Consider the following 60,948-nt stretch of genomic DNA (forward strand, 5'->3'; position numbering starts at 1 on the left):
AGCAAAATCCCTCCTCATCTTCTAAATCTGGAGGCCAGACGCCTCCATTCATTGACTGTACGTCAGCATTTCACCTTAGTTACGATTTACAATAGAACAAGAGACATAATCCACATGTAGAAGGATGTAGATTTGACTCAAAAGGCAAATAATTGGGCAGCTTCTAATTTGAGATGAAAGATGGATTGTCCCTGGTCTATTTGATTTACAAGGGAAACAATGCAGAGTTTATAATTTGGGGTGAAACCATGGTTTGGATTTCTTGGGGTAACCAGCAGTTTGCCCAATTTGACCTTCAAGCTGCATTTCTAGTGTGCTTAACTTGCAGCTCCCCATCCATCTCTTGCTCCATGCACAATGTGCAATGGATCACTTGCATAAGAAAACCGGGTGTTACCTGTGCTTGGCAACTTGGGATTCTTTTCAGCTAGCTTGGTAGAAGAAAGAGGTTTTATCATATGAAAATTATGGGAGATTCATGCCTAGGTGATTAACAGATCTCTTTTAGACACTTTAGTTTATTCTTGAGGAGTAGAACTCCTGACCCTGGCTGATCTGTGGGTCCTTAGACAGTGCCTGACATGATACAAACTATTTTCTTATTGTCTTTACTCCCTAGGGGGATTCTATTTTGGGGTAAGCAGAGGTGGGAAGCTTTTCAAAGTCTCTCAGGACCAGAGAAATCAGTAGCTGTTAATCATTCAAAACATACCTGTTCTCTATAGCCCTGACATACGTGTGATGGGGCAGGTGAAGCTGCAAGTGCCATGCCAGATACCACACACTTGCCAGCCCATGTGCAACAGCTCTGATAGGCTGTCCTTCTTCAGGAGGTGGGCCAATAGGAAAGGCAGCCAATTAGAAAAGAATTTACCCACAGTCCCACAGCAGAGTCTGAACACCTGAAGAGTCTAGGAAAAGCCTGCGGAGCTTGAGGGTGTGTTTGGTTCGATTAGTGGGGGTTGGGGGTAGGCAAATTAAACAGCTGGGAAGTAGGAATATTTATCTTCAGTGCTGCAGCGGGCCAATGCACTTGTCTACAGGGAACTAAGGGTTAACGATGCCGTAAGGAAGATGGTGATTTCTCTAGCAAACCTAAGGGCTGCATTTTTCATTCTCTACAAACTCCTGAGCGATGAGGGAAAAGCCCATGGGGCTGGAGCCGATGCAGAGCTATGAGACAGAAGGGATGTGGACAGTTTGGAGACAGTCCAGCGGAGGGCAACAAAAATGATCAGGGGGCTGGGGCACATGACTTAGGAGGAGAGCTGTGGGAACTGGGCTTGTTTAGTCTGCAGAAGAGAAGAGTGAGGGGGGATTTGATAGCAGCCTTCAACTACATGAAAGGGGGTTCCAAAGAGGATGGAGCTCGGCTGTTCTCAGTGGTACCAGGTGACAGAACAAGGAGCAATGGTCTCAAGTTGCAGTGGGGGAGGTTTAGGTTGGATATTAGGAAAAACGTTTTCACTAGGAGGGTGGTGAAGCACTGGAATGGGTTCCCCAGGGAGGTGGTTGAATCTCCTTCCTTAGAGGTTTTTAAGGTCAGGCTTGATAAAGGCCTGGCTGGGATTATTTAGGTGGGGATTGGTCTTGCTTTGAGCAGGGGGTTGGACTCGATGACCTCCTGAGGTCCCTTCCAACCGATCTTCTATGATTCTATGACAGGTGAGCAAGCTCACCTAAGCAATAACCTGGAAGCCTCAGTGACACCGGGCGGGACAGCCGGCGAGTACCCAATCCTACACCCAAGTGGCCCAAAGAGTCAAGTACTGAGCTGGGATTAGAACCGCTGCTCCCTGGCTCAGGCCTCTGCTGTGCTGCCTGGAAGCAGCTCCCTGAGTGCTCTGCTTCGGGGACAATATTCCCCTGCCTGGTGACGCAGTTTTCTGATGGTTTGCATGTGCTGATGCAGATTCAGAGCACACCGTGCCCAGGTATATCTGGCTGGTGCTCTAGGTGTCTGTTTGACCATCGTTCCACATGGCCATACCCTGGAGCAACGAAAGCAGAAAACTTGAAGTAACACGGAAATAGCTGGCTTGTCAGAGCTGCCAAGAAATTCATGCAGGCCACCCGGAAACACACGGCCTCCCGCTGCAGGTGACTGGGCAGCAGCCGGCTAGAAATGGCCTAATCTGAAAAATGAGCATTGACGGACGAACCAGCTCCCTACCTCGAGCTTTCCCCTGGGCTTTGGTAATTACAGCAAGGGGCAGGGGTACAGACCCCCCAGTGACACAGGAAGGAAAATGCCCCGCTGCCTAGCAGACGGCCTCCAGAAAGGTGCAGGCAGCTGATTTCCCAGAGGGGCATTTTCTTGCCTGCCCGTGCCCCCTTCCCCTCTTTTCTCTCTGGCCCGTCCATTGGGGCAGTGGATAAGCGTGCCTGGGGTGTTCACAACGCGCAGCCGTCCGGGAGCGGAGGTGGTTCTCATGTCGGGCTCACAGGTGGGCTTAGGGCTGTTAGCGGAACGCTGCTGCGTGGTCCGAAGGGGGCACAGGACAGAGACTCACAAACCTGCTGAGGCCGCACGCCCCTTCCCTTTCCTGCCCTAGCCAACAGCTCTGTGGCATGTCCTTTGCAGCAGGTGCGGATAGCAGGGCCAATCCCAGCCGCTCTAACCCACCAGACGCCCCTACTGGCGAGCGAGCTGGTAGCTCCTGGGGTGCAGACCGTTGGGTGTCTCCAGACACGAGGAGCAAACGGGCCTTTTCAGGCAAGATGTTGAGAACAACAAGACAAGGAAGGGAAAGGGGATATGGGCTGGGAGCGACTGTAACGCCGACAGACCCCAGGCATCGAACCTGGGATCTCAAAGCCACATGAGTCTTAGCCAAGACTGCAGCACTCATCAATCTCTAGGTACCACTCAAGGGGAGAGTGCACCACACTCAGCAGGCACGGGTTACATGAGCGCAAAGTGTGTGTGCATCTGCATGGGGCTCTGGGACAAAATGGACGCCAGGCGGGTGCTTAGCAACGTGCCGTATATGGAGCAGGAGGCAGCCCAGCTGACTGCAGAGCCGGCGCAGGAGAAAGCGCCTCTTGCGAGTGCTCTGGGCTCCAGGAGGAATTGCTGGAGAACCGCCCTGCAGTGCCCAGCAAGAAGGTCCATTCCTTGCTCCTGGTGCTGGAGAATGGCACTGGGGCTCCGTGCCCAGCCTGCACGTGGTCTGGGCATGGGATCTCGGCTGTGCTCTTGGCAGTAATTAGGCTGGGCGCCCACAGGCTGTAGGAGCTCACTGCCCAACGCCTGAGCATGCCAACACCATGCAGATCTAAACAGACCCCCGATCTCCCTGGCATGGGCAGGCCAGGGACAAGCTCCAGCAGAGACAGTGCTAGGCCCTGGAGCCTTGCTGAGGACCCTGAGCTCGGGGCTTAGGAGCCAGATTCCCTCGGCAAGTTTGCAAGGGAAGCTGTGACTTGCTTGCTCCCTGGAGCTGCTAGAGGCAGCCTGTTGGGGTTAGGTCAGGAGTTCTCCTATGACAGGCCCGCTCAGCTGCCCGGGAGCAGGAGTCCCTGGGGAAGGGAGACCCCGCCTGCTCCTGTCACATCAATGGGGCACTAACCCAGCCTGTCCCTGCATCCAGGGAGGGGCATCTCCAGCTATCAGCGAGGCAGAGACACAGCCCCGAGCCCTCACTGACGGGGCCCAAATCGTGAATGGCTTCCACTCCCCTGCTGGGGGTTTGGGTCTGTGCTCTGGGGTGTGGTGCCCAGGCTCTCTGGGGCGACAAACAGCCTCCCCTGGGCCGGGTGGGGACAGTTCAGCCAAGGGTTCAGGCTGGTTCGGGCTCATCTGGGGAAGGGTCCTGCCTTCCCGCTGGTGCTGCAGCCCCTCCCTCCCCATCTCGTTGCTTTCCAGGGGATTCGTGATGCTCCCAGCTGCTGCCATTTCCACCTGCAGTGGGTCCCTGGTGCCACGGGAGGAGGTGGCATGGCTCGCCCTCACCTAGCTCCTGCTCGGTTGCCAGGAGCCCGGCCCACCATCTCTGCATGCGTCCCCCCCAGGCCTGAGTGGGTGCTTAGACAAGGCTCCTGGCAGCCCCATGGAGTCAGGTTGATCCCCACAGAGCTGGAGGTTGGTCAGGAGAGGATGTGAAAGTGGGAATCGCCTCCCGGCCCCCGAGCCAGCACCAGCCTCCCAGCCCCCTTGCCGGCACCATTCTCTCCCTTTGCTCCCTCTGTGACGAAGCAGGACTGTTCTTAATGTTTCCTCTGAATAGTGTGTGGGTGCCTCAGTTTCCCCTAGGCAGTTCTTAAGTATCTAGGTGGGGGAATAAGGGTGTATGATCGTTGCAGAGCCCTAGAAGGCAGGTGTGTGCAGGGGTCTGGACACAGAGAATGGCCAACACCCTGTTTTCTGGCAACTGGTGGCCTGGGCCCTTCCCTCCTGCAAGGTGAGAGCTAAAGGGTTGGAGAACAAAGGAATCCGGTGACCTCCTGGCCCGGGAAAGGGACAAAGACCAGAGGAGGAGGGGCAGAAGGGGGAGTCAATTTGGGGCGGGCTTGGGACATGGAGTGAAGTGCAGAGGTGGTTGTCTGGCTCACTGCCCTGCAAAATGAACCCTGCTGAGGGGTCCTGTTCTCTGTACCTACAAGCTCTGTGTTAGACCATGTTCCTGTCATCTAATAAACCTCTGTTTTACTGGCTGGCTGAGAGTCCCGTCTGACTGCGAAGTCGGGGTGCAGGACCCTCTGGCTTCCCCAGAACCCCGCCTGGGTGGACTCGCTGTGGGAAGCGCACGGAGGGGCAGAGGATGCTGCATGCTCCGAGGTCAGATCCAGGAAGGGGGAAGCCGGGTGAGCTGTGTGTCCTGCAGACAGGCTGCTCCCAGAGAGGAGACTTCCCCAGAGTCCTGACTGGCTTCGTAAGGAGCAGTTCTAGAGCATCGCCCAGGGACTCCATGACAACTGGTGGTAGCGGTGGGATGTACTGTACCCCGTGGATGGCGCTTCCTGCAGTAAGTGACTGGGGAGCAGTAAAACGAAGGGGATTGACGAGGACCAGGCATGCTGAAGGCTTATAGAGGAGCGGTTTTGGGGGATGGTTAACCCCTGGGAGTGTGTGACCAGCAAGAAGGACTGTGCAATAATGGGGTCCCCCCGGGGACTGCAGGGAGCAGTCTCAGGGGTGGAGGAGCCTGCGGCTTGGCCCTGGGAGAGAGAAGGACTTTTGCAGTAACAGGGTTCCCCTGGGAATTGCAGCAAGCGGTCCAAGGGGCGGAGGAGTCTGCAGCTCGACCCTGGCAAAGAGGTGGTGACCTCAAGAAGGGCTGGCACATGAGGGGTTCTCCCTGGAAACCGTGGGGAGCTGAGAGCACACAGGCCTGTGAATCCACAACAACTTGGGAAGAGCGGAGTGATGGCCTGTCAGCATCTCCTTAAGAAGGACATTGTAACCCTGGGCAAAAAGAGAGGGTTGCGCATTGGAAAGTTCACCAAAGCACAGTTAATTGTGCAGCTGGAGGAGGATGACCGCTCTAAGGAGCAGATTTCTGACCCAAATGGGGCTATAGCAGGATCTGGGAGCAGTTGGAGTAGTAGCCAGGCATCCCCAAGACTCCTGTCCCCGACCAGACGGGCATCTTCACGATCGGGTTCCCCATCGGGGGATCGGAAACGGACGGGATTGGAGCTGAGTCCGAGAGAGCAAGAGGACTGTGAGAGACAGCGAGAGCCCAAGAAAGAGCCGCAGAAGCAGCAGCAGCATGAACTGGTGATGGTGGAGCGGAGAGGCAGAGGGGACCTCCCAGGGGTGAGTGGGGATAGACCCCGGGGTACCAGTTGCACTGGGAACCTGGAGACTAAATTGCTGACCCTGGTTAAGGAGGGGGGGGTTGTGGATGCCCCCTCACTGCCTTTGAGCAGGCTGGCGATTTGAACCAGAGGGACCCTGTGGAAAAGCCCCAGTGTCTAGCTCCCTTGCTGGGTCCCAAGGCCATAGACTCCGTCAGCCCGATGAGTGGGGAGGTGGACAGGCTCCCACTCCTGGTACCAACCTATATGTCTGTGTGGAGTTTCCTGGGGTCAGGCCCCTCAGACCCCCAGTGGTAGCGGAAGGTGATGGTCAATGCGGAGACATTCCTGGGGTGGCGAGATCCTGGGACACAGAGAACAGTTGTCAGGCTCCGGGTGGTGCAGCCCCACCAGATGCTGAGGGGCTGTGTGAGCTGGGTGAAGGTCCCAGGGATGAAGCCCCTCGACCTGCCTATGGCCCAGATCCCTGTGCTGACACAGGAGGGGTGGGGCTGGCTGGTCTTTGGGGTTCTCCAGGATATCAGCTGTGAGACCCTGTTGTGGGGTGACTGTTTCTCTTTGGGACAGGATCCAGGCCCTGCTCCTGTAACGGCCAAGGGTTTGAATTTGAATCCAGGGAACCAATTGGCGGAGACGGAAATAGTCAGTGAAAATGCAGATGACCTGGCTGGCAGCAGGGAGGAGCTGCTAGGCTCAGGATACCTGCCTGCCTATAACCAGCCCCTGGGGCTGGGTGGGACAGAGAGATGTTCCCTGACCCCCTGCACACCGGAGAGGGGCCTCACGCTCGCTCTGATGCTGTAAGGAGAGCAGAGAGCTCGCTGCCTGCCCACACTGGGACAGCAAGGGCAGCGCTGAGCACAATGAGAGCTGAGACCCCAGCTGACGAGGGGACCCACAGGCAGGGCAGGTCGGCTGCCAACCAGGTTTGCCTTGTCCAGAGGCACTGCTGGGAAGTGATTCCACAGCAGGGAGGGAGCAACCAGGGACAGGGCTCAGCGGGGCTGTGACCCCAGGCCCACCCAGCGAGAGGGGAGACTGGGGAGCTGAGTCTGTAGAGCAGAACAGCTGGGTAGTTAATCTCTCGAGAATGCAGGGGATGGCAGGTCTACTCTCATTTCTAGACATTTTGGATAGGACTTGTAGTCTCTCAGTGAATTTAACATCTAGTTCCTTGTGGAAGCACAGGTTGGTAAGGGAAGGAAAACAGAGCTTTGAGAGCACAGGTTGTAAAAGGGAACCTGAGAAGGGTAACTGTGATTTGCTAAAAGAAAAGGAGTACCCGTGGCACCTTAGAGACTAACAAATTTATTAGAGCATAAGCTTTCGTGAGCTACAGCTCACTTCATTTGCTTCATTTGTGATTTGCTGAAAGTAGCTCAGGGTAGTGAGAAGAACAGCAGGTTATCTGTGGGGAGTGGCAAGGTGCTTGGTAAGGAAAGTTTGGATGAGCCTAGGCAGCCTTGTGAGCTGATGGCTTTGTCTAGTCAGCAGGGTGGGAAGGCGAGGAGAGCGGAAGACGAGTGTCCCTGCACCTTACCTGTTACCTGGGTGGAGAATTGGGACAGTGAAGGAAACGTGCCTGTGTCTATCAGGGGTATTGACTTGCCTATGGAGGGTGCTACTCCGGTCTCCAAGCAGTTGTCTGTGAACAGCCCTGTGTGCTGGGACCAGGGGAATGATCCCGAGCTGTGTGTCTGGGAAAGGAGAAAGTGTCTCCGGCTCTTCTTTGTCTGTGGAGCAGACAGAAGGAGCCTTTCAGCCTGTGATGGTTGAGAATAGTGCAGTTGTCTCAGAGTTGGTTCTGGATTCAGCTAAAACCCAGGAAGGGAATGGCCCTAAGTTTGTGTCTGCTCGGGAGGATGGCCCTGTAACTAGGTCACATCCAGTTAGTGTCTATGTAAAATCCCAGAGACCAGACAATTCTGGTGCTTGTATTTTGCCTGTTGCTAGTTTGTGGCTGGGAAAGGGTGTAGCAACTCTGTCTAATCAGGGTGAGATCCTAGCCAGGGCACAAGGAGAGCAGAAAGGTGATTTGATCATGGAAATCTGTAGCAAGAAGGAAAAGATTTCTGAACTTGTGTGTGGCAAAGGGAAGGAGAAGGCTTCTAACCTTTTGTCTAGGAAGTCTGTAAATTTGCCTGAAAGGGGATAGTGTAGGAGTCCGCCTGATGGGCCAGAGGTAATTCTGGATGTAAGTGAGACCCAGAAAGAGTCTGTTGTTGCTCAGGAAAGTGTTTCTCAAGAGCAAGCCCTAGGTAAAGAGGGTAAGGGCAGAATTTCTGTGAAGGGTGAATTGTTGCATAGAAAAGCCCTAGGGAAAGGAATCCTCATGGAGTCTTTGCAAGCAGTTTACTGCAACTGAAGAGTGTGAAAGTGATTTAAACAATAAAGTTTCAGTTCCTAACAGCCAGAAATTTTCTGTTGTGAATAGAATAGGAGTACTTGTGGCACCTTAGAGACTAACAAATTTATTTGAGCATAAGCTTTCGTGAGCTACAGCTCACTTCATCGGATGCTGTAGCTCACGAAAGCTTATGCTCAAATAAATTTGTTAATCTCTAAGGTGCCACAAGTACTCCTTTTCTTTTTGCGAATACAGACTAACACGGCTGCTACTCTGAAATCTGTTGTGAATGAAGCCACTGACTTTCCTGTTGAAGGATCCAGTGTGGATGGCTTTGAGAAGGTCTCAGATGAAGTGAAAGCTGTTAAGAAAGTTAAACAGTCCTATAACCAAGTGGCTGTGTTTGGCCAGCTTGTTGGGGAGACGAGGTTGTTGAGAAAGGGATGTCTCCATGCTAGTTCTGTAAGTGAACAGTCTGTGTCCCAGGTGAAGAGGGTGCTGAGATGCCTCAAGGAGGCAGGACTGACGGTAAAAGCTGAAAAGCGTAAGGTGGAGATAATCAGAGAGTGGCCTGTTCCCCAGACCAAGAAACGGGTCCAGGCCTTTATTGGGATGGTGGGGTACTACTGGAGGTTTGTACCCCCACTTGAGCTCCCTAGCTGCCTCCATCACTGAGCTGTGTATGAAAGAGAAGCCAGGCAAGCTGGTCTGGACCGAGCAGTGCCAGAGGGTTCTCTGTGCATTGAAGGAGGCTCTAATCCAGGGACTGGTAAATCTGGTAAATCCGGATAGTGCCAAGCCCTTTTCAATGTTCACCGACGCCTCAGATACAGGGCTGTGTGAGGGGCTGATACTGATGCTGGTGACAGAGACGGAGGGTGGCCCAGGTTAAGATGGGGTCTCTTAACCAAGAGAACCTGAATCACAGCCCTCCAGATTGGAGCACTGGGAGAAGACCTGATCCCAGTTTGAACCCCAGGGGTGTTGGGGTGGCAAAAGGGCACGGGCTGCATAAACCTTCCCTCATGCGGCATGCGAGTGCCATCGAGCACCCCCAACCAACGGGCGGACGTAAAACTTGAAGGGTGTAAAACTGGAAGGGCCTGGTGTAACTCCTACCAAGGAATGGGAGAGATACTGGGGCATCCATGGGAACATTGGTGGGTTCGAACTTCCCCAGGTCACCGGCTAAAGTGACCCCACTCAGTTCGGTCTCGAAGCAGGGAGAGATGTGACGAAGGGGGACTGTTCTTGATGTTTCCTCTGAATAGTGTGGGTGTGCCTCAGTTTCCCCTATGCAGTTCTTAAGTATCTAGGTGGTAGGATGAGGGTGTATGATTGTTGCAGAGCCCTAGAGGGCAGGTGTGTGCAGGGGTCTGGACATAGAGAATGGCCGACACCCTGTTTCCTGGCAACTGATGGCCTGGGCCTGTCCCCCTGCAAGGTGAGAGCTAAAGGGTTGGAGAACAAAGGAATCCGGTGCCCTTCTGGCCCGGAAAAGGGACAAAGCCGAGAGGAGGTGGGGCTGGAGAGAGTTCTCAGTTTCGGGCTGTCTGGGGACATGGAGTGAAGTGCAGATGTGGTCTGGCTCACTGCCCCCCAAAATGGACCCAGCTGAGGGGTCCTGTTCTCTGCACCTCCAAGCTTTGGTTTAGACCATGTTCCTGTCGTCTAATAAACCTTCTGTTTTACTGGCTGGCTAAGAGTCACGTCTGACTGAAAAGTTGGGGGGCAGGACCCTCGTGACTTCCCCAGGACCCCGCCTGGGTGGATTCGCTGTGGGAAGCGCACGGAGGGGCAGAAGATGCTGGATGCTCCGAGGTCAGACCCAGGAAGGTGGAAGTTGTGTGAGCTCCTTGCCCTGCAGACAGGCTGCTCACAGAGAGGAGGCTTCACCAGTCCTGCCTGGCTTCATAGGGAGCAGTTCCCGAGCATCGCCTGGGGGCTCTGTGACACCCTCTCTCCTCTTGGCTGTGCCTGCTCCAGGGGGCAGGGGCACTTGTGTTCCTGCAGAGCTGCTCCAGGTGAACCCAGGCTGTTTGGAGCCCTCTCCGCCTCACAGGCACCCAGCCGAGTCAGGAGCGCTGTCTACTAGTTCAGGAGGGCACCCCATGGCCAGGCTGAGTGGACTCATGCCTTCCCGGGTCCACCCACCACTGTTATCACTGCCCGGCCTGGGCCCGTGTCACCACTGGGTATGACACAATAAAGTGAACAACGTCAGGCAGGGACGGCGGCTTCCCCAGCCCTGTGGACCAGCATGCCTGTGGCTTGGCACATGGGAGAGGCCATGGAGGCTTTGCCACAGGTCTGGGGTGATGCATGACTTAAAAGGCACCCGCCACAAATGAGCTCTGCAGATCTTTCCAACAGGTGACACTTGTCCAACCCAGTTCAGATCGAATCTTCGGCTCTCACCAGCAGGCAGCCATTTCCCCCTTTGAAATGTAGTAATTCCGGAGACGAGCCCCACTGGGATGGGCCTAGCTTTGTGACATGGCAGGTCTATTTCTCTCCCTCGCTAGGTATTTACACCACACCCCCTCAGTGCCGTGTCTGAGCACTGTCTCACGGTAGTTTATAGGGGAGTTAGGACGACAGGAACTGCCAGATGGACCTGTAACCCTCTGGAGTTACTTGTTTGGCTGTGTGTGTGTGTTCTCTCTGTGTGCCGTCCCAGCTCTGTGCAGGTTTCTGGCACAGCAGACCTCGATTTAACCGCCGAATGACCCCAAGATCCATTAAGGTAATAATGGATCCTGCACCTGGCCAGGTTTATTGTTGATGAAGCACGGTCCTAGCTCCCCAGATCAGTGTCTCATTTACACTAGCCCATGGATACCCGTGACAATGGACACAGCTCAGTGAACGGGGACTCTTTCCATTCCCACCTAGGATTGACAGAGACACTCCCTTTGAGACTCCATTTTATACACCAATACAAACAAGTTACGTGGTGCGCCTCTGACGGGGGTAGTTACTGCCCTGACGTGGGTTGTTACCACCCTTTACCTTGTACATGTTGGTTCCATCAAAACATCTCTATCAATTATACTGTCCTCCTGACCTTCCCTTTAGGAGGGGTGTCAGGGTTCCTTTCCCATTCTGAACTCTAGGGTACAGATGTGGGGACCCGCATGAAAGACCCCCTAAGCTTATTCTTACCAGCTTAGGTTAAAAATTTCCCCAAGCTACCAACTTTGCCTTGGCCTTGAACTCTATGCTGCCACCAGCAAGTGTTTTAAACAAAGAACAGGGAAAGAGCCCACTTGGAGATGTCTTTCCCCAAAATATCTCCCCAAGCCCTACACCCCCTTTCCTGGGGAAGGCTTGATAATAATCCTCACCAATTTGTACAGGTGAACATAGACCCAAACCCTTGGATCTTAAGAACAATGAAAAATCAATCAGGATCTTAAAAGAAGAATTTTAATTAAAGAAAAGGTAAAAGAATCACCTCTGTAAAATCAGGATGGAACATACTTTGCAGGGTATTCAGATTCAAAACACAGAGGATCCCCCTCTGGGCAAAACCTTAAAGTTACAGAAAACAGGAATAAACCTCCCTCTTAGCACAGGGAAAATTCACAAGAAAAACAAAAGATAAACTAATCCGCCTTGCCTGGCTTACCTCTATTGGTTGCAATATTGGAGACTTGGATTAGGATGGGTTGGAGAAGATGGATTTCTGTCTGGCCCCTCTCAGTCCCAAGAGAGAACAAACATGTAAACAAAGAGCACAAACAAAAGCCTTCCCCCCCCCCCAAGATTTGAAAAAAAGAAAAGGAGGACTTGTGGCACCTTAGAGACTAACAAATTTATTTGAGCATAAGCTTTCGTGAGCTACAGCTCACTTCATCGGATGCATTCGGTGGAAAATACAGTGGGGAGATTTATATACACACACAGAGAACATGAAACAATGGGTTTATCATACACACTGTAAGGAGAGTGATCACTTAAGATAAGCCATCACCAGCAGCAGGGGGGGGAAGGAGGAAAACCTTTCATGGTGACAAGCAAGGTAGGCTATTTCCAGCAGTTAACAAGAACATCTGAGGAACAGTGGGGGGTGGGGTAGGGAGAGAAATAACATGGGGAAATAGTTTTACTTTGTGTAATGACTCATCCACTCCCAGTCTCTATTCAAGCCTAAATTATTTGTATCCAGTTTGAAAATTAATTCCAATTCAGCAGTCTCTCGTTGGAATCTGTTTTTGAAGTTTTTTTGTTGAAGAATTGCCACTTTTAGGTCTGTAATCAAGTGACCAGAGAGGTTGAAGTGTTCTCCGACTGGTTTTTGAATGTTATAATTCTTGACGTCTGATTTGTGTCCATTTATTCTTTTACGTAGAGACTGTCCAGTTTGACCAATGTACATGGCAGAGGGGCATAGCTGGCACATGATGGCATATATCACATTGGTAGATTTATATACACGGCTGCTAATCTGAAACCTGTCATTATGCAAGGCACTGAATTTAGCCATATAGAGTGGAAATCTGTCAACTTCATGAAAAACTCATACAGATACAGACAGACATCATCTTCCTCTCCAAATGCAAACAGATGGACATCATACCAAAAGGACTGAAGGTAAAAAATCCATTACAATCTACATACCACACAGACTATGCTGACAGCTTGTGCCACACACTCTCAAAGAAACTGCAGAACCACCTGATCAACATCCTCTACAGCAAACAGGGAAAGATGAAGAATGAGCTCTCAAAACTGGATACTCTCATAAAGAACCAACCTTCCACACAAACTTCCTCGTGGCTGGACTTTACAAAAACTAGACAAGCCATTACAACACACACTTTGCTTCTCTACAAAAGAAAAAGGACACTAAGCTATCTAAACTACTACATGCCACAAGGGGCCACAACAGTGGTTCCCGTAACCCACCCAGCAATATTGTTAATCTATCCAACTATACTCTTAGCCCAGCAGAAGAATCTGTCCTATCTCAGGGCCTCTCCTTTTGCCCCTCCACCCCCACGAACATGATACAGTTCTGTGGTGACCTGGAATCCTATTTTCGACATCTCAGACTCAAGGAATATTTCCAACACACCTCTGACCAACATATTAACCCACAGAGACCTTCCTACCAACACTACAAAAAGAAGGACTCTGGGTGGACTCCTCCTGAAGGTCGAAACAGCAGCCTGGATTTCTACATAGACTGCTTCCGCCGACGTGCGAGCTGAAATTGTGGAAAAGCAGCATTGCTTGCCCCATAACCTCAGCCATGCAGAACACAGTGCCATCCACAGCCTCAGAAACAACTCTGACATCATAATCAAAAAGGCTGACAAAGGAGGTGCTGTCGTCATCATGAATAGGTCGGAGTATGAACAAGAGGCTACCAGGCAGCTCTCCAACACCACTTTCTACAAGCCATTACCCTCTGATCCCACTGAGAGTTACCAAAAGAAACTACAGCATTTGCTCAAGAAACTCCCTGAAAAAGCACAAGAACAAATCCGCACAGACACACCCCTAGAACCCCGACCTGGGGTATTCTATCTGCTGCCCAAGATCCATAAACCTGGAAATCCTGGACGCCCCATCATCTCAGGCATTGGCACCCTGACAGCAGGATTGTCTGGCTATGTAGACTCCCTCCTCAGGCCCTACATTACCAGCACTCCCAACTATCTTCGAGACACCACTGACTTCCTGAGGAAACTACAATCCATCGGTGATCTTCCTAAAAACACCATCCTAGCCACTATGGATGTAGAAGCCTCTACACCAACACTCCACACAAAGATGGGCTACAAGCCGTCAGGAACAGTATCCCCGATAATGTCACGGCTAACCTGGTGGCTGAACTTTGTGACTTTGTCCTCACCCATAACTATTTCACATTTGGGGACAATGTATACCTTCAAGTCAGCGGAACTGCGATGGGTACCCGCATGGCCCCACAGTATGCCAACATTTTTATGGCTGACTTAGAACAACGCTTCCTCAGCTCTCATCCCCTAATGCCCCTATTCTACTTGCGCTACATTGATGACATCTTCATCATCTGGACCCATGGAAAAGAAGCCCTTGAGGAATTCCACCATGATTTCAACAATTTCCATCCCGCCATCAACCTCAGCCTGGACCAGTCCACACAAGAGATCCACTTCCTGGACACTACGGTGCTAATAAGCGATGGTCACATAAACACCACCCTATATCGGAAACCTACTGACCGTTATTCCTACCTACATGCCTCTAGCTTTCATCCAGATCATACCACACGATCCATTGTCTACAGCCAAGCTCTACGATATAACTGCATTTGCTCCAACCACTCAGACAGAGACAAACACCTACAAGATCTCTATCATGCATTCCTACAACTACAATACCCACCTGCTGAAGTGAAGAAACAGATTGACAGAGCCAGAAGAGTACCCAGAAGTCACCTACTACAGGACAGGCCCAACAAAGAAAATAACAGAACGCCACTAGCCATCACCTTCAGCCCCCAACTAAAACCTCTCCAACGCATCATCAAGGATCTACAACCTATCCTGAAGGACGACCCATCACTCTCACAGATCTTGGGAGACAGGCCAGTCCTTGCTTGCAGACAGCCCCCCAATCTGAAGCAAATACTCACCAGCAACCACACACCACACAACAGAACCACTAACCCAGGAACCTATCCTTGCAACAAAGCCCGTTGCCAACTCTGTCCACATATCTATTCAGGGGACACCATCATAGGGCCTAATCACATCAGCCACACTATCAGAGGCTCGTTCACCTGCGCATCTACCAATGTGATATATGCCATCATGTGCCAGCAATGCCCCTCTGCCATGTACATTGGTCAAACTGGACAGTCTCTACGTAAAAGAATAAATGGACACAAATCAGACGTCAAGAATTATAACATTCAAAAACCAGTCGGAGAACACTTCAATCTCTCTGGTCACACGATTACAGACCTGAGAGTGGCTATTCTTCAACAAAAAAGCTTCAAAAACAGACTCCAACGAGAGACTGCTGAATTGGAATTAATTTGCAAACTGGATACAATTAACTTAGGCTTGAATAGAGACTGGGAATGGATGAGTCATTACACAAAGTAAAACTATTTCCCCATGTTATTTCTCCCCCCCCACCCCGCCCCCCACTGTTCCTCAGATATTCTTGTTAACTGCTGGAAATAGCCTACCTTGCTTGTCACCATGAAAGGTTTTCCTCCTTTCCCCCCCCGCTGCTGGTGATGGCTTATCTTAAGTGATCACTCTCCTTACAGTACTTGTGGCACCTTAGAGACTAACAAATTTATTAGAGCATAAGCTTTCGTGAGCTACAGCTCACTTCATCGGATGCATGAAGTGCCACAAGTCCTCCTTTTCTTTTTGCGAATACAGACTAACACGGCTGCTACTCTGAAACCTATACATTCTGTGTGTGTATATAAAGCTCCCCACTGTATTTTCCACCGAATGCATCCGATGAAGTGAGCTGTAGCTCACGAAAGCTTATGTTCAAATAAAATTGATAGTCTCTAAGGTGCCACAAGTCCTCCTTTTCTTTTTTGCGAATACAGACTAACACGGCTGCTACTCTGAAACAAGATTTGAAAGTATCTTGTTCCCTTATTGGTCCTTTGGGTCAGGTGCCAGCCAGGTTAGCAGAGCTTCTTAACCCTTTACAGGTAACAGGAGGTTGCCTCTGGCCAGGAGGGATTTTATAGCACTGTATACAGAAAGGGGGTTACCCTTCCCTTTATATTTATGACAAGGGGTCAGGGTGTTCTCACTGCCTTCAGGATGTGTTTGTACCACACTTGGGCTCTGGGTGTTCTGGTACCACCCTTCTGGAATGTGTGGGCGCATGTGCTCTGTGCCTAGCACCTCTTAGGAATGTGTGTTTTCTGCAATATCAGCCCTGTGCTTGCCAGATTCTGTGAGCCGGACCTGCCTCTAGTTCACAGCCTGACTTTGCTTTATATTAGCAAAACTTTGACCACTACTTTAGCCCAGGCCTCAGGCCTCACATTGGGCCTCTGCTACAAGAGCTTATGTCTCAGGCTCTCTTTCTACTCCACCTGCTAGCCCCATATGTCAGAGTGGCTGGACCCAGCTGATCAAAGGAAAGTGGTGGAAACCCTGCAGTGGGCTGTTATGCAACAACAAGCCAGGCAATGTTCTTTCTAACCCCTGGCAGCCAATGGCTGGCTTACGGCATGAAATGAGGGCTTGTACCTGACCTATTGAATGTAACCCTGGATATTTTCATTAACCACAGAAATACTTCATCCCTTCTTTGAATCCTACTAAGCTCTTGGCCTCAGTGCTATCTTGTGGCAGTGAGTTCCACAGGTTAGGTATGTGGAGTGCAACTAACCATTTTCTTGTATCGGTTATAATTATTACTGGACCAATGTGTGACATCCCCTGGCCCATCTGGACCTGACTCAGTGCCTCCCACAGGAGTTGGGCGCGGGTGACCCTTGGAGCCTGTGTTTGCGATCTGTTTCGGTGTGCAGTTGTGAGTGCAAATAGGAAGATTGCACCAGCAACCTATGGCACAGACACCTGAGGCATGTACACACTCTCTCTCTCTCTCCCGGGGACTGTCCAAGGAAATGTTTGAATGCTTTGTTCATGCATCACCTGTGCTGCTGGTTGGGCAATTCTCAGGGCCCGCACCTTTAAACAAACGCAGTTAAAACTATCCTCAGTCAGTACCAGGTTCTGCCTCGCCCATGTTAGTTGTGAGCTATTTATTTCTGGGGGTGTGTGGGAGGCTGAAGGAGTGGCTGGGACCCCTCCCCACAGTGTCAGTGACTCAGCTGCTCTCTGGGAAGAACCATGCATAGCTGGTGGGGAAGGAGATGGACACAGGGAACGCTCCCTGTGCTTGCTCCAGATCCAGAGGGACTGGAGGCCAGGGAGAGGCTGGTAGCCATGCCTCCTCCCTGAAGCAGAGGTCTACCCTGGGCTCAGGTGAAAAGAAAATACGGGGGGGTGAGGATGGGACCGAGCCCCTGGGAATATTTGAGTCCCAGGCTCCAGAGGGGAGGAGGCTGTCGGCCTGGATCATGTCCTTCACCTGTTTTGCTCTCCCTCCCTGCAGCCAGGAAGCTGAAATGCACAAAGCACATTAAAGCCTCCCACACAAGCATGTGAGCGTGTGGGTGGGAATGAAGGGTGGCACCAGGGCTGCTCCTTGGACGTGGGAGAACCCAGGAGCCCGGCTGAGCTGCGGCACCGGGCTCTGTAAATGGGGCTGGGATACTGCTGGGGGGAGCCGGATTGTGGTTTCGGGTGGGTTGATGGAGCTGGTCCCCGGGTTCTGTCTGGGACTCTTGCCCGACTGAGTGCTGTAGAATAAACTCGTTGAGTGTCGTTCCCTTTCAATTGAGCTAGGTCTCTGCTAGTAAAGCGGTGGACTGCCTGCCCCCAGCCCTTCCTCCCCAGGGGTCTGAACACCTGAAGATCAGCCTTGCACCAAATCAGCTTCTTTACATGGATTTTCTTGGAGCCGAAGTAGAATCCCAGACTCCAGCCTCCTGCGGTCTCCCAGCGTGTCCCTTTGCTACTTGGTCAATATCAACCCCTGCACCTTTAAGGGAGTGGCATGTGGTGCTGGGAGCCCCATCCCCTCCTGCCCCGGCAGCCTGTTCTCCTCTCTGCCTAGCTGGGGGGAAGGCGAGGGGGGGCGTCACCATTTTATTAGTGAGGCAGAGCCTTGGACCCAAACCGTTGCTGATGGTTGCCTGTTTGGCTGCTGGCCCCCCTGACCTGGGGTTGGACAATCTGCTGGGCCCGTCCCCTGGGGCGCGGTGCACACGGTCTCAGGAGATAACTGGGGTGCTCTGCCACTGGCCGGGGCATGTTCCTGCCCTCCCCAGTGGCCCTGGTGACATACGGCCCAGCCATGGGGCTCAGCACATTGACGAGCCAGTTCGCAGGAAGAGCCTTGTCTTACCTGTGCCACTGGCTGGCTCCTCCCCTTGCCTGCTCTCCCCAGGTGACCACGCAAGGCTTGGCTGGGCAGGGCGGGTACCTGGGACCTCTTACAGTGGAATGGAATTAGCTGGAGTCAGATTTCGACAGGCCCGGACAGGCCACCTGGGAGCCGGCCCCTCCCTCTGCGGCACCAGCCCCGCTTGCCTGACAGCTTAAATCTGCCCTGCCTCAGCCCTGAGGATCGAGACCCAGCGTCTCAGCACCATGAAGTCGGCTGGCATTGTGCTCCTTGTGGCCCTGCTCTCGCTGTGGGCCGAGCTGCCCGCTGCGATCCGGAGAAACAGGTCGACCATAGCACCTGGTGAGTGCTGAGAGCGGGCACCTGCCGGGCCAGTGCACAGGTGGCGGCACCTTGGGGTGTTCAGCCCTGGGATGAACTCCCCCCACCCGCGGAGCATGGGAGTGGCGATGGGGGCTGGATTCTTGTGGGAGCTGCCCGCCCATGGGCTGTGCAGGACGCGGGGCAGACGGTGGATGTACCTGGGGAGGGGGGGCAGTGCCTAGCCAAACCAGACCTGAGACCCATCTGGGGATCCCCCCCATGTGCCCAGCCCCACAACTCCCGTGCAGGGTGGAGTTGTGGATCCCTGCAGCCCCCTGGTCAGTGCACGCTGATCCGTCTCTCTTTGCAGTTAAGACTGGTTACTGCTACAAGGTGGCCCCGGTGGGGGGTGTGTTTGATGGGAAGAACTGTAGTGCCTGCCTGGAGAACAACGCCTGCTCCACCTGCGGCACCGACGGCGACTGCCCTGGGAGTGGCAAGTGCTGCCCGGACGAGTGTGGCTACACCTGCCAGATGGCAGTGACAGGTACGGGGGTCCTGGCCCCTGCACCTCACTAGCTGGGAATGAGTCTGCCCCCTCAGGAACAGCCAGGGCCTGAGCTGGTCCCCAGAGCAGAGTGCCCAGCCCGATGGGCAGAGACGGCGCTGGGCGCTAGGCCCCCGAGGGTGGTAGGGAGGCTGCTGCTGGGCGGGGTGAGACACAGCCTCCTCCTCCTCCAAGCACAGGGAACTGGGCTGAGACTGTGCCACCCCCACCCAGGGGAGCCCCGATTCCACCATCCGTGTCCCATGGCAGAGCCTGCGGGGCTGCTCTCGCTGGCTACATGCCACCACTCAGGGAACGCGCTCAGGGGTGCACTGTTGCGGGCACAGCACAGTGCGGGATCCTTTGGAGTGGCTCAGAGCATGGCTGGATGGCAGGGCCACTAATGGGCAAGGCAGGGATGGTCCCGAGCCTCTGTCTGTCAGAAGCTGGGAATGGGCCACAGGGGATGGATCACTTGGTGATTCCCGGTTCAGTTCCTTCCCTCTGGGGCACCTGGCAATGGTCACGGTCGGCAGACAGACACTGGGCTAGATGGACCTTTGGTCTGACCCAGTCTGGCTGTTCTGATGTACTTATGTACCTGAGCCCTGCCTGCACCCCAGTCTGCACCATTGCTCCCCACAGCGGGTCCCCTGTGTAGATGTGCCAGAGGCGCTGGCTGCTTGCTGTGCAGAGGGTGACTGGAGCTGGGCTTGCCCCATGATTTTGAGCCGGGGAGCAGTCCAAGCCTGAGCGGTTTGGGGTGGGGGGTGAATCTCAAAGATGTTTCTCTGCAGCCATAGGTCCATGGCCACTGGGCCTTTCTGAGGCGTGATGCTCTCTGGGTCTAGGGGCTTCCTGCGGCCTCCCCATCACCAAGGCTGTGTCTGATCCACCCTCGCTCCCAGGGGTGGGGGCAGAGGGTCCTATGGTTCCCAGTCACTCACTCATCAGGGAGTGGCCTGTGGGGTGAGGCTTCTCTGAGAAGCCGTGGTCCCTTCCCGGCTGAGACGAGCCTGTCCCACGGGTCCTGCTACCAATTCATTAACTTGCTCCAGCCTCCAGCTCCTGCTGCCCTCTGCATGGGGTCCCTGGTGAATGGGCCGGGGCATTAGCAATGTGCCCATTGCCACTCCGCGTGTAACGCTCACCCCAGCAGTGGGCACGGCCCCTGGCTTCCCAGCACATCACACCTTTGCGCTAATGGGCAGAGACGTGCCATTGCAGCCAGCCCGCGCCTGGGCTCAGAGTTCCTTGGTGGGGCCGGCCCTGACCCTTCGCAGGAGGCCTGGGGTAGCCGAGCTGGGCAATAGGGCAGGGGGGGCAGGATGGGTCTGATGCCAGGTGTGATCTTGATCATGGGCATGGTGTCAGGTGATGGGACGAGGGGCGTATGCAACAGAACTGCTCTGCTGTCCTCCACCCTCGCCCCACTTCGCAGGCCCCTCTGAGAGCAGCGCCCCGGTGCTGGGGCCTTAGATGGCAGAGGCAGTTGGAGCCTCCCCCTTTGCCTCTCACAGCCCCCCCAACCCTTTGCTCTGCAGATCTCTGCCACCTGCCCTCGGTGTGCGGCTATTGCAAGGCCAGGTTCCCTCGCTTCTTCTACAACTGGTCCAGCCAGGCCTGCGAGGAGTTTGTGTACGGTGGCTGCGGCGGCAACAGGAACAACTTTGAGACAAAGGAGGAATGTCTGCAGGCCTGCAGGCTGTCTGGTAAATGGGGCGTGCGGCCCAGCGCCATGGGGCGGAGCCCAGGGCTGGCTTGGGACCTGGGCCTCTCAGGGCAGGACTCTGTGCCCAGGATGCCAGCAGGCCCCCAAGTCTGGGAGGGAGGGGGGACCGCCCCCAAGCACTAGGTGGGGGAAAGGCCATCTTTGGAGGGAGCTGGGAAGGAGAGGTGCCGTGGGCACGCCCTGGGCCTGACCACGTTGCCTTTCTGTCGCAGGCACTGCCTAGCCCTGGCCGGCATGGGGGAGCCGAAGAGGAAGCTGCTCTTCCTGGCTGGTGATTGTCTTCCTGGGCACAATTCCTGTCCCTTTCTGGGGGAAATGACTCTCCCTGCCTGGAAAGCCTGGACCTTTGCTCCCCCGGACCCTCCGCAGCAGGGTTTGGCTGGAGGCGTTTGCATTGTCTCCCAGGTGCAGAGCCAGCTCCCGCGGCCCCAGTGCTGGCCCAGCCCCGCTGCCGTTCTGTCTCCATGGACGGGTGTGCTGCATGTTAACGCTCAGCACGGGGCGCGGCACTGGCAGGCAGGGGCTGCTATCAGCCAAACGCCCCTTTCCCTGGGACCTCCTGAGGGGTTAAATACAAGGACTGACCCTTTTCAAACAGAAGTAGGTCTTGTCACTCCTGCCCTTGGGAGAGGAGGCAGCTGTGCATGCAACTCTACCCGGAGTGCAGACTCTGCCCCTGCTTCCCTATTGGAGGTGGTGGGGGGGGGCATTTGGGACTCCAGGGCACATTGGGTAGTGGGAGTGCACAGCCCTGCCATATGGGCAGCAGGGTCCCCTGCCAAGGCCCCACTGTGTGACAGGCCCAGCATGATCCCCTTCCTCCCAGCCTGCTGCTCCGCACCCTTCGCTACCGTGACTCTTGTGCCAGCATATGCTCTCCTTGAAGCCCCAGCTCTTGGAGTCAGGGGAGTATGAGACTCTCAGCTTCATTTAAAACAACGGCTGTGCAGAAAAGCCTGAAAATGTAGCTCCATGAGGAACAGCCCCAGCTCCAGCCGGCAAAGAACGAAACCCAGCACTTCCTACTTTGGACCGTCATCATGAGTTTTTAGTTCTTTTCACTGGCGACGCTGCTACTCAACCTTCGTGTCAGAACCACCCATTTCGATCTGCTGGGTCTGCCCTGTTCAGACACCCATCCAGCTACAGGAAGAGGCAACGTGGGTAGGATAAGGCACTGGGGTGGCAGCCAGGAGACTTGGGTTCTAAGCTCTGCACTGCGACTCTGGGCAGGTCTCTGTGCTTCTATTTCCCTGCCACCCTTGTCTTGCCTGGGTGGAGCGTGAGCTCCCTGCGTCAGGGGCTGTCTCTTATGTGTTTGCACAGCATCCAGCAGAAGGGACCTGGTCCCAGAGGAGTCTTCGCCTACCACTAGAATAAAAATAAACTGTCATCACCCCATCCCCTCTGGGTGGGGTCTGGTGCTTCTTTACTGAAATACCGCTAGCAAGTATTTCTAGAGGTGCAGGGGCATTATCACCCCAGAACGCTCAAGTCCAGCAGAAAAACTCTCCCTGAAACAGGGTACATAGGGATCTTATAGCAGCAAACAGACACTGCCAAATTCACAGCTCGGGAAGGGAAGGGAAGACTAGACTAGACTAGACTAGACTAGACTAGCCTGTCCCTACCCCCACCAAACTGGTATTCAGGCTCAGGAGATGAATTTAAAGGCTCTGGCTCCACCCCCACTGGAGAGTCCACTCAAACAGGTCGGTGGAACCGGCTTGCCAGGCAATGGAAATGGGAAAACCAAATCAACCCCCTCAGGTTGCAGGTCTGTTCTGCTTTGACCCACAAAGAATCCAGTCCATTCTGGGCCTGGCCTCCCTCATTAGCAGGGCAGACAGCTATGCACACAAAGACAGAGCTCCCCTTCGGGACCCAAATGGACTCTTCTGCCCTGTGATTGGTGAGGCCAGGGAAACAAACCCTATAAATACAGGTGGGTTCCCCTTCCCCTTACTGCTGGGGTTTGTTGCTGTCTGGGGGGAGCTGGTTTCCAGGCCTGGCTCCCTTGACTGATGCTAGGATGTGCCTGGGGCTTCCAGGACAGGGTTTGGCAGCTCTGGGGGATTTGCTTGCAGGGACTGAGGCTTGAGCCAAGGGCTCAGTAGAACTAGGTGGTTCAAACATATGGGCTAAAGTGAGGTCTCTGCTGAGAGCTTTAGAAGGAACTTGGGAACACATGGAAATTACTCATGCCTGCAGTTTGGGTTCTGCACAGGACATCCACACCAGCTGTGCCTGGCCTGAAACGTGTCCCTAGCTGTGTTCCTTCACTGATCTCCCTGCCTGTCGCCCCTTTCAGGGCTTGCTCCAAGGCTGGAGCTGAGCTCACCTGCTAGGCTAGGGGCAGCAGATTGTCAAACTGCAGGGGTTAGGTTTTGTGATGCTCAGTGGCTGGGGTTTCACAACTGTGAGCTGGGATCTTATCCCAAATGGCAAGTGAAACCACAACAGCTTCCTAAAGCACTGGGGGGCGGAACTAATCACAGCCTAGAGAACTGGGGAGATGGCCAGCTAATGGGCTGGGGCGGCATAGGGGGAGTGCAGACCGCCTAGTACTGGCACTAAGTGGGGGAGAACAGGGGCAGCTTTTCAGAAGATTTCTGGTGCGGGGCATGGAGAGCGTCGCCTGCCCCACAGAGCAGCATGAGAAGAACGAGGCAATTATTGCCTTCCTAACAATTGTCTCCCTAGTCGGGTGGGGCAGCAAAGAGATAACGGATCATAGAGCCCTCTTTAAGTCTGGAGGGGATAACTGCCCCCCTTGCCCATAACAACTGATGTCCCTGGAGGATACCCCCTTTGTCCCGGGAGCCTTCGACTGGTGCTGTGTTATTTTAGGGTGGCTGAGTGCAGCTGCCTGGCCTGACGCTTCCAGGGGAGCTCAGGACCCAGGGGGCCCTGTGGGCAGCCCCCAGCACAGGGCCTTTGCCTTCAGCTCGGTTGGTTTTATAACAGTGACGGCTCAGCTCTGACACCTCCTGGTGCCTGAGCTGGGAGCCGAGGGGACAAGGACCAGGAGCGGGAAGCTGAGCTGGAGCAGAGCTACAGTGCCCGCCTGGGTTCTGGGGAGAGAGTGCTCCGCTCACACCTGGCTACGGTGGCTCTCTGGAGCCCCAAGGGAGTAGGACAGGATGCGCTCGGGAGGTGGGACTTGGGGACAAAGCCAGCGAGTGGCTTGAGTTCAGTCTGAATAATGGCTCCCGGGGCAGGGCTCATCCCGGTTCCGCACCCCCGTGCCCCGTTTTCCCTTGGCTCAGCAGGGCTGGGCTGGCCCCACAGCAGAACAGTGGGTCTCAGGAGCTCTGCTGAGGTGGCAGCAGGCAGGAAGCTGCGTCTCTGCCCCAGGGGCTGGCGTCGGGCCTGCAGGTGGCTCCACTCTGTAGTTCCAACAAGGTGGATTTGAGGAAATCTGGCACCTTCTCAGCTGCACCCCGAAAGGGAAGCAACGGGCGGGTTGGTGGCTAGAAAGCAGCGAACACAGGACTCGGGCCTGGCGCTGGCACTCAGTTTATTGCTGCAGGGTCTGTAGGGGTCTGGAAGTTACGTTGGCAGGGCAGGCGGAGAGGGTGCGGCCAGTGAAAGGGGTCTAATGATGGGCTGTCCCATGATAAAGGTACGGCTTCCTTTCAGCTCCTGTGGCGCCGGGCCTGCTCGTTATACAGCATCTGAAACACAAACAAGCTTAGCGGTCACAGGCGGGCTAAGGGACACCTTTCTCGAAGCTTTGGGCACAGACTGGACTCAAACTTACCTCTTTCCCTGCCCCACATTCTGCTGAACACCCCATTTCCCATATGCTCCTGGGGACCCAGTGCCAGCCCCATTCCAGCTCTGTGCGGGGACCCCAGTGTTGGGGGAGTGTCAGGCTCAGCACCAGCCTGTGCCCAGTTTCCCTGTCCCATAGGAAAGCTGGGAAGCAGACAGGTACCCGGGTCCTTCCCTGGTGCCCTGGATACGCGTGAGGCCGGTGCAGCGATCTGTGCTGGCTGTCAGGGTGCAGCACACCCCTCCCGACAGGCCCCGTGCAGCCAGAGCCGGGAGCATTCGCTCAGCCCTGCACCCCCTGTGCTCAGTGATTAGCTGCATAACTGGTACCTTCTTCTGAGTGTACGCAGCACATCACACACGTCCTAAAGCAGCACTTCTTCCTCCCAGGGAACACGCAATCACTGCCACACTCCAGGGGGGCTGCGTGTCGACACTTTGCTGGGTCCGGTGGGCAGGAGGAGACCAGATGGCCTTGTGTGGGGGGGTGTTAGGGGGCCGGTGGGCTCAGTTGCATGGTAGCACCCACGGATCCCAGCACCCGGGGGTGGCTGGGGACACTGACTGCCCAGAGCCATGTTCTGATTGGCTGGCTGGGCCTTGCTGAGGACGTCGCACCCCGGTGCCAGCTCCCAGCGGAGCTAGGACGGGTCCTCAGCATCCTAGGTGCATTGTGGTAGAGGAGGTGATGGGGAGCAAGGGGCTGCCAGGCTGGGGTGGGGAGAAGCAGCCGAAGGATGGAGTCCAGTGACCCCTGCAAACTTCCCCTCTTGCCCCCAGGTGCCAAGCACCCCCTCTGCAGCAGGCCAGGTCACTCCAGCTACTCTCTTGGGCACAGTAACTCCAGCTGCAAGGGACGCAGGAGAAAGGGAAGGGGTTGGTTGGCCACAGGCTGATGCCGGACGGGGGCTGGTGGGAGAAGGTCCCAGCCGGCAGGAGACTTTCACCCTAAGAGGGAGGGGGCTAAGCTGTGAGAACTCTGCCAGGTCGGGGAAGGCCATTGGTCACGCCGTGCATGGGAGCACTCAGCCATGGCTCACCGCTGGGCTCCCTCGGCTGCTTCCTGACAGGGGTTAAGACAACACATAGGAGACACCCCCTCAAAGGGCCCTCTGCTGCCACTGGAGAAGCCACCCATCTGTGTGGCTCCTGGACCCCTCCAGACGGGGTGAGCTGGCTCCCCACTCATGACTGGAGCTCCCACTCTGAGCTGCACGGGTGTCTGTGTCCATAAAACTCCCTACAGGCCCCCCACTGCTCCCCCAAATCCTGCTGACTTCCCACTGCAGATCTCCCAAGGATCTGCCCAGATCCTGTCCATAATGCTGGGAGGATCCCTGCCCCCCACAGTCCCACAAACGCCGCGGCAAAGAAGTGAGATGCCAGTGGACCCAGCGGTCTGGGCTGGGCAGGGCTGGTCTCACCCAGCCTCCCAGCCCTTGTTCTCCTGATAGAAAAGCTCTCAGTGCATGTGGCAGGGGAGGCAAGGAGGAATCATTTCACAATGTCTGATGGTGGCACGGAGAGGCCAGGGCCTTGTGGGGCTGGGCGCTGGCCACACACAGGCCCTGCCCCGAGAGCTCAGTGTCTGCGTATGGGGCAGGGTTCAGCTCTGGAGACGCTAACACTGATGGACTAAATTTACCTGCAGAGATTGGGGACATGCACATGTGACCACACCCATTACTGCAGCACTTCTGCTCCCTGGGACACTCCTCGTCCTCCCCACATTGCTCCACACAAAGGCCTGCCCCTTGGGGCTCTGGACAAAGGCCGGGTCTCCCTGGAACACAGAACAGCCCCATGACATGGGTTCAGCCTAGCAGTGAAGAGAGCCCCGCCCCCCACCTCCGGCCCTTGGCATCTGAGCTGGGTGCTCCCCATGGGAAGAGGGCCCAGGAAAGAGAGAAGCAGTCTGAGTAGAAACTCAGAGCCCGTGGGCCTGGAGGGCAGCGGGATCATCCAGGGCTGATTAATGGGGCTGGGGTCCTGCCCCTTCCCTGAGTGACCCCGACCCCTCCTCCCCTCCGGGCCCTGCATGGATGGGAGTGTTTGCATCTGGGACAGGGCAGACCGGGCCTGAGCTCACCTCCGGTGATTGCTGTCATGCAGACGTGGCCACACCCATTGCTGCAGCACTTCTGTCCCCTGGGACACTCCACATCAGCAAAGCACAATTCCACGCACAGCCCAAAGCCCTGGGGTCTTGGGCAGACGCCTGCAACACAGAGTGGCCATGTGCCCATGAGACACCGGGCCCGCTGGAGCCTAATGACTCCATATGGAAACGGGAGACCTATGGCAATGGGCCCACCAGGGTGACAGAAGGCTCCTTGAAGGGGCCCTTCCAGTTCAAGGTCCCACGCCTTATCTTCAAAGTGCTCAGGGCCTGGGCCCTGCACATCTAACCAAGCCTAGACTGCTGGGATGAAGCCGCCCCATGAGGATAAAGCTCATGTGGGCAGGAGACAGAGCTGCCTTGGGACTGGCCCCAGTCTGGAACAAGCTCCCCCAGAAGCGAGGGGCCATCCCAAACCTCCCCCCGTCCCCTGCTGCCCATGCCAGGAGCACTGCTCTGACCAACTGCCTCCAGTAAAAACACACAGCAGCGCAGGCACACAAACCCCTGTGACGGAGCGGGACTGTTCTTAATGTTTCCTCTGAATATTGTGGGGGTGCCTCAATTTCCCCTACGCAGTTCTTAAGTATCTAGGTGGTGGGATAAGGGGGTATGATCATTGCAGAGCCCTAGAAGGCAGGTATGTGCAGGGGTCTGGACACAGAGAACGGACGACACCCTGTTTCCTGGCAACTGATGGCCTGGGCCCTTCCCCCCTGCAAGGTGAGAGCTAAAGGGTTGGAGAAAAAAGGAATCCGGTGACCTCCTGGGGAGGAAGGGCTGGAGAAAGTTTCAGTTTGGGGCTGGCTGAATCAAGGCCATGGAGTGAAGGGCAGACGTGGTTGTCTGGCTCACTGCCTCCCAAAATGGACCCAGCTGAGGGGTCCTGTTCTCTGCACCTACAAGCTCTGTGTTAGACCATGTTCCTGTCGTCTAATAAACCTTCTGTTTTACTGGCTGCCTGAGGGTCTTGTCTGACTGCAGAGTTGGGGTGCAGGACCCTCTGACTTCCCCAGGACCCCGCTTGGGTAGGCTCGCTGGGAGAAGCGCACAGAGGGGCAGAGGATGCTGAATGCTCTGAGGTCAGACCCAGGAAGGTGGAAGCCGGGTGAGCTTTTTGCCTGGAGACAGTCTGCTCCCAGAGAGAGGAGACTTCCCCAGAGTATAAATGAGCAACAACCACATGGGCACAGACTGTCCCCTGGCCGGGGAGCGAGCCAGCCATGGGACAGATGTCAGGCACGTCACCTCCCACACTCCAGGCACCAGGGCAGGACAGAACCTGGCTGGGACAGAGCTCAACCCAAGCGGGCACGAGGGTCCTGGCCAGGAGAGAAACACCCGTCAGCTTCGGCAGAGACACTGACATCTGGGACCTGGGGGAGGCGGGATCGGTCAGACCTGGCCAGTGCTGGCATGCAGGGCAGGGCTCCCCAGAGAGGGCCTGACGCTGAGGGCTAGACCTTCATATCAGCCCTGCACGGCCCGTGAGCAGCGACTGCACCTGGAACTCTCCCTTGCCCTTGCACAGTGATACCAAGGCTCCTTTCCCTGGCATGTGAGTCTGCCCAAGCAGTACCCCTTTGCACGCCGGTCCATGGCCTGTGCAGGCCCAAGCTCCATGTTGCCCCGCAGGCTCTAGGTCTAGCCTCACCTCGGGGGACTTTCTGGCAGACACGGCCACAGCCACTGCTTCTGCACCTTTGTCCTCTGGGACACTCCTCGTCAGCTCTGCACTCATCCACGCACGAGTCAGTGGGGCCATCCCCAGACTTGTCCTCTCTCTCTGTAACACAGCAGGGGGCCCAGATGCCTGATCACCAGGGGTGCGCAGAGCCCAGGGAGCCCCAGGGCAGGGGAAGGGAGCATGCCCGTACCTGTGCGCACTGCCACACACTCCCGGCGGCACCCCGTGTCGCAGCACTTCTCATGTCTCTCGCACACGTGGTCGTCCAGGCACCGGTTTGAACGGTGCTGTCTCGGGTCGCTGCAGGCCTCTGCCCTGGGACAGGCACCAGGATGCTCTGGGGAGGGGGAGGCGACGAGAGAGGGACAATGAACCCCTCCTTGGCAGGCCGGGGACCCTCCATATCAACCTGTAATGAGAACTGCCCACGGGGAGGGTCCCAGCCAGACTCTCGGGCTCCTCCAGCCCAAGCCCTCTGCAGACACATGCTCACTCCTGGCTCCTGCACCCCCATACACCCTCTCTCTGCTGCACTGCCCTGGCATAGGGTGCATTCTCTCCCTGGACTGCCAGTCTGGCCCTGGGGATGAATGGGGCTGGTCCCTCTGCAGCCTAGCTGGGTACCTTTGTAGTGGGGGACACAGCGCATGGCACAGCCGCTGAAACAGCACTTCTCCTGCCTGGGGCAATCCCGGTCATGAGCACAGGCATCCTGCTCGTTGCACGGCACCAGTGTTTGCCAGGGCTTCTGCTTTGGGCACACGCCGGGTTTCTCTGACAAGAGAGGGTGGGAAGGGCAGGTTTGGAGGCTGCTGGATAGAGGGTGTCACAGTGGGGACCCACCACACCCACCCCAGGGGGAGGGTACAGCCAGCCCATCCTGCTGCACCCACCGGCCCCTCGGAACTGCGCTGGGGGATTCTTAGGGCTGGCTCTACCGACATCTGGCTCTCCAGCCCGGCGCTGGAGTCCAGAGGTCTGACGCAGCGGGCTGCAGCTCCCCACCACCCAGCCTCGCTCAGCAGCTGCAGATCCTGACCCAGAGGTGCACAAAGCCTGTGGAATGGCTGCTTAGCCGAAGTCTCCACACCTTGCGCAAGGCAGCCCTGTGCTTGAGGCGGGTCTCCTGGCCCATCGGTGCGCTGCAGCCCCTGTGCTCTCTGCTCATACCTGGAGCACAGGCAGCACCTGGCGTAGGGGTGGGGAGGTCTCCAGCTGCCCCTTGCCCGCCTTGCACACAGCCACTGGTGTTAACCCTTTCCTGCTGGGGATTCACCAGCGGGGCAAGATAGCTCCAGTGGATGCTAACGGTGGTGAGAGCCCCATGCTGGAGTGAGGGGAGCCCAGCTCCTGCTGCTCTGTTACCTCTCTCTGGGGCCTGGCATGTCCGGCCACACCCACTGTCACAGCACTTCTGGTCCCCCGCACACTCCTTGTCCCCTGCGCATGAGGACCTGCACAAGGGGGACTCGGATGTTATCCCGTCTGTCAGGGGGCAGATGCCGGGCTTCTCTGGAAAGCAGAAGGCAGAGGAGTGAGGGGGCTCACTGGGGTCTCGTGATGGGACGAGCACCCGCCCCACCACTGGTCGTTCTGTCGTGATGTCACAGTCATGGGGTTCCTTGTTCTCGCAGGCTGAGCCCTGGGCCCTGTCTGTCTGCACAGACACGGTGGCTGCGTGGCCGTGTGCCTGGGAGCTTGTCTGAGCGCCTTGGGAACATGCCAGGCTGGCCTCTCCCAGCCACCTCGACAAACCCGCAGGGATTGGCTCTGCTCTGTCTCTCCCCAGCTTCTCGCTTGCCCAGGTGAGGGGCTGCCTGCAGGGCAATCTGAACCTGCCTCCTACCTTCCGAAGGGGTCACGCACTCGTGGTCACAGCCATGCAGGCAGCACTTCTGGGCCCTGGGGCACTCGCCATCCCCTCGGCATCTAGCTTCGCACTCATAGCTGAAGTAGAGCCCGTTGCGCACGGGGCAGAATCCAGGCTTCCCTGGGCAGACAGAGGCCAAGGGCAGTCACAGAGCTGGCCAGAGGGAGGCCAGGGGGCGAGGGAGGGGTCTGAGCCCACGCTGAAGGAGAAGGGAGTGTCCCTGTCCCAAGCTGCCTGTGATCAGGTGGAGGGGCTGGGTGCTAGAAGCCGGGTGCTGCTGATGTGGGGAGTGTGGGATGCTGCCGCACTGGCAATGCCAGGGGGTCACTGGGACCCTGTATGCCCTTCTCTCTGCACCAGGGGGCCAGTTTCCTGGGGGGAGGGGATTCCCTGGGCCCGGTGGTGCTGGCAAGTCACCTCAGAGGCACAGAGCCCAGGCAGGTGGGACCCCGGACCAAGACACAAGGCTGCCGCGCAGGGCCCGGGGGTGTCCCTGAGCCTGCACATGCTGCCCCCACCTGCCATGGCTCCAAACACGGGGCGTGGATGTGACGAAGCGGGACTGTTCTAAATGTTTCCTCTGAATAGTGTGGGGGTGCCTCAGTTTCCCCTAGGCAGTTCTTAAGTCTCTAGGTGGTGGGATAAGGGTGTATGATCCTTGCAGAGCCCTAGAGGGCAGGTGTGTGCAGGGGTCTGGCTCTGCAACGATCATACAACCTTATCCCACCACCTAGAGACTTAAGAACTGCATCGGGGAAACTGAGGCACCCCCACACTATTCAGAGGAAACATTAAGAACAGTCCCGCTTCGTCACAGTGGCACTGTCTCTCCCTGGGTCAGGGCGCTGCAGGCGTGGTCACAGCCACGACTGCAGCATTTCTGGCTCCCCGCCGGCCCCACGGCTCCTTGTTCAGTGGCTGGGCAGGCTGCCGGCTGGAACATGGGGTGGCCCAAGGCAGTCGGATCCTGATGAGCCCCTACTGCCTCCATGTGGGGAGGGAGAGGAGACCTTGGGAAAATGGATCCGCTGGGACAGGCAGATAGCAGAGGGCCCTTTGTAGGCCCAGCCTCTAGCCCCTGTTCCTGTCCATCGCTCGTGTAGTCCTGTCAGTGTGTTCCCAATGCTGCCATAGGGGTGTCGCTGCCATAGGGCTGTCACTGCCATTCCTCCCGCATGGGCACGGACACTCACCGCTGCCCTGTGCTGGGCACGCCTGGCGGCACCGATGGCTGCAGCACCTCTCTGCTCTCGGGCAGTCCTGGTCACTGCGACATCTCTGCCCACCGTGCCCCTTGGGGGCGGCTGGGCCAGCGCCGGGTTCCTCTGCAACACAGAGCGGTCACAGGGCAGTGACGCCCCATTCAGACAAGCCCTAACGCTCCAGCTTGTATCAGGGGGATGGCAGGGAATGGGACTGACAAAAGACCCTGCTCTTTTCTCAATCCAGCCTCAGCCCTTGAGTTCCAGCCTTTCCCCACCCACTGCACTGAGACCTTTTCGTTCCCAGGACGGTATCTTAGGAGGAAAAGGCCCGGTTGTCTCTGTCCTCAGCCCCTGTCATGGGCACCCCACCTGCCCCATATGCCGTCAGAGCTCTCTGCTCACTGCCTCTCCCTCAAGTCCCTCACTGCTCCTCCTCCCTGTGCCCTGCTCCAGCCAATAACTCTGGGTATCCCCCACATAAAGATCACGGGCTCCAGAGAATCCCAGCCCCTGCACCAGGAAACTGGCCCTCGAGCCTTCAGCCCCTGGGAGGGAGTGATGGGATGGGCAGCGAGTGCCCCTGGAGCAGCCCACATGGGCACGTGCCGTCTCACCTGCCGTGGGGGAGGGCGGTGCACAGACGTAGCTGGAGCCCATCCTGCAGCACTTGTCTCTCTTGTGGCAGTCGCTGTCCTGCTGGCACAGCGTCAGGGGCGGCCCCTCGTCTCTGATTTTAAATGCTGGGCAAAGCCCCGGTTTCTCTGGAACACAGGCCAGGCGTGTGGCAGTGAGGCCCTGTCCAGTCACAGAGCTGCCCCAGTCAAGTCCCACCAACTCCATGGGGCAGCAGGCAGGGGGTTCTTGGGGAAATGGGCCAGGCCCGGCCTGAAGGGTGGCCCAGAACCAGTCCCCTGGCCCGCTGCCTCGGCACCTTCCCTGGCCTCTCCTTGCCCTTTGCTCTCTGAGGTCGCCCCCTCTCTGCCCTGTGACTCACGTCTGGCTTGGGCCCTGGCATGTCTAGTCCTCTTCCCCCAGATCCCTCCCTGCCCCAAGCCCTGCTCTCAGATGCCCGTCCCCTCTTTGCCTCAGCTCACGTGCCCTCTGTCTAGCCAGCGCTCCCGCCCCGTCTGCCCTCGCTCTTTGCTCCATCTTGGCCCTCGGTCCCCAGCTCTCTGGGCCCATGTCCTCTGCCCCCTGGCCCCCAGTGCTCTGTGCCCCACGTCCCCATTCCCCAACCCCTGGGACAGAGCTCCCTGGGGGAATGATGGCCCGAGTCTGAGCTGCTGGCTGGGGAGCAGACCATTCAGGACATGTGTAACATTATTGACTTGAACTGGGACCATATAGAACATTGTTGCAACCAAGGTCCTGTAGTGGCACCAAATCTTGTATAAAGGGGGTCAAATAAGGTATCTAAGACAAGGTTAGGATTATGCTATCTGTTTGCATGTATCATTTTTGTATTTAAAAATATAAGTATTGGCTCTATACTGTCTGTATTCCAAACTTGTGCTATGCTTCTGGGTGACACCCCAGATAAGTTGCAAAAAGAAAAGGAGTACTTGTGGCACCTTAGAGACTAACAAATTTATTAGAGCATAAGCTTTCGTGAGCTACAGCTCACTTCATCGGATGCATTGAAGTGAGCTGTAGCTCACGAAAGCTTATGCTCTAATAAATTTGTTAGTCTCTAAGGTGCCACAAGTACTCCTTTTCTTTTTGCGAATACAGACTAACAGGGCTGCTACTCTGAACCCAGATAAGTTGGTGTCAGCTCTGCCTAGCCTGCTTGATGGCCCATTAAGGACCATCCTCTATACAATTGACCCATTGAGAGAAGGCAGTCTCGCCTTATGACTCAGCAAGGTGTGCAGGGACATGCCTATGGACAGAACTCTGAGGTTCTTTCATGCCATGTGATGGATAGCTTGTCTTTGGAACAAAGAAAGAAAGACCACATGGGAAGAGACTATAAAAAGCTGCTGCAGCTCCTCCATCTTGTCTTCAATCCTGCTTCCTACCTCTGGAAGGACTTTGCTACACTGAAATTTTGAACCGAGGACTGAATGACCCCTCCCAGCTGTGGATGTTCTCCAGAGACTTGATTTGAACCTGCAGTTTATTCTATCACTGTTGCAAGCCTGAACCAAGAACTTTGCCATTACTGTATGTAATTGATTCCATTTAACCAATTCTAGCTCTCATCTATATCTTTTTTCTTTTATGAATAAACTTTTAGATTTTAGATTCTAAAGGACTGGCAACAGCATGATTTGTGGGTAAGATTTGATTTGTATATTGACCTGGGTCTGGGGCTTGGTCCTTTGGGATCGAGAGAACCTTTTTTTCTTTTATTGGGGTATTGGTTTTCATAATGAGTGGCACTGGTGGTGATACTGGGAAACTGGAGTGTCTAAGGGAATTGCTTGTGTGACTTGTGAAGCAATTTGTCCTGAATTGGCTCTCTCAGTTGGGTCCCACCAGAACCATCCTCTTTACAACGTGTTTCTGCGGTGGGTCCTGGCTAGTGCCTACATGTCCCGAATGCCTCTCACCGGCTCAGCAGTGAGCCTTGCCTGTGTGGGGCCGGGCTCAGAGAGGGACAGCAAACTCACCTTGCTGGGGGGCGAGGCAGGTGGGGCCACAGTGGAGGCGGCAGCACTTGTCAGCTCCTCTGCAGTCACTGTCCTGGGTGCAGGGGGATAGACAGGGCTCCTTGCTGGTCCCTGGGGCTCTGGCTGGGCACACTCCAGGTTTCACTGAGACAGAGCAGGCCAAAGGGTGAGACACACAGTGTGGTGGGAAGGGAGGGGCTGGAGAAATCAGCACCCACCTCCCTCGTAGATCACTCCTGAGCCCTCTGCCCTGGCCTGTCCCTCCGCTGGGAGCAGGGCTGCCCAGGAGAGCGGAGTCCTAGCCAGGGCAGTTCAGGAGCAAAGTGCTGGGGTAGTGCGTCTGCAAATGGCTGCACACATGCGGATCAGCTCCTGCCAGCACTCCCTGGCAGGGCTTCACAGAGGTGGGAGGCTAGGGTGACCGGATAGAAAGATCGGGATGGGGTGCGGGGTAATAGGCACCTATATAAGAAAAAGCCCTGAATATTTGGACTGTCCCTATAAAATAGGGACATCTGGTCACCCTAGGGGAGGTTTGCCGGGGATGGGGTTAACAGTGCCTAGCACAGAGCGAGCCCAGAGCTTGGGCACATGTTGCCAAGATGTTAAAAGGAGGCTTCCCTGGGCCATGCCACCTCTGTGTGCACAGGGTAACTAGCAACCCAAGCCGCAGCAGTTAGCGAGTCCCTTAGCGCCCAGTGGTCTCGGTCTATGGCTAGGGACGCACCAGCTCACTGCGGACAGGGGGACACATTGGGAAGGGGCAGAGATGAGCCAGAGAGAACGAGTCTGCAGCTGGAGGCTGCCCTGCAGGGAGCAACTGCAGAAGCTCCATCTGTTTAGTTTCTCAAGAAGGTTGAGGTGACTTGGTCACGGTCTGCAGCTGTCTGCACGGAGAGGGATTTCTGAGAGCAGTGGCTGGGAGCTGGGGCCCCACAGGTTCAAGTTAGAAGCAAGGAGCAGGGAGGGGTGGTGGGTTCTGTCACTTGGGCGTTAGCTCAAGTCTGAACATCTCTCTCTCCGAGGTCTGCTCTAGCTCCACCAGGAGCTCTGGGCTGGGTGCAGGACTCCCCAGGTGAGGGTCTCTGGCTGTGCTATGCAGGAGGGCAGATGGGTCCCTATGGGTCTGGGGCTCAGCGGGGCCAGCTGAATGCCCCCTGGACACAGCGGGTTCAAAATCCACCCAAATGTGCCTTTCTAAGGACTGATCCGCAACAGGCCCTGCCCGAGGATCCACTGCCTCTCACCGACAAGCTTCATGGCCATGCAGGCCAGGCCACAGCCATTGCTGCAGCACTTCTGGGCGCGTGGACAGTCGCTGTCGGAACGGCATCTCTCATCACAGGCACCGACGGCTCCTCCTGGTAACACCGGGCAGACTCCAGGCCTCACTGCAACACCCAACAGCCACACGGAGTGAGACCCAGCCCGCGCACTGAAGTGCAGCAGTGGGAGGGGGGGAGGGAAATGGGCCATGCTGGGAGAAGGAAGATAGACCCCATGGCCGCTGTCCCCTTCTGCCCTTAGCCTCTGCACCGGTGCTCTTTGTGGAGAGAAGGCCCCATGTCCATGTTAAGGATCTGCCAATCCCAGAGTTTCTAAGGCCAGCTGGGAGTTGGGATCATTCAGGGCAGGTTTTTGGGACTGGTCTTCTGGCTGCTGACAGAGCGAGCCCCGGCCCCAGCCCCTGCTCAGGCAGGCAGCTCTCAGCCCTTGAGGAGCCCTGTACTCGGCTCATCCCGGGATCAGCACATGCGGCAGGGCTGAGCACAGAGACGCTGATGTGAAAGGTCTGAACATACCTTCAGCGATGACTCCCATGCAGACGTGACCACACCCGGTGCTGCAGCATTTCTGCCCCCCGGGGCACTGCGCATCCCTGCTGCACTTCTCCACACAGAGGCCAGGTCTCTGCAGGGTCGGGCAGATGCCGGGTCTCTCTGGAACACACAATGGGCGCATGGCAGAGGCCCTGCCCAGTCACCGAGCTGCTTTCGTCTCCAAGTTGGTCAAGTTCCCCCCACAACTGCCATAAACAAATGACCCATTTCCCCAAGTTGGAGGGGTCAAAATGGCAAGAAGCGAAGACCTCCCAATGGCCCATCTCAGCAGGGAGCTGGCAAACATGTAAGGCCCAGTGAGGTCCCTCATGGGGAAGGGGGAGTGGAACAGAGAGGAAGCTGACAGGACTCTAGAGACGTGAATGGGGCTCTGCAGGGACCTCGCCAGGGGGTGGCAGGGGATTGCAGGGACCAAGGGAGGAGCAGGCATCAAAAGCACACAGCTGGATCCCCTGTAGGTTTCAACCCCTCCAGGGGGCTCCGCTATGTCCCTGGGGGTGGCGTAGATGCTCAGAGTGCTGCTGTCAGAGCCACCCCAGCCAACACCTGATAACTCCATGTGGGAAAGGGGGGGTGTCCTGAGGGAAGGGGACAGAGCAGGACTGAAGGACCTCAGCTGCCCAGTAATGCCAGGTAACGATGGGCAAAGCCTGGATCGCGCTGCCCCTGTGTGCTGCCCCATTCTTCCTGAGTGGGACAAAACATAAGAACGGCCATACTGGGTCAGACATTTGTAAGTTCAACTTTCGTGATAAAGAGATTGCACTGCAGTCCTTGTATTAGGTGAATTGAAAAATACTATTTCTTTTGGTTTTTACAGTGCAAATATTTGTAATAAAAATATGAAGTGAGCACTGTACCCTTTGAAAATATTTGAAAATGTAGAAAACATCCAAAAGTATTTAAATAAATGGTATTATATTATTGTTTAACAGCGTGATTAATCATGATTGATTTTTTTTAATTGCTTGACAGCCCTAGTTTTCAGAGAACTATCCATGATGACTCCAAGATCTCTTTCTTGGTGTTAACAGCTGTTTTAGATCCATCATTTTGTATGTACAAGTGGGATTATGTTTTCCAATGTGCACTGCTTTGCATTTATCAACACTGAATTTCATCTGCCACTTTCTTGCCCAGTCACCCAGTTTTGTGAGTTCCCTTTGTAGCTCTTCTCAGTCAGCTTTGGGCTTAACTATCTTAAGTAATTTTCTATTGTCTGTAAATTTTGCCACCTCACTGTTTATCCCTTTTTCCAGGTCACTTTTGAATACATTGAGACACCCTGCAGCTCCCTGGAGTGACCCTCTTCACCTCCCAGGACGGGAGCTGTCGTTCCCCAGAGTCCAGCTCTGCCCCCCAGAAGGCGACTGGCTGAAGGCTGGGGCTGAGGGCGGCATTATTACCAAACCAATGGGGGTGAGGGATGGACACAGCTTGGATTCCTGCTGCCAATGGCACAGGGTGGGGTTTACCTTCGCCCTGCGCGGGGCACTCTACGCGACACCAATGGCTGCAGCACCTCTCTGGTCCTGGGCAGTCCCAATCACTGCGGCATCTCTGCCCAGCGTGCCCCTTGGGGGCAGCTGGGCCAGCGCCAGGTTCCTCTGCAACACAGAGCGGTCACCGGGCAGTGACGGCCCATCCAGACAAGCCGTAACACTCCAGCTGGTATTGGGAGGACGAGGGGAATGGGGCTGACTGGGGCTGGAGCCAGACGCAAAAGTGTCAGAATGTCCAATCTCCTTCTCAAGCCCCTGTTCCCACCTCAGCCCCTCCCACATGTGCCCCCACCTCCCGAGGAGAGATCACACTGGGCTGGTCAGGCCCCACCACAGACATGCACCAAATTGCTCCAGAGCCCCATGGCTCCCCCACACCTGAACACAACTCCGGCTCCCTGCCCAGGCTGCCCTCTTCCTGCCCCCCTCTCCTGTTAGTGTTGGGGAGGGAATATGGAGTGGGCTGGAACCCTGGCCCCCTGGCTCGGAAGGACAACCAGCCTTGGACCTAGGGTGGCAGAGATAAGGTAATAAATGGGGCTGGGGCAGCAGAGATTCCCATCGGTCTGTAACTGGGACCCCTGAGCCCGTTCCCAGCTCCTCTTACCTTCGCTCTGCACTGGGCACACCTGGCGGCACCGATGGCTGCAGCACCTCTCTGCTGCTGGGCAGTCCTGGTCACTGTGGCATCTCTGCCCAGTATGCCCCTCGGAGGCACCTGGGCCAGATGTGGGGGTCCCTGTTACATAGAACAGCCCCATGGCAGTGAGAAGCCAGCTGGGCACAGAGACGCACCAGATGTAGCCTCACAGCTCCACGGGGAAAGGGGTGTACTGAGGGAACCGGGCCAGACCAGGACTGAAGAAGGACCCCAGTGCCTGTCCCGTCCCGCTAGCTCTGTGTGCTGTTCATCACACTTAGCCCCCTCCCTGTCCAGCGTTATCCTTTCCCTTCCCTCAGCTCCGTGCCCTGTTGTGACGAAGTGGGACTGTTCTTAATGTTTCCTCTGAATATTGTGGGAGTGCCTCAGTTTCCCCTATGCAGTTCTTAAGTATCTAGGTGGTGGGATAAGGGTGTATGATCGTTGCAGAGCCCTGGAGGGCAGCTGTGTGCAGGGGTCTAGACACAGAGAATGGCCGACACCCTGTTTTCTGGCAACTGATGGCCTGGGCCCTTCCCCCCTGCAAGATGAGAGCTAAAGGGTGGAAGACAAAGAGATCAGGTGACTTCCTGGCTCCGGAAAGGGACAAAGCCCAGAGGAGGGGGGGGCTGGAGGGGAGTCAGTTTGGGACTGGGTGGGGACGAGGAGTGAAGTGCAGACGTGGTTGTCTGGCTCCCTGTCCCCCGAAATGGACCCAGCTGAGGGGTCCTGTTCTCTGCATCTACAAGCTCTGTGTTAGACCCTGTTCCTGTTGTCTAATAAACCTTCTGTTTTACTGGCTGGCTGAGAGTCACGTCTGACTGCGGAGTTGGGGGGCAGGACCCTCTGGCTTCCCCAGGACCCTGCCTGGGCGGACTCGCTGTGGGAAGCGCATGGAGGGGCAGAGGATGCTGAATGCTCCGAGGTCAGACCCAGGAAGGTGGAAGTTGTGTGAGCTTCTTGCCCTGAAGACAGTCCGCTCACAGAAAGGAGACTTCCCCAGAGTCCTGACTGGCTTTGTAGGGAGCAGTTCCAGAGTATCGCCCCGGGACTCCATGACAACTGTAATGCCAGGTAACGATGGGCAAAGCCTGGATCTCCCTGCCCCTGGGTGCTGACCCATTCTAAAATCCCTGCAGCTCCCTGGAGTGACCCTCTTCACCAACTGGTAGGGGAGCTGCTGTTCCGCAGAGTCCAGCTGTGCCCCCCAGAAGGTGACTGGCTGAAAGCTGGGGCTGTGGGTGGCATTATTACCAAACTGATGGGGGTGAAGGATAGGACCTAAAAATCTAAATAATAAGATGGGTGAACTAGAGTGCCAAGTATTAAATGAGGCTATTGATATAATAGGCATCACAGAAACTTGGTGGAATGAGGATAATCAATGGATGCAGTAACATCAGGGTACAAAATATATCGGAAGGACAGAACAGGTCGTGTTGGTGTGGGAGTGGCACTATATGTGAAAGAAAGGGTAAAAAATCTTAAATGAACCAAACTGTACCACATAATGACAGGTTTCAGAGTAGCAGCCGTGTTAGTCTGTATTCGCAAAAAGAAAAGGAGTACTTGTGGCACCTTAGAGACTAACAAATTTATTAGAGCATAAGCTTTCGTGAGCTACAGCATCCGATGAAGTGAGCTGTAGCTCACGAAAGCTTATGCTCTAATAAATTTGTTAGTCTCTAAGGTGCCACAAGTACTCCTTTTCTTTTTGCAAACTGTACCACAGAATCTCTATGGATAGTTTAACAAATTTATTAGAGCATAAGCTTTCGTGAGTTAGAGCTCACTTCATCGGATGCATTTGGTGGAAAAAACAGAGGAGAGATTTATATACACACACACAGAGAACATGAAACAATGGGTTTATCATACACATCATCCTTGATGATGCGTTGGAGAGGTTTTAGTTGGGGGCTGAAGGTGATGGCTAGTGGCGTTCTGTTGTTTTCTTTGTTGGGCCTGTCCTGTAGTAGGTGACTTCTGGGTACTCTTCTGGCTCTGTCAATCTACTACAGGACAGGCCCAACAAAGAAAACAACAGAACGCCACTAGCCATCACCTTCAGCCCCCAACTAAAACCCCTCCAACGCATCATCAAGGATCTACAACCTATCCTGAAGGACGAGCCATCGCTCTCTCAGATCTTGGGAGACAGACCAGTCCTTGCTTACAGACAGCCCCCCAATCTGAAGCAAATACTCACCAGCAACCACACACCACACAACAGAACCACTAACCCAGGAACCTATCCTTGCAACAAAGCCCGTTGCCAACTCTGTCCACATATCTATTCAGGGGATACCATCATAGGGCCTAATCACATCAGCCACACTATCAGAGGCTCGTTCACCTGCGCATCTACCAATGTGATATATGCCATCATGTGCCAGCAATGCCCCTCTGCCATGTACATTGGCCAAACTGGACAGTCTCTACGTAAAAGAATGAATGGACACAAATCAGACGTCAAGAATTATAACATTCAAAAACCAGTTGGAGAACACTTCAATCTCTCTGGTCACTCGATCACAGACCTAAGAGTGGCTATACTTCAACAAAAAAACTTCAAAAACAGACTCCAACGAGAGACTGCTGAATTGGAATTAATTTGCAAACTGGATACAATTAACTTAGGCTTGAATAGAGACTGGGAATGGATGAGTCATTACACAAAGTAAAACTATTTCCCCATGGTATTTCTCCCTCCCACCCCACCCCCCACTGTTCCTCTGATATTCTTGTTAACTGCTGGAATTAGCCTACCTGCTTGTCACCATGAAAGGTTTTCCTCCTTTCCCCCCCCCTGCTGCTGGTGATGGCTTATCTTAAGTGATCACTCTCCTTACAGTGTGTATGATAAACCCATTGTTTCATGTTCTCTGTGTGTGTGTATATAAATCTCTCCTCTGTTTTTTCCACCAAATGCATCCGATGAAGTGAGCTGTAGCTCACGAAAGCTTATGCTCTAATAAATTTGTTAGTCTCTAAGGTGCCACAAGTACTCCTTTTCTTTTTGCGAATACAGACTAAGACGGCTGCTACTCTGAAACCTGTGTCTATGGATAGTAATTCCATACTCGAATAATAAGAATAAAACAGTAGGGATATATTACCCTGGAAAAAGGCTAATGTAGTGCCCATCTTTAAAAAAGGGAAGGAGGATCCTGGGAACTACATGCCAGTCAGCCTCACCTCAGTCCCTGGAAAAATCATGGAGCAGGTCCTCAAGGAATCAATTCTGAAGCACTTAGAGGAGAGGAAAGTGATCAGGAACAGTCAGCATGGATTCATCAAGGGCAAGTCATGCCTGACTAATCTAATTGCCTTCTACGATGAGATAACTGGCTCTGTGGATGAGGGGAAAGCAGTGGACGTGTTGTTCCTTGACTTTGGCAAAGCTTTTGACACAGTCTCCCACAGTATTTTTGCCAGCAAGTTAAAGAAGTATGGACTGGATGAATGGACTATAAGGTGGATAGAAAGCTGGCTAGATTGTCGGGCTCAATGGGTAGTGATCAATGGCTCCATGTCTAGTTGGCAGCCGGTATCCAGTGGAGTGCCCCAAGGGTCAGTCCTGGGGCCAGTTTTGTTCAATATCTTCATAAATGATCTGAAGGATGGCGTGGATTGCACCCTCAGCAAGTTTGCAGATGACACTAAACTGGGAGGAGAGGTAGATACGCTGGCGGGTAGGGATAGGATACAGAGGGCCCTAGACAAATTAGAAGATTGGGCCAAAAGAAATCTAATGAGGTTCAACAAGGACAAGTGCAGAGTCCTGCACTTAGGATGGAAGAATCCCATGCACCGCTACAGACTAGGGACCGAATGGCTCGGCAGCAGTTCTGCAGAAAAAGACCTAGGGGTTACAGTGGACGAGAAGCTGGATACGAGTCAACAGTGTGCCCTTGTCGCCAAGAAGGCCAATGGCATTTTGGGACGTATAAGTAGGGGCATAGCCAGCAGATCGAGGGATGTGATCGTTCCCTTCTATTCGACATTGGTGAGGCCTCATCTGGAGTACTGTGTCCAGTTTTGGGCCCCACACTACAAGAAAGATGTGGAAAAACTGGAAAGAGTCCAGAGGAGGGCAACGAAAATGATTAGGGGACTGGAACACATGACTTATGAGGAGAGGCGCGGTTCTGAGGAAGCCAGAGGGTCCTGCCCCGCAACTTCACAGTCAGACGTGACTCTTAGCCAGCCAGTAAAACAGAAGGTTTATTAGATGACAGGAACATGGTTTAAACCAGAGCTTGTAGGTACAGAGAACAGGACCCCTCAGCCGGGTCCATTTTGGGAGGCAGTGAGCCAGAGAACCCCATCTGCACTTCACTCCTTGTCCCCAGCCAGTCCCAAACAAACTCTCTCCACCCCCTCCTCCTCTGGGCTTTGTCCCTTTCCCGGGCCAGGAGGTCACCGGATTCCTTTGTTCTCCAACCCTTTAGCTCTCACCTTGCAGGGGGGAAGGGCCAGGCCATCAGTTGCAGGAAACAGAGTGTTGGCCATTTATGTACCCTGGCCCTGTGCTCTGCAACAATTACACTCCCTTATCCCACCACCTAGAGACTTAAGAAATGCATAGGGGAAACTGAGGCACCCCTATAGTATTCAGAGGAAACGTTAAGAACAGACCCACTTAGTCACACACTCAAATAATGTTAATAGATTGGTGAGGCATGATTTCCCTTTGCAAAAACCATGTTGACTCTTCCCCAACAAATTATGTTCATCTACGTGTCTGACAATTCTGTTTTTTATTGTAGTTTCAACCAGTTTGCCTGGTACTGAAGTCAGGCTTACCGGCCTGTAATTTCCAGGGTCAACTCTGGAGCCCTTAGCTATCCCCCAGTCATTTGGTACAGAAGCTGATTTAAATGGTAGGTTAGATACCACAGTTAGTAGTTCTGCAATTTCACATTTGAGTTCCTTCAGAACTCTTGGGTGAATACCATCTGGTCTTGGTGACTTATTACTGTTTAGTTTATCAGTTTGTTCCGAAACCTCCTTCAATGACACCTCAATCTGGGACAGTTCCTCAGATCTGTCACTCAAAAAGAATGGCTCAGGTTTGGGAATCTCCCTCACATCCTCAGCCGTGAAGACCGATGCAAAGGATTAATTTAGCTTCTTCACAATGGCCTTATCATCCTTGAGTCCTTCTTTAGTACCTCGATCGTCCAGTGGCCCCACTGGTTGTTTAGCAGGCTTTCTGCTTCTGATGTCTTAAAACATTTTTTGCTATTTCTGTTAGAGTCTTTGGCTAGCTGTTCTTCAAATTCTTTTTTGGCTTTCCTAATTATATTTTTACACTTCACTTGCCAGAGTTTATGCTCCTTTCTATTTTCCTGACTAGGATTTAACTTCCACTTCTTTAAGGATGCCTTTTTGCCTCTCACTGCTTCTCTTACTTTGTTATTTAGCCCTGGTGGCACTTTTTTGGCTCTCGTACTATGTTTTTTAATTTGGGGTATACATTTAAGTTGAGCCTCTCTTATGGTGTCTTTAAAAAGTTTCCATGCAGCTTGCAGGGATTTGACTTTTGGTGCTGTACCTTAATTTCTGTTTCACTAACTTCCTTATTTTTGTCTAGTTCCCCTTTCTGAAATTAAATGCTACAGTGTTGAGCCACTGTGGTGTTTTCCCCACCACAGGGATGTTAAATTGATATATTATGGTCACTATTACCAAGCAGACCAGCGATATTCACCTCTTCGACCTGATCCTGTGCTCCACTTAGGACTAAATCAAGAATTGCCTCTCCCCTTGTGGGTTCCAGGACTAGCTGCTCCAAGAAGCAGTCATTTAAGGTGTCAAGAGACTTTATCTTTGCATCCCGTCCTGAGGTGACATGTATCCAGTCAACATGAGGATACATAATTGAAATCCCCCATTATTATTGAGTTTTTTATTTTAATAGCCTCTCTAAGCTCCCTGTTCATTTCACAGTCTCTATCACTATCCTGGTCAGGTGGTCGATATCATAGAATCATAGAATATCAGGGTTGGAAGGGACCTCAGGAGGTATCTAGTCCAACCCCCTGCTCAAAGCAGGACCAATCCCCAACTAAATCATCCCAGCCAGGGCTTTGTCAAGCCTGACCTTAAAAACCTCTAAGGAAGGAGACTCCACCACCTCTCTAGGGAACCCATTCCAGTGCTTCACCACCCTCCTAGTGAAAAAGTTTTTCCTAATATCCAACCCAAACCTCCCCTACTGCAACTTGAGACCATTGCTCCTTGTTCTGTCATCTGCTACCACTGAGAATAGCCTAGATCCAAATGAAATTTATAGGCAACAGATTTAAAACAAACAAAAGGAAGTTTTTTTCACACAACACACAGTCATCTTGTGGAACTCCTTGCCAGAGGATGTTGCGAAGGCCAAGACCATAACTAGATTCAAAAAAGAACTAGACAAGTTCATGGAGGATAGGTCCATCAATGGCTATTAGCCAGGATGGGCAGGGATTTGCCAGAAGCTGGGAATGAGCCACAGGGGATGGATCATTTGGTGATTCCCTGTTCTGTTCCTTCCCTCTGGGGCATCTGGCAGTGGTCACAGTCGGAAGACAGGACACTGGGCTAGATGGACCTTTGCTCTGACCCTATATAGCCATTGTTATGTTCTTATGATCAGCTATGAGTCCTGTGCCAGTGGCACAACATGGGGCTTACCTTCACCCTGCGCGGGGCACTCTGCACGACACCAATGGCTGCAGCATCTCTCTGCTCCCGGGCAGTCCCAGTCACTGCGGCATCTCTGCCCACCATGCCCCTCGGGGGTGGCTGGGCCAGCGCCGGGTTCCTCTGCAACACAGAGCGGTCACAGGGCAGTGACGGCCCATCCAGACAAGCCCTAACACTCTAGCTTGTATCGGGGGTGGAGGCCCTGCTGAGAACGGGGCCAAGGGGGCTGCAGGCAGATTCTGTCCTCTCCCAGCACTCAGCGCAGGGTGGGGTCAGTATCAGTGGGGCTGGCAGATGAAGTCAGCAGGAGCCATAGCAAGTGGGGACGGGTGTGCTGGGAGACAGCCGATGTCTGGTGCTCTGCTCCGGGCTCCCCACGGTTGCTTTCCACCACCCACTGCCCTGGGCATCCCCATGTTTACCATCCTACAGCCACCCACCCCAGGGGCAGAGCTAGAGGGCACCATGTGGGGGTCAGCTCAGCCCCGCTGAGGTTGGGGAGAGCACTGGGACGGGGCTTGAGGCTCTGTCTCTATGACTGGTGGAGGGCAGTGTGTGGGGCAGAATGGTGCACTCAACTGGCTCTGGCTGGCATGGGGCCCTTGAGCCTTCGGCCCCTGGGAGGGAGTGATGGGATGGGCAGCGAGTGCCCCTGGAGCAGCCCACATGGGCACGTGCCACCTCACCTGCCGTGGGGGAGGGCGGTGCACAGACGTAGCTGGAGCCCATCCTGCAGCACTTGTCTCTCTTGTGGCAGTCGCTGTCCTGCTGGCACAGCGTCAGGGGCGGCCCCTCGTCTCTGATTTTAAATGCTGGGCAAAGCCCCGGTTTCTCTGGAACACAGGCCAGGCGTGTGGCAGTGAGGCCCTGTCCAGTCACAGAGCTGCCCCAGTCAAGTCCCACCAACTCCATGGGGCAGCAGGCAGGGGGTTCTTGGGGAAATGGGCCAGGCCCGGCCTGAAGGGTGGCCCAGAACCAGTCCCCTGGCCCGCTGCCTCGGCACCTTCCCTGGCCTCTCCTTGCCCTTTGCTCTCTGAGGTCGCCCCCTCTCTGCCCTGTGACTCACGTCTGGCTTGGGCCCTGGCATGTCTAGTCCTCTTCCCCCAGATCCCTCCCTGCCCCAAGCCCTGCTCTCAGATGCCCGTCCCCTCTTTGCCTCAGCTCACGTGCCCTCTGTCTAGCCAGTGCTCCCGCCCCGTCTGCCCTCGCTCTTTGCTCCATCATGGCCCCCGGTCCCCAGCTCTCTGGGCCCATGTCCTCTGCCCCCTGGCCCCCAGTGCTCTGTGCCCCTCGTCCCCTTTCCCCGACCCCGGGGCCTGAGCTTCCTGCCAATCAGGAGATGGTCAGATGCCCTGGGGCTTGGATCAGGATCATTCAGGGTGTGTTTCCGGGGTGGGGACCTGGCCCTAGAAGGTATGTCTACACTGCACCAGAGAGCGAGCCGCCCAGGCCTTCTCCCCAGACTTGTGGGGGCAGGGCTTGCACTAGTGCACGCAACATAACTGTGCAGACGTTGTGGCTCCGGCTCTCGAGCTGGGATGGGGCCGGGGACAAAGCACAAAGCCAAGGCAACGTCTGCACAGCTATTTTTAGTGTGCTGGCTGAAGCTCTGCTGTTCCAGGTCTGGGCAGCGTGGACAAATCCTCAGGGAGTGGCCCCGATTCTCCCATAGCCTCAGACACATGCCCAGGGTTCTGCGGGGTGTCCTGCGGGGGGAACATCACCAGTACTCACGGGCCTGGCGTGGTAATGGCTGTTTCTTACCGTGCTTCGGTTCCAGGCAGGCAGTGCCACAGCTGAGACGGCAGCATTTCTCCTGGCCCGGGCAATCATCATCTTTGGTACATCGAAAGAAGCATGGGCTGAGGCTGTCCGCTGGCGCTTGGGCTGAGCAGACGCCGGGTTTCACTGCAGCACACAGAGCAGACGTGGCAGGGACGCCCCCACTCACAGTGCAGGGCTCCTTGGGCAGCCAGCCAAGGCTGTGGGCCCCAGGGACCCCCACGTAGCTGGGCAGGGGTGCACTGCCATGCTGGCTGCACTTCCACTTGGAGGGTGGACAAGCCTGGTTGTTGAACAGCCTCCTTCTCGCCTTGTGCAAGAGCCGTTTCATGGCACGTGCCCCGTTATCCAGGCAATTTGAGACTCAGCTTCGAGGGCTTGGCTCTGTCACATCCCTGAGGACCCCCACAGACACTGAGTGGTGGGGTGTGGGCCAGGGGAAGCTGATGCTGCACCGAAGCAATTGAGCAGAAACTAGCTCAGCAGCAGGACTGCCAGCACTTGGCACCCCTCCAGGAACGAATGGCCTCAGAACAGACCAGGCCTTGGTGTGTCAGGGCAACATTCGGGGTCGCCCCATGGGAACCTCCCATCGCCCTCTTGGCTAGGACAGAACTCCTGCATTTAGCAAACTGAACGTAGTATGAGATTCTATCGCGCAATGGGGGAGAACAATAAACTGCCCAGGGCGGGGTGGGGGGACGTGCCCCGAGCTGCCGGGACAGCGTGTTATGGATGGCTGTACAATGGGGTCTAGTGTTGCGATCCTCACCCTCCGGGATGAGAGCCACAGCCATGCAGGCCAGGCCACAGCCGTTGCTGCAGCACTTCTGGGCGCCCGGGCAGTCGCTGTCGGAACGGCATCTCTCATCACAGGCACCGACGGCTCCTCTTGGTAATGCCGGGCAGACTCCAGGCCTCACTGCGATAGACAGCCACAGGGCATCAGACCCTGGGCCACAGCCCCGGGTGGGGATAAGGGCGTCCTGGCAGGAAATGGGCCAACCTGGCCCTGGCCTTCTGTCTGGGCCTAGCCCAGCCCCTGCCCCTGCTTGGTCTTGGCCTCTCGCATGTCCACCCAGCTCCTGGGACAGGGACCACTTTGGGAAGGAGAGTGAGTCCTAAGCAAAATAAATCCAGCAACCTGCCCTGCCCCCGCCCATAAACAGCTCCCCCTCCCCCTTGCACTCAGCACAGTCCCGTGGCCCTTGCTCCCTATGCTGGGCGCTGACCCCCCTGGAGGCTGGGAGAACCGTGTGGCCCTCCCCACCGTGCTGGCCGCCCCGGGAGAGTGCTCAGCGAGAGGTCAGCCGGCGCTCGGGGGTGCGTGTGCAGCCGGGGGTGCATGCATTGAGGGCACCCCTGGAGCCCTGACCACCCCTCAGCAGCAAGCGGCTCTCACCTTCTGGGGTCACTGAGCTGCACTCGGAGCCGCAGCCGTTCCCGCAGCACTTCTGGGAACCTGGGCAGTCGTCGTCTCGGCGGCATCTCTCCTCACAGGCGCCAGCCGGTCCCTGCTCTACGGCCGGGCACTCGCCGGGCTTCTCTGGGGCACAGAACGGTCACGCGGGCGGCGGTGAGACGCCCACACGCAGGCAGAGCTCCCAGCCCCGTGGGCGCGGGAGCCAGGGCCCCGTCTCTCCGCCGGCCCCGCTCTCTCCTCCCCCACCTCGGCCCCGCTCTCTCCTCCCCCACCTCGGCCCCGCTCTCTCCTCCCCCACCTCGGCCTCTCTCCTCCCCCACCTCGGCCCCGCTCTCTCCTCCCCCACCTCGGCCCCGCTCTCTCCTCCCCCACCTCGGCCCCGCTCTCTCCTCCCCCACCTCGGCCCCGCTCTCCCCCACCTCGGCCCCGCTCTCTCCTCCCCCACCTCGGCCCCGCTCTCTCCTCCCCCACCTCGGCCTCTCTCCTCCCCGACCTCGGCCCCGCTCTCTCCTCCCCGACCTCGGCCCCGCTCTCCTCCCCCACCTCGGCCTCTCTCCTCCCCGACCTCGGCCCCGCTCTCTCCTCCCCGACCTCGGCCCCGCTCTCTCCTCCCCCACCTCGGCCCCGCTCTCTCCTCCCCCCCACCTCGGCCCCGCTCTCCCCCACCTCGGCCCCGCTCTCCCCCACCTCGGCCCCGCTCTCTCCTCCCCCACCTCGGCCCCGCTCTCCCCCACCTCGGCCTCTCTCCTCCCCCACCTCGGCCCCGCTCTCTCCTCCCCCACCTCGGCCTCTCTCCTCCCCCACCTCGGCCTCTCTCCTCCCCCACCTCGGCCCCTCTCTCTCCTCCCCCACCTCGGCCTCTCTCCTCCCCCACCTCGGCCCCTCTCTCCTCCCCCACCTCGGCCCCGCTCTCTCCTCCCCCACCTCGGCCCCGCTCTCTCCCCCACTCGGCCTCTCTCCTCCCCCACCTCGGCCCCGCTCTCTCCTCCCCCACCTCGGCCCCGCTCCTCCCTCCCCTCCCTCCCTCCACCTCGCCCCGCTCTCCTCCTCCCCCACCTCGGCCCTCTCCTCCCCCACCTCGCCTCTCTCTCTCCTCCTCCCCCACCTCGGCCTCTCTCCTCCCCCACCTCGCCCCCTCTCCTCCTCCCCCCCTCGCCTCTCTCCTCCCCCCCACCTCGGCCCCTCTCTCTCCTCCCCCCCCTCGGCCTCTCTCCTCCCCCCCCCTCGGCCCCGCTCTCCCCCCCACCTCGGCCTCTCTCCTCCCCCCCCTCGGCCCCTCTCTCTCCTCCCCCACCTCGGCCTCTCTCCCCCCCCCACCTCGGCCTCTCTCCTCCCCCACCTCGGCCCCGCTCTCTCCTCCCCCACCTCGGCCTCTCTCCCCCCCCTCGGCCTCTCTCCCCCCCCACCTCGGCCTCTCTCCTCCCCCACCTCGGCCCCTCTCTCTCCTCCCCCACCTCGGCCTCTCTCCTCCCCCCCACCTCGGCCTCTCTCCCCCCCACCTCGGCCTCTCTCCTCCCCCACCTCGGCCTCTCTCTCCCCCCACCTCGGCCTCTCTCCCCCCCCCACCTCGGCCTCTCTCTCTCCTCCCCCCCACCTCGGCCTCTCTCTCCCCCACCTCGGCCCCTCTCTCTCCTCCCCCACCTCGGCCTCTCTCCTCCCCCCCCACATTGGCCTCTCTCCTCCCCCACATCGGCCTCTCTCCTCCCCCACCTCGGCCTCTCTCCTCCCCCTCCACCTCGGCCCCTCTCTCTCCTCCCCCACCTCGGCCCCTCTCTCTCCTCCCCCACCTCGGCCTCTCTCCTCCCCCACCTCGGCCCCGCTCTCCCCCCACCTCGGCCTCTCTCCTCCCCCACCTCGGCCCCGCTCTCTCCTCCCCCCCCTCGGCCCCGCTCTCTCCTCCCCCACCTCGGCCTCTCCCCCCACCTCGGCCTCTCTCCTCCCCCACCTCGGCCCCTCTCTCTCCTCCCCCACCTCGGCCTCTCTCCCCCCCCCACCTCGGCCTCTCTCCTCCCCCACCTCGGCCCCGCTCTCTCCTCCCCCACCTCGGCCTCTCTCCTCCCCCCACCTCGGCCTCTCTCCTCCCCCCCACCTCGGCCTCTCTCCTCCCCCACCTCGGCCTCTCTCCCCCCCCACCTCGGCCCCTCTCTCTCCTCCCCCACCTCGGCCTCTCTCCCCCCCCCCACCTCGGCCCCGCTCTCCTCCCCCACCTCGGCCCCGCTCTCCCCCCACCTCGGCCTCTCTCCCCCCCCACCTCGGCCCCTCTCTCTCCTCCCCCACCTCGGCCTCTCTCCTCCCCCCACCTCAGCCTCTCTCCTCCCCCACCTCAGCCTCTCTCTCCCCCCCCACCTCGGCCCTGCTCTCTCCTCCCCCACCTCAGCCTCTCTCTCCTCGCCCCCCACATTGGCCTCTCTCCTCCCCCCCACCTCGGCCTCTCTCCTCCCCCTCCACCTCGGCCCCTCTCTCTCCTCCCCCACCTCGGCCCCGCTCTCTCCTCCCCCACCTCGGCCTCTCTCCTCCCCCACCTCGGCCTCTCTCTCCTCCCCCCCCACCTCGGCCTCTCTCCTCCCCCACCTCGGCCTCTCTCCTCCCCCACCACCTCGGCCCCGCTCCTCCCCCACCACCTCGGCCCCGCTCTCTTCTCCCCCACCTCGGCCTCTCTCTCCTCCCCCCCCACCTCGGCCTCTCTCCTCCCCCACCTCGGCCTCTCTCCTCCCCCACCACCTCGGCCCCGCTCCTCCCCCACCACCTCGGCCCCGCTCTCTCCTCCCCCACCTCGGCCTCTCTCTCCCCCCCCCCACATCGGCCTCTCTCCTCCCCCACCACCTCGGCCCCGCTCTCTCCTCCCCCCCGCTTCGGCCTCTCTCCTCTTCATCCCCCTGCCTCACCTGGGGCAAAGGGCCCCTCCGCTTCCAGCTCCGGCCCAGACTCCCGGGCCTGAGCCTCTCTCCCAGCAGGACCCACTGACTCTGAGCCGGGCCCTGCCGGGGTGTCGCTGGTATCTGGGGCAGGGGATGCGGGCGCCGCGGCGGAGCCGGCTCGGGGGAATGCTCTCCCTTACCGTGGCCTGCGCAGGCCTGGACACACTCGGCTTTTGTCTTAAAGTTGTTGGCGTTTCCCCTGCAGCCGCGGAAGGAGAACGGCTCACACCTGCGGGCGCTGGCGTTGTAGAAGTAGCGGAAGGAGTAGACGTCACAGAGACCCGCTTGGGCGGGCAGCTGGCAAACGTCTGAGGGTACAGAACCGACCCTTGGTGGGACAGCCCGCGAGGCAGGAGCCTCTAGGGCGCGACCATGGGGCTGCCAACTTTCTACTCCCACTCGGGTGACCAGACCGCAAGTGTGAAAAATCGGGACAGGGTGGGGGGGCAATAGGCGCCTATATAAGACAAACCCCAAACATTGGGACTGTCCCTGTAAAATCAGGACATCTGGTCACCCCGACTCCCACAAACCCGAACACCCTCGCCCTGCCCCCTGCCCATGCCCCGCCGCCAAGGCCCCACCCCTTCTCTGAGGCCACGCCCCTGCTCGCTCCATCCACCCTCCCCTGTCGCTTGCTCTCCCCACCCTCACTCACTCGCTCATTTTCACTGGGCTGGCTCAGGGGGACGGGGTGCAGGCAGGGGTGAGGGCTCCAGCTGGGGGTGCAGGCTCTGGGGTGGGGTCGGGGACGAGGGAATTGGGGTACAGGAGACGGCTCCAGGAGGGGGCTGAGGGGTTCGGAATGTGGAAGGGGGATCAGGGCTGGGGCAGGGGTTTGGGGCATGGGAAGGTTGCGGGGTGCAGGTTCTGGGAGACGCTTACCTCAGTCAGCTCCTGGAAGCAGCAGCATGTCCCCACTCTGGCTCCTAAGCAGAGGCATGGCCAGGTAGCAGATAATGCCCCCGCAGCTCCCATTGGCTGTGGTTCCTGGCTAATGGGAGCTGTGGAGCTGGTGTTTGGGGCGGGGGGCAGTATGCGGAGCCCCCTGACTGCCCCTATGCATAGGAGCTGGAGGGGGGACATGCCACTGGTTCTGGGAGCTGCCCGGAGCCATGGCAGCCAGGGAGCCTGCCTTAGCCCCGCTGCACTGCCAACCGGACTTTTAATGGGGCGAAAATCGGACACCTGGCAACCCTACGCTACAGGAATTTGGAGCATTCCACAGACAGAGAACAAGAGCCTTTCTAGAGGCACCTTGAATGCCTCAGTAGGGTTTAATGGTGCCTGGGGCAGAGTGTCCCTGCTCCAGGGCTGCTGCCAGACACTGGCAGGGCGCACAACGCCAGCACAGGGCCTGCCGGGCTGTCATTTCTGGGCGGCTTCCCATGCGGTGGAGAGAGACGGGGCAATCTGCCAAAGCTCTCACTCCCCTGAGCCCGAAGGGCCGAGCCTCTGCCCCCTTGCCTCTCCTCTCTGGGTGGGACCCCTGGGGTGGGATCCCCTGCAGCTTCTCCTCACGGACTCAGCTGCGGGGCCTTTCCTTCATGCCTCCCAGCGGGCATGAGAGGCGCTAGGGTGGGGGCCCCCAGCCCAGAGCTCTAAGAACCTTGAGGCTGGTGCCTCCTCGGATGGGACCCCCCAGCCCTTGGCCCCCTGCCCCATCTGTGCCGCAGAAGCCAGGTGTTAAACATGAGCCCGGCACCGGGGAATGTCTGAGCGGGGCTGCCTGCCTTGGGGGCTAAGCATCTTCAGCATCCCGCCCCAGGGGAGGGGTTGGGCTCTGACCGGGCACCTGTCCTCCCTGCTGGGCCTAGCGCCTGCCGTCCTTCCTCAGACCCCAACCCGCCAAGCCACTGTCCAGTGGCCTCGCTCCTTTCCCAGATGTTCTCCTAAGTCCCGCCCCTAAGCGGCAAAGTTGGGGGGGTCTGTGGCAGCAGCAATCCCCTGGCTGGGGCCGCTGCATCGCCTTCTGTGGGCTGGGGGCTCTGCAGCCTGGGGCAGGGCAGCACAGGGGGCCCTGCAGCCTTGGCGTCGTCCTGGGGTCCCGTTTCCTGCCCCCCTCTGCTTGGTCCGTCTTCCCCATGGACTCCTCCTGTCTCTGGCCCTGTCTCCCCCCTCACCAGCCCCGCCTGCTCTGCCAGACACTGTCCCCCTCCGCTCTCAGCCGCTGTCCTTAGCACCTGCCACCTCGGCTGAGCTCCTGGTGGACAGAGCGTCCTGCCCAGCGCAGCAACATCTAGCCCAGCCCCGCTGAGACTCTGAGCCCCTGGGGAAGTCAGGATCCAACAGGGCAGGTCTGGGGTGGGGTCCTGACAGGGCTCTGTGCTGGGTTGCAGGACACTCACCCTGCCTTGGCTCCAGGCAGGCAGCCCCACAGCTCAGGATGCAGCATTTCTCGCTTCCCAGGCAGTCCTTGTCCACAGAGCAGCGGAAGAAACAGGGATCGAGGACGCCTGCTGGGGCCTCAGCTGGGCAGATGCCGGGTTTCTCTGGAACATGAGGGGTCACAGGGCAGAGATGTGAGATGAGGGGTGGGCAGATGACATCCCCATGGGAGGAAAGAGAACTACATGCCCTCATCCCCGCCCTGGCTGCCCCCTGCCTTCACCCCCCTGCCCTGGTTGCCTTCACCCCCTCTGCCTTCACCCTCCTGCCCTGGATGCCCCCTGCCTTCACCCCCCTGCCCTGGGTGCTCTCAGCACCCTGCCTTAACCCTGCTGCCCAAGCTCCTCTCTCCCCAATTTCGGCCCAGTGCTCATTCTCTCTGCCTTCCCTCTACCCTAATCCACACCTACTTTGTGCCACTCTCAACCAATTCGCTGCCAAAGGCTAAGGTAGTGTTACCGGGCAATGCCCTTTGCCCACCAGGGATTACAGCCTGGGCAGGGCGTTAATTGCAGGCTCTTCCTCGGGTCTTTAGGGGCACCTCGGGGATAAAAAATCTGCTCTCAGTAGCCGTGCCCAAAGGCAGCAGCATTGGAGGGCAAGATGCGGAGCGGGATGAGCCCGGTGCTGGATGGGGACAGAAGCGATTTGTGGGGATTTGTTTGGGGCCGGGCGCAGCTGCCATTTGCCCTGGAGCCCCCGTGAATCGGGGGGGTTGCCCCAGTAACTCTATGCCTAGCTCTCGTGCTGACAGCACGAGTGGTGCTGCCCGCTGTCTCTGGTACCTTCCTCCGGGTCCATGCAGCGGAACTGACACATGTTATAGCAGCACTTCTGCCGCTCCCGGCAGTCGGTGTCATTGAGGCACAGAGGGGGCTCTGTGTAGAGACACCTGAAGAGGTTGGGTGGGCAGGTTCCACGTTTCCTTGGTGTCCAAGGCTTCCCTGCAACAGAAATGAGGCCCTAGGAACAACCGCCCGTGGGTGGCAGAAACCCCACCCTCTAGTGGCAATAACACCATGGTAGTACGTGGCGCTCGGCTAGCCCCATGCACCCATCGCTGGGAAACAGGCAGTAGCCTCGTTTCTCCGGTGGAGACACTGAGGCACTTTCCTTCAGAAAGAGGCACATGCAAATAACCAGCTACGTGCATAACCAAGGATCTACCCCCGGCACTGCTGCATGCGATCCTGGCACTAGTGGGCACTGAGCAGGCAGGCTAGTGTGCATCCATCTCTGCGCACTCGACTCCTGCAAACGGACAGCCCAAGGTGAGGGTCCAAGTGAGCCCGGAAGTGAATGCTGGGCTCCTAATGCAGTGTCCCGCTCTCCCCAGCGCATGACGGTTGCCTTGGCTAATTACTGCCTGGTTACAAAAAGAAAAGGAGGACTTGTGGCACCTTAGAGACTAACAAATTTATTAGAGCATAAGCTTTCGTGAGCTACAGCTCACTTGTGACACCTCACAGAGCAGGAGAGAGCTTTTAGAACTAGGCTAAATAAATAACCCTGGGCCTTTGTTCCCAGCACAGAGGAAGTGCCAGCGAGTTCAGAACACCCCTCCAGTTAGCGCAGGTAACTGCTGGGCTAACAAAGCTGCCGTTGGGGCTGCAGTGCAGAGGCGCTGTTAACAACAGCCTGTAAAGCACAGGTTTCCCTCTGCCCGTTACTAGGCATGCCAATTTTGGTTGGACGTATTCCTGGAGGTTTTATCACAGGACATAATCTTTAGTCAAAGACCAATTTTTAATTCCTGGAGACTCCCGGACAATCCTGGAGGGTTGGGAACCCTGCCCATTACTGATGGGTGGTTGTGGCTGCACCCAGCACTGGCTGCAGTCCCAGTCATGTGGCACTGCCCCCCTCAGTGATGGAAGGGCCCAGCTTCACTGCAGAAGGGCAAGGATGTCCCTGTCTGTGGGGGACCAACAAGCCCTAGTGACTCTCTAGGGGGCAGGAGGATCTGGTGAAAAATGGGGCAGCCTAGGACCAGTCCCCCCAACCCCCTGTGCACTCAAGAGTCCTGGCCCCTCTTCACCTGTAGCACTGCTTCCCTCTTGAGTCTGTTTGGTCCAGTCCCAGCCCTCTCCGGACTGGGTGGGCGGCAGGGCGGTGCTGAGGGCACCTGCTTGTGGAGGGACACAGTCAAGGCCACAGCCAGTAAAGCAGCATTTCTGTTCGCCAGGGCAGCTCCTGTCGCTAGCACACTTGTTGTTGCAAGGAGCAAATGGTTGCAGCACTTTCCTCTTGGGACAAATGCCCGGGGAAGCTGGAAAAGAGTCAGAGTCCAGTGTAATCGCGTCGGCGAACGAGCTAGGCCTTCTCCACCTTGGCCCGAGAAGCATCTGGGGGTTGTCGGCTCCCGGGGGCAAAGCCCCGGCCGGGCCGGCTCAGCTGCAGAATGGCGTGACCGCGTGAGAGATGCTTGGCTCCTAGAAGCTGCTGGTGTGGAGGTTTGTTCCTTGTTGGCCTCGCTGGGGAGCTGCAGGATTTTGGACCCAGATAAGGACTGGGGTCATACTGACCCATCTCTCCTGCATGGCAGTGCTCAGCGGATTGCAAAAGCCTCAGTTAGTCACTATCAGCCCAGCCCAAGGTCCTCCCCCACTGGGCATTTTGCCTGGCTAGGCACTACAGGGGCAGCTCCTTGGGTTCCGCTGCCCAAGGCCCAGGTCCAGCAAAGCACTTGGCACCTGCTTCACTTCAAGCGCCCGGGGAGCTCCTCTGAAGGCAACGGGGCTGCTCAGGACTGACGTTCTGCCTGGGCGAAAGCAGCTCGCTGGGCTGGGCTCTCTGCCTGCAGGGGGGAGGGGGCCCGGCTGGCTGTGTCCCCGCAGCTGTGGAGGCCTTGCAGCGGTCAGTGGCATTTATCTACCCAGATCTAATTCTGTGGTGGAGGCGGGGGGTGGGATTTACTCCCATGGGTGCAGGCCTTTCTGGCCCACAGGTCTGCTGCAGTGATCAGGGGTATATGCAGGGCTGTTCCTCCCCCCCACACACACATTCCCATCTGTGCTCACTGGAGAGCCCTGGCCAAGGAGGAGATGGGAGAAGAATATACTGAAGAGGCCTCGAATGCATGGAGAGTCTGGATTGCATTGCCTCCGTCTGCAAGCAGCAGCCTTTTAAGGACGAAGCCGCTCACTTGTGCCGTGCGCTATTCTGCGAAAAGGCTTTTCTCACTCTTCCCTGAAGCGTAGCCCTGGGGCTTGTTAGCTGCCAGGAGCCTGTGGACAATGTCTGTCAGCACAGGTTCGCTGCGGAACGCGGGGCGGGGAAGCCATTTCCAGAGAGTTCAGGTACAAGGCCAGGTCATGTCACAGTGACCATGTTTGCACATGCAAATTGGGTCCATGTGTTGGCAAATGTGCCTGATTTGCCACGTGAGCGGACAGCTGCTGTGACTGAATGCACGAACGCGGCACACAACTGTGCGGACGAAATGTCCATGTTATCATGGCCTCACTGGTTTGGAAAGCCAGCCTGCTGTACCAGGCTGATGCAGCCCCTTGAGCTACTTTGCAGTGTTTTACCTGGCTCAGCCTTGGTGCATTTTCTGTGGCAGCCAATGGTGCAGCACTTCTCATCCATGGAGCACTGCGTGTCATCAGAGCAGCTCACAAGACAGATGGTGATCAGGCCTGCATCTGGCTTGGGGCAATACCCAGGGTGCACTGGGAAAGAAGGAAAAAGCACAGGGAATTTGTCAAGCCATGTGTACTTACGGCTCAGTTCTGGGCTGTGGATCGCTCTGTCAAATACGCAAAGGCCTGGCAGGTACATGGCAATGCAATGCCCTTCCGTGTGGCTATCAGCTATGGAATTGCTCATCTCCCTAGAGCTCCTGTCACTACTGCTAAAGAAGAGTTCCTGGTGTCTGTGATATGTTCACTGGAGCAGCCAGAGCGCCTACAGAATGAGCACCAGGTGCAGTGTGAAAAGGTAGCACACCTGTGTGACTAACTACAGCCATTCTAACCTGCATGGTGATGTCGTGAATACACACAACAGAGCACAGCGGCTCCCAAGGGCAGGAAGGAGAGAGCCTGAAGTCCAGGGAAGCTGTGGCCTGTATCAGAAGAGATGCCGTTTCCAGACAGTACTGCCCGTGGATTAGACGGGTTCCCCCACTCTCTTTCCTGCAGGTTGTGCTGACACCGATTCTGCAGAAGCAGGATTCTGCCCCTTGGCTAGCATAGCTTGGACATGGCTCCCTTTGCCTCCCCTGCAGAGCCCAGGGAGGGAGCTGGGGATTGTGAGCCAGGAGCTGAGGCAATGAGTGCATTGCATCACAGGCAGCGGGTTATTGTGACCAAATGGCCAGCGCCAAAACACCGCATGTCACTTTTCAGCTGGCAGGACACAATGTCAGGCTCCCCCTGCCACGTGGCCGGGGCTGCTGTAGCCTGGGGGCTCTGGCGGAGCCCCATGAGGGCATCGCAGGGTGGGCCTGGCCCTGGCTGATTGTGGGCAGCCATTTCTCCGAGAGCCATGAGGATCTGTTCCCAGCGCCCTAGTGCAGAGCTCATGGTCTCACTCCCCACGGAGCACCCTGTAGTACAGCTCAGCGGCGCCTGAGCTGGGCCCTGCAGGGAACGTGTCCTTTGAAATGGCTGTGGGACCCAGAGCTCCCCCGAGACCTGTCAGGATGGGGGCACCTGCCCAGCTAACACCAGGGGAGAAAGGCCTCTCAGCTTGGCAAAGTGAGCTCTTCAGAGCCGTTCCTGGGTGACGGGGCCGGAGACTGGGGAGCCGGGAGAACAGCTTCAGATTTCAGTCCTCCGGAGCTGCTTTTCTTTTTGCTGATTCCTAACTAACCAAAGACGAATCTCCCCAGCCCCTGCTCTGACGCTGCCTCTGGCACTCCCCAGCGTCTGACACTCCAGAGAAAGGCAAACGTCCGCAATGTTTCTGGCCAGCTGAGCAGGGCTGTATGTGGGGGATGAGCAATTTCTTCCTGACCCCTGCAGCAGTCAGCATATACCCTGAAGCCTGAGAGCTGATCACCCTAATCTTAATGTGTGGTAGTGCCATCCGGCCCTCTGAGCTCCAGTGGCAGGGAATTCCACCGGCCACTACATCTCAGTGTATTGACCCCCTTGTGGTCGTGCTGGCTGAGCTGCCTTCGTCTCCTCAGACCCACCCCCACCTTGTGCTTTATTATGGGACAGGATTGAAGAGCCTCCCCTGCCTGCCCATAGGGGGATCGGCCGGTACCTGAATCCGGGAGGACGCAGACTCTCCTGTCCCCTTCGCTGCAGCACTTCTCGCTCCCTGGGCAGGACTCATCCGAGAGACAGTAGGCCTGGGGGGGTCGTGCGGGCCCCTTCATTTCGGCAGGACACTCACCGTCCTTAGCTGTGGCTGTGCAGGAGACAAGAGCCCAGGTCACTTGGAGGGGACAGCTGAACAGCCCTGCTGGGAGGGGAGCAGCTGTCCTTGCTGTGCTCTCCCCACCCCAGCCCTGGGAATGCAGGATCCCGGCCTGATTCTTGAGGCCAAGCGTTCTGCACCTTAGGACTGAAGCTGGTGCCTCTTGCTGGAGAGGCTCTGTTATTACCCCAGAGAAGGGAGGCACAGGAAGGAAGCTGCAGGGAGTTGCTGCAAGGTTTAGACAGGTAAATATTTATTAACTGTTCTAAAGCCCCCTCGCCACGTCCATGCCCTCAGCCCATTAACCCAGCCCGTCCCGGGCCTGCACAGCGGGGAGCCGCAGTGGAGCAGGACGCAATACTGCTGCAGTTGTGTGGCTGGGCTGCTGGGCGCCCATTGCCCCTTCCCTGGGACGATTCGCCCTTCGAAGGCAAACAGCCTGCGGTAAAAGGCCAGCGCTGTCTCTCCCAGGCCGCAGGCGATCGAGCGGAGCTGTTCAGAGTTCACCCTAATGTCCTGTGGGCCCCCCGGGGTTTTGCAAGGGAAGAACCTGCTGCCTGGCCAATGTCTGATGCGCATGGGAGACGGAAGGGCCTGATCCTGTTCCCCCGACATCAGTGGCAGCAGGACCCAGCCCCTCAGCCATTGCGCTGCCTCTGACTCTCGCGCTGTGCTACCTTCGGGCTCGTGCTGGATGAACGATGGAGCTTTTGATTCACTGGCCAAGACACACACACAAACTGTCGTTTCAGGTGGAGCAAAACCTTCGGTTTCCAGGTGTTTTTACCTTTATTTTTGTTAGTAGCTACCTTTGAAACAAAATGTCTCAACTTTGTGTCCTCAGCAAATTTCATTAGCTCACTCCTACTTTCTGTGCTAAGGTCACCAATCAAAAAAGCAAATAGATCGGTCCCAAGACTGATCCGAGAGGAACGCCACCAGGAACCTCCCTCCAGCCCGGCCCTCCCCCTTCCAGCACAACCCGTGGTCAGCTCCCCTTTCGTCAGCTCCTTGCCCACGCCACAGTTCTTGTGCTAATCCGTCTTCTCCAGTTAACTAGGAATTTCCCTCCTGCATCGTTTACTGACGTCCAGCTAGATTAGATCTTCCGCATTTCCCTCCTCTAGAAAATCGGGTTTCTTATCAAAGAAAGACACCAGGTTAGTCAGGCACGATCTGCCGTTGATAAACCCGTGGTGCATTTTATCCCATTTACCTCCACGTCTTTATTCTTTCCTTCACAATTTGTTCTAAACCCTTGTGTTCTACAGAGGTCAGGCTAAAGGGGCTGTATTTGCGAGGATCACTTTTTTCCGCTTTCTTAAATACAGCCATTATCTTAGCTATTCTCCAGGCACATGGACAGCTATTTTGTTGTGCCAGCACCGGTTACAGATCAGAGGCTTTGCAGCCACCTTTAGTCATTTCACTTTGGCGACATTAGCACGGCTGAGTGTGAAATCCACATTACCGCTGCTGTTTAGTCAAGTCTTTCCCTCTGAAACCCAGAAGAGCCTGTTCCCTGGTGCAGCTCAGCTGGGGAAGCCAGGCTGGCAGCTGGAGCACAGACAGACCTCCCATGTTTACAGCATTGTGCTGTTCCCTGCTCTGAGCAGGGGGTGAAGCCAGGCAGCAAAAATGTCTGTGCCTCTTAAAAACCGGCCTTACCAGGTTGAGCTGGTGCAGTGCCACCCAGCTCTGACATCAGTTATCAGCATGGCCAGTCCTGGGGGGGTGGGGAGGCTTGGGGCTGAGGTTTTCAAACCCTGGCCTCGCTGTTCCACCTGCAACTTACGGATGTAAATACCTGTGTGCACTTGCATAGCCTAATGGCCATGCACCAGGGCTGTGTACTGCACATGCTCAAAGTATGCTCGTGCAGACCTTATAGCATGCATGGCCCAGTCCCTGGGCAAGGGCCCAGCTGGAAAGCAGCCCTATAGGCAGGGTGGATTTCCACGGGCAGCATATGGCTGTTCCTCCTCTGAGCCCACGTCAGTGCCACGCAGGACTATGGCCATGGAGCTCTTCATTAGCCAGCCATCGAAGGCCGAGCTGCTGCTGGGCTCTAGATCCCCTGGTGCCATGGCAGGCAGGGCTTGCATAGCACCATGACTGCACATGGCTCTTTCCCCCACATCCACCTCGGCTGCCCTGGGCCAGAGGAAAAGGGCAAACCACTCACCACTTTTCTCCGTCTTCCATGTGGCATTCCCCAGGGCCAGGAGCCCCAGGAGAAGGAAGATGGTACCTGACTTCATGGTGCTGTCAAGGGCTGGGTCTGAGTGCCCAGGGCTGAGCTAGGTGGGGATTTAAACCCTGCATGGGTGAGGCAGGGTCAGCAGGGGGAAGGGCTGGCTCCCACGTGGTGACCTGTAGCATCCTGCCAGAGGCCAGCTCCCAGCCAGTGCCAAGCCTGGGAGAAGCACAAACACAGGACGGGGAGTTTGCAGAATCCCATGA

General features: G+C 56.7%; 4 protein-coding genes across 4 annotated transcripts; 1 reads left to right on the forward strand and 3 right to left on the reverse strand.

Moving 5' to 3' along the window:
* Positions 1–18,141: 18,141 nt before the first annotated feature.
* On the forward strand, positions 18,142–22,273 carry LOC119842277 (actinia tenebrosa protease inhibitors-like). Its single transcript, XM_038370209.2, has 4 exons — positions 18,142–18,409; positions 18,741–18,917; positions 20,462–20,629; positions 20,862–22,273. The coding sequence occupies exons 1-4, from the start codon at positions 18,313–18,315 to the stop codon at positions 20,870–20,872; spliced, it is 453 nt and encodes a 150-aa protein (XP_038226137.1). The 5' UTR covers positions 18,142–18,312; the 3' UTR covers positions 20,873–22,273.
* Positions 22,274–28,002: 5,729 nt separating this feature from the next.
* Positions 28,003–31,685, reverse strand: LOC119842106 (balbiani ring protein 3-like). Its single transcript, XM_043496081.1, has 7 exons — positions 31,677–31,685; positions 31,296–31,425; positions 30,079–30,222; positions 29,598–29,744; positions 28,857–29,006; positions 28,423–28,569; positions 28,003–28,331 (listed from the first exon to the last, which is right to left on the reverse strand). The coding sequence occupies exons 1-7, from the start codon at positions 31,683–31,685 to the stop codon at positions 28,003–28,005; spliced, it is 1,056 nt and encodes a 351-aa protein (XP_043352016.1).
* LOC122456532 (balbiani ring protein 3-like) lies at positions 31,344–45,720 on the reverse strand. The gene is made up of 7 exons (XM_043496082.1): positions 45,288–45,720; positions 44,590–44,721; positions 37,873–38,004; positions 37,239–37,370; positions 35,725–35,862; positions 35,170–35,313; positions 31,344–32,068 (listed from the first exon to the last, which is right to left on the reverse strand). Exons 1-7 carry the CDS (start codon positions 45,511–45,513, stop codon positions 31,692–31,694), a joined length of 1,281 nt encoding a protein of 426 aa, XP_043352017.1. The 5' UTR covers positions 45,514–45,720; the 3' UTR covers positions 31,344–31,691.
* Positions 45,721–46,321: 601 nt separating this feature from the next.
* On the reverse strand, positions 46,322–60,746 carry LOC122456533 (papilin-like). The gene is made up of 10 exons (XM_043496083.1): positions 60,446–60,746; positions 58,330–58,476; positions 56,646–56,786; positions 55,151–55,381; positions 53,898–54,056; positions 53,073–53,216; positions 50,865–51,032; positions 47,786–47,929; positions 47,156–47,305; positions 46,322–46,509 (listed from the first exon to the last, which is right to left on the reverse strand). Exons 1-10 carry the CDS (start codon positions 60,744–60,746, stop codon positions 46,322–46,324), a joined length of 1,773 nt encoding a protein of 590 aa, XP_043352018.1.
* Positions 60,747–60,948: the final 202 nt, after the last annotated feature.

Source organism: Dermochelys coriacea, chromosome 13 (genome assembly GCF_009764565.3).
Source record: "Dermochelys coriacea isolate rDerCor1 chromosome 13, rDerCor1.pri.v4, whole genome shotgun sequence".
Lineage (NCBI taxonomy): Eukaryota > Metazoa > Chordata > Testudines > Dermochelyidae > Dermochelys > Dermochelys coriacea.

Bases quoted from the DNA above. Each gene is read 5' to 3' on its own strand.
- LOC119842277 (XM_038370209.2), top strand. From the start codon at position 18,313: ATGAAGTCGGCTGGCATTGTGCTCCTTGTGGCCCTGCTCTCGCTGTGG. The intron at 18,410-18,740 runs GTGAGTGCTGAG...CTCTCTTTGCAG, and splicing joins CAGGTCGACCATAGCACCTG to TTAAGACTGGTTACTGCTAC. The intron at 18,918-20,461 runs GTACGGGGGTCC...TTTGCTCTGCAG, and splicing joins CTGCCAGATGGCAGTGACAG to ATCTCTGCCACCTGCCCTCG.
- LOC119842106 (XM_043496081.1), bottom strand. The intron at 29,007-29,597 runs GTAACAGAGCAG...CTCTCTTGTCAG, and splicing joins ATGCCAGGCCCCAGAGAGAG to AGAAACCCGGCGTGTGCCCA. The intron at 28,332-28,422 runs GTACGGGCATGC...GCTGTGTTACAG, and splicing joins GTGTGTGGCAGTGCGCACAG to AGAGAGAGGACAAGTCTGGG.
- LOC122456532 (XM_043496082.1), bottom strand. From the start codon at position 45,513: ATGGAGTTGGTGGGACTTGACTGGGGCAGCTCTGTGACTGGACAGGGC. The intron at 37,371-37,872 runs GTAAGAGGAGCT...TCTGTGTTGCAG, and splicing joins GTGCCCAGTGCAGAGCGAAG to AGGAACCTGGCGCTGGCCCA. The intron at 32,069-35,169 runs GTGAGAGGCAGT...CCTGTGTTCCAG, and splicing joins CATGGCCATGAAGCTTGTCG to AGAAACCGGGGCTTTGCCCA.
- LOC122456533 (XM_043496083.1), bottom strand. From the start codon at position 60,746: ATGAAGTCAGGTACCATCTTCCTTCTCCTGGGGCTCCTGGCCCTGGGG. The intron at 56,787-58,329 runs GTACCGGCCGAT...CTTCTTTCCCAG, and splicing joins CTGCGTCCTCCCGGATTCAG to TGCACCCTGGGTATTGCCCC. The intron at 47,930-50,864 runs GTAAGGGAGAGC...TCTGTGCCCCAG, and splicing joins CCAGGCCTGCGCAGGCCACG to AGAAGCCCGGCGAGTGCCCG.